This window comes from Rhopalosiphum maidis, chromosome 3 (assembly GCF_003676215.2).
Source record: "Rhopalosiphum maidis isolate BTI-1 chromosome 3, ASM367621v3, whole genome shotgun sequence".
NCBI lineage: Eukaryota > Metazoa > Arthropoda > Insecta > Hemiptera > Aphididae > Rhopalosiphum > Rhopalosiphum maidis.
In genome coordinates this window covers 5037993-5110081 of record NC_040879.1, presented here as the reverse complement: position 1 = coordinate 5110081, position 72089 = coordinate 5037993, and the positions used below count along the sequence as shown (strand labels likewise).

Genomic DNA, 72089 nt, shown 5'->3' with positions numbered 1-72089 from the left:
GTTAAGAAAAATTTCACTGGCCATACCACGTTATAATGGTTTCAATATCCTACTTAGGATCTAACCAATATTGACTGGTGTTTCTTAACCGAGCGAATATAGTAGTCAAATTTCCCTCTAATTGATCATTTTTTAACTTTTCTAAACATTCAGATGACGTAAATTTATCTTTAGATTTAATTATACTAAGTTTGTGATAAATTCTAGATTTCAGTGCTCTTATATTAGCGTTGTGTAACAAGAAAAACAAATATATTGGTCTGAAAAATTGGATTTAGTAAAGTAGGAAGGCTTCGAACAAGAATACATAGTTTATGGTCAGCGACAGCCTGGGTTGATTTAGGCCACTTTTTAAGCGTTTCTTCAAGTAAGGGTAAGTGAAAAGCCCTTCCTACAGACTTCTCTATCATTGAGTTTTTAGGCTGCTTTCTACCAGATACAGGAGCCATTTTCATAACAACTTGAAACACTTAAGCTCGTCGTATTAAAATTATTTCATAGTCATCTAAATTAGAAAGTACCTGGGGCATATCTCGAGAATGTAAATTATTAATTGTACAAGTCGGAGGTAAACGATTTGTTCGAATATTTTCAAACAGTAGTTACACACATATTCGTTGGGAAATTTATTTGCTTGAACATATTCAATGAGATTATTCCAATGTTTATTAATAGGAATGTTTTTTATTTTATTTAAGTACGTTACATATTTTCTGTTAATTCATTTTATGACAAATATATATAGGTAAATCTAACACTCTTTTATTATAACAATCGAACGACTGAGAATATGTTTCAAGTATTTCATCCTTATTATTAAATTCATAAGTACTTAAATAAAAACATTTTCCTTGCTGTTTTGATTTTTCTTCCATTTGAGTTAAAATATTTATGTTTAAACTATAAATAGCATTATTAATTTTTACAATATTTTTTTGTGCATTTTGCATTTTGTATATACATGAAACTTATGTTTTTAATACTTGGAAAATGAGGCCTTAAACTATTTAAAAATAGTAAAATTGAAGAATAGTTGAAATCTATGTAACAAGACAAAGTGTGTCCAAGATTATAGCTCTATCGTGTTTGGCTAGTACATAAGCCAATATTTTCAATTACACTGAGAAAGTCAGTTATTTATGTATTCAATAGATTCTTAGCTATTTTAATGACTCTTGGAAAAGCATATGTATAATTTAAGTTACATAACATTCATTACAATACCAAAATAGTTCCGGAGATTGTATGTTCAATGGATAAAATTAATTAATTATTTAACACCTTCATTTATTTCAAGTTTAATTTTATTCACAAAATTCAATAGCTTGTAAACTGTATCTGTGTAAAATGGTTCTGTATACTTGGAAATAAATTGCCTTAAGATAAATTTAAGAAAATTATAGTTTAGTTGATAAGCATCTTAAAAACTAGCTGTATAGTTAATTTTCTTATTTATATTACTTCTTTAAGTTTTTTTAATGTCTTTTAATAAATAACCACGTTTTGTTATCTGTATTTAAGAACCCACTTCAAAATTTATAAAGTGGCATATTAATTTACCCATAAGTTTATTAGTCCAATTTTCTTTGCTTCCATGTAATGGAAATGGTTTTTTCGATTTTTACAAATTTTTTTTTTTTTGTTATGGTGATAGAATTATTTATTATTTTTTTTTTCTTTATATGTCTTACTAACCATTTTAGTTAATAATATAAAGTATTATTAATTAAGAATGTTAATAATATTAATTCTCGACGAACCAACTACAATAATTTCACGTGGTTATCACGGGCATTTACGGTACGACGGTGAATACACTCATGAACATATACAGTAAAACCGAATGTCGCCAGAAACACGAATACGATAAGCGAACTGCGAATGAGCAAGCAACCTGTCAACGGTGAGAACCGTTCCCCAGTATAGACATCGTACAGCTGTACTACTAGCGCTACAAGTAGTCAATGCACACATAAATGTTATGATATTATAAATACGCGCGGTAAGTGAAACTAATGAAAGAGACACAAACGTCACAAACATTAAGCTATAATAGTTTATTATATTAAACTAATATTTAATCTCTTTTAAATTAATTATTCATATTATAATCAATATTTCAATGTTGGTGACCAAATATTCGATCAGCCGATTGAGTATAATTTCTCTACAAAATGTCTCTACACAGAGTAAATAATAATATTATGTCCATGATTCTAATTTTCTATATTATTGTTGGTTGGCATTAATTTATTGACCACCATCTAATTAATATTTAACAAAACAAAAATTACTCTAGTCTAATATGTGTGTAGTGTGTGGCCGATATTTTGATTACACATGGATTTCAAACTATTTATCTAAAATTTTATTTACCTAATAATAAGGGAAAACTTTTATTTGAAAGTGGACATGTAAATAATGTTCAAGAATTAAAATTAGCTAATGGTTTTTCAATTATCTGTGGACATGTTATAAGGCAAACTTCAGTAACATTAACCCCTTGGAAAGTGACTCTTGAAGTGAGTACAAAGCAGAATCCGGTAGATTTATATACAGTAAATCTGTCGAAACACTTTAATTATAAGTATAAGTTAACTTTCAATAAACAGTTTAAATTTACAAAGTGTTAACTTTATTTATACGAATTACATTTCAACCTCTATCTTCTACGCTGAAGCAGAACGACACGTGCCATCGTCATTAAAGAAGTATTGCGGTAACCGAGTGGTGACAGCACGCGTACACGATTACTACAATAGCTATGTAATTTTTATTAAAATCTTTATACAAGTATATAGCATACATAGGTAAATATTACATAATTGGTTACAAATGTTCATAAATAGATTTTTGGTTGTATATTATACTTAAACTTATTATTTTTACAGAAAATTAAATATATACCTTTAATTTACCTAATAATTAAAAATATTTTATTTTATGATAGGATTTTGTAAATTAGTCAAAATACAGCAAATATGCATTATATTATCAATTGAAGGCATGAGATCCATTGTTATTTTATTCAATATTCAGTAGGTTTTCAATTTAACACCCTTTCTATGTGAATTCTAACACTAGCCACAGAATATGTTTCAATGACTCCATGTTCAGTGAATCTTCCATTATGGAGAATTTGATGCTTAACTAATATGCTGTTTGAATTTGTTTCAAAATGTGTTTTAATACTAGGGAACCTCTTGTCAGCTAGAACTACATCACCAGGTTCGTATTTGTTTAAAAATCCACTATCATTTGCTATGAAACTATCACTAGCTCTACCCCCTTAGCAGTTAGATAAAAAAACATATCATACTGTTAGGCGTAACGAAAACTAATACTTTAACAGTATATACCCTATTCCATCTAAGAGTGAACCACTCGGCCGACCAAAACTCGTTTTGTTCACGCATCTCCACCACAAGACGGGCGCCGCCGCGAACGTTGGTGTGGGCTGTCACGAAACTGCAGCTGCCTACGTAGTGAGCTGTATTAACACACTATCACTTGTTTGATTCCACTCGCGCGCACATGTTCACTTTTGTATTTACCGCCGTCATTTATTAGTTTAGCTATCATTTTTCGTAGTGAATTATTTTTTTTGTTCATATATTTTTTATTAAATAATTACCATGGACCAAGAACAAGCTGTAGGCAAGTCTCCAGTAAAAAAAAATCCATCAGGAAAGGTAAGAACATTTTTTCAATGAATGATTTTTTAATTTAATATGCTGGTTTTATCATAATAATTTTTGTTACAATTTCAGAGAGTAGATTCTGGCAAGAGACAAATTATAATCAATGCGTACAAGTCAAAAATGAATTCCGATCCAACAAAGTCTTTAAGAATTATCCGACAAGAACTTTCTAAAGAATTGGGTATTGGAGCAACGACAATTTCGACCACAATTACAGAATACAACAACACTAAAAAAGTAATATCTCCTTGCAAAAAACGTGTTAAGACATCCTTCCTCGATAAATTTGAAGAGTTTGAGAGGAATGTGGTTCGTAGGCATGTACATAGTTTTTAGTTCAAACGTGAAATTCCTACGGTCGACAAAATATTTCAAGTAGTTTCCGATGACGACTCTTTACCTATTATTTCGAGGACAAATCTTTTTAGGCTTTTGAAAGAAATGGATTTTAAGTACAGCAAACGTAGTCGAAATAGTGCACTGACTGAAAAAACCGAAATTGTGTGTTGGCGTAGACGGTTTCTTGAACAATTGCGTGAATACCGAAATGAGGGTCGACATTTATATTATCTGGACGAGACCTGGGTTAATGCTGGTGAATGTACCAGCAAAACATGGATCGATACTACAATTAAATCACCCCGAGACGCATTCCTACAAGGTCTGTCAACTGGTGCCGTAAATCCTTCAGGAAAAGGTAAACGCCTTATTGTCCTGAATATAGGTTCGGAAGATAGGTTTGTCCCCGGCGCATTGTTGTGCTTCGAATCGAAAAAAAACACTAGAGATTACCATGACGAAATGAATGGGGAGACATTTTACGAATGAATGGAGGGTGTACTGTCTCGTTTAAAAGAGAACTGTGTTATCATCATGGACAATGCGTCATATCATTCTGTGAAGCTTGATAAAGCACCTACGTCGCAAACCAAGAAAGGTGATATAATAAAATGGCTGGAGAATAAAGGCGAGGTTATAGACAGACCTATGTGTATACCACAACTTCTTCAAATTGTGAAAAGGATCAAGCCACAACACCAGAAATACGTAATTGACGAATTGGCAAAAAAACATAACCGTAATATACTAAGACTACCTCCATATCACTGTGAGCTCAATCCAATAGAGTTGGCTTGGTCATCCGTTAAAAATTACGTACGGATGAACAATAAGACCTATAAATTACACAATGTCAAAAATTTATTAATTGAGGGCGTCAAACGCGTGGATGCAGACATGTGGAAGAATTTTATTAGTCACATGAAGAAAGAAGAGGATACATTTTGGGAAATCGACTTCGTCGTAGATGAAGTATTGTCTGCAGAGTTGGAGTCAGTAACTTTGACAATCGGAGATACATCATCAGACGACTCCCTCGGCACTGAATCTGACTAATTTTTTTAAATTTTTATTCTATTATATTGACGTGTGTATTTTTTTATTTGTATTTTTAAAAAAATTGTATTTGTTTTATACCTATTATATTAAATTTATTATTTAAGCAATAAAACAATTTAATTTATAATATTTTATGTTTATGTGTTTGTATATAATATACAGTGAAAACTCTTTACAACGAAAAACTCTATAAAACGTAAATATTAGATAATAATGGTTGGTTTGCTTTATAACACATTAGTAAACTCGTTCTCTATAACATATAGTCACTCTCAATAACGAAAGAAATCTCTTGGTCCCTTCAGATTCGTTATAAAGAGTTTTCACTGTAGTTTGATTTATGATGAAAATTCAAAATAAGTGTTGTATAGTAATTAATCGCGAAAACAGCTGTTTTTATGATTCTCTGTATGCACGGCGGTCGACAACTTACGACGACCGGCGATGACTGTCGACCAATGACAGAACGCCTAGCCGTCACCAGGGGGGGGGTCAGACAATGATCGGCGGTTCAGTCTGCGTGCGCGAAAGCGGTTCACTCTTAGGTGGAATAGAGTATAGGAACTTTTATATCTCGAATACATGTATACCCTTTGCTCTACAAAGTTGAGTTGTTCGATCTTGATTTCAGTCCAATCGATCGTGCACCGACAATTTTGATAATTTTTCTTAAATGCTTCAGGAAGAATTTCACGAACTGTGTATTTAGAAGGCCAAAATATAAATAATTTTTTTATTTACTCATTTATTCCGCTATTCGTTTATTTATTAAATTTAATTTAATGTTATTTAAACAATTTTAAGTTTAGGTATATTCTCAATCTCCAACACAAGCTACGCTTAAAAGTGAATGATAATCATACAATTGTATTGCTTGTTCCTATATTGTTAATTTATGATTATATATAAATTAAAAAAAAATGCAGGGAGTTAGTAATCACTATCAATATTGAAGAGTAATATTTTATAGTGTTGGCCAACGATATATTTTTAATGTTATCGATATCGTATTTATTTTTCCGATATCAAAAAAATACCGATAATGATTTAAATTTTTACATAATTACAACAAGTTACATTTTATATAATTTAGTTTATTGAAAGCATATTAAAAAGTATAGAATACATATTGTATTATGAGTGTAAAATAATTATCGATTATAAATTATTTTGTACTAACTAAAAAGTATTTATTGAGTATTTATTTATTTATTTAACAAATTGTATTGTTTAATCAAAATATTTCTTCTTCGAGCAGTTTTTTCATCAATGTTTCAGTACTTTGGTTCGATTTGAAAAATGAATTCAAAAATAATAGTAGATTGAGTTGCTCAGGAGATAATCTATTTCCTTTCTTGGAGATGATTGTTCCACCTTCGCCAAATAACCGTTCACAGGGTACATTAGTGGCCATATACTGAAGTATTTTTTGGCTAGTAACGCCAGCTGAGTATTTAGTTTCATTTATTTTCCACAGGAACTTGATTTTAGGGAATTTTGATTTTCAAATTTTTATAATCTTCAAGTTGTTTCATCGTAGGACTTTGAGTTATTGAATCGTTTTCGTCATCATCATCGCTTTCTATCATTAATGATCGCAATTTCTTACGAGTAGGAGAGTGTGTTTCAAAACTTTCTTCATTATCTAATATTGATTCAGAGATAATTTGTTCTTCATTTTCTATTTCTGGACCAGAAATTAATTCATTCAACTCATTTTCAAGTTGTTTACAAACAGTTTATTTTTCTTCTTTCGTTAGAAATTTTAACTCTCGAAATCTAGGGACTAATGCAGATGCTTTTACTAATATTAAACCCACCATTTCTCTTCGATATTTTAAGTCATCTAAAATAGGTTTTTTAACCGTAGTTAAAAAATTAGTGTCTAGTTCACTAATTTTTAACGTATTTAAAAGACTTTTAATTAACTTGTATGCTACGACGCAGTTGTGTAGTTTTCTCCGCCCAATACTTCTGTGACAATTTTAAATGGTTCCAGTTATTACAATAAATCTTTCATATTTTTAAACTCACCAGAAGTTATAAACCATTTATCATTTTTTTTTTTTTTAGAAATAATATTATTATTAATTGCATTTTTACATTTTAAGACGCTATCAATCGTGTCACAGGTCGAGTTCCAACGAGTAACGTAGTCTTGTACTAGTTTGTGTTTTTTTTTCGCCATACTTTTCTTGTTCATAGGGACTTCTATTAAAATGTCCTACTATTTTTCTCAATTTATTAGTTATTTCGGTTACCATATCATTTTGGAGCCCTGTATTTATAGATAAGTGTATAGAGTGAGCAGTATGTCCAACAAAATATGTTTGATCCATGGCATTTATAGGCATTTCTATGACTTGTAGCATTGAAGGTTCGTGCATCGTGTTTCATGTTATTGATTAATTCCTTTGTCTTCACTTGAGCATTATCTGGTACATGATTGTGTTCATAACTTTTGACAACTTCGTCATTTTCCACATGAACACGACCACCACACTTATATTTTTTATACAATGAACATTTCCAATAAGTTTTTGTTTCCGTTTGTTTTTCGCGATAGAACATGTAACTTTTATGTAAGAGTATATCTGTACCGCGATCACTTTTTACGTATTTTAAAACTATAGTAATTAAATACTTATTGTGGTAAAATAAAATTGGATGGTCAAAATTACTGGTACTGTTGTATTTTTGTGACAGGTATGTGTTAGTATTGTTATTAGTAGATACCTACTATTCCAGAACACATTGGGATTTTTGTGCCTATTATATTAGTGTTCGATAACGAGATACGTTATCGATATGATTTTAAAACTTCACACATTTCACACTAAATCAAATAGTATGTTATTTATTAACTGCCGTATAGATTACAAAATAGATTACATGATAATCAAGTCTTGTTATTATTTTTTTTACGAACAATTTATGCGCGAACAATTGTCTTATTTGAATAATTTTCCTGCGAATAATTGTCACGCGAGCAACTGTCGCGCGAACTATTTTCGGTGAACAATTGATGTGATACCAAATGGTCTCATGCAGGAAGCGCCACCATTCGCCCGAAGGCCGGTTTTTATATTGTGAATACATTGTTTTTAATGTAAAATATCAAAAACTATATACATTCAGTGCCGCAACTAGCGGGGGGACCGGGGGTGCCTATCACCACTAAGAGGCCTCAGTTTATAATAAATTGGGGCCCCGAAATTTAAAGAAGATTTAAGTGTAAATTTGAGAGAAGGCAGTAAAGAATAATAGTTATAAGGAAAATAAAAATAATAAAAATTCTCATTTCCTGTACATATTATAGTATAATAATTAATAGTATGACACTATAACGATCTTACATTTATAGTGATTTAGTCACATTAGGTAATAATAATAATAATAATTTTCAGTATTTGTGTGTCTATAATTTATATTGTATGTTGTAATTTTAATTTTATATTTATAAAGGTTGTTTGGTAACCTTATTGCCTGCTGCAGTTAACAGTAGACGTGATGGTTGGTGGGAAGGAACTCGAATAATTTGATATTAATTTTGATTTATTTTTAGAAAACCCCATATAATTTCTATCGATAACAAAAATAACACTCATACACACAAAGTATATATTACATATACTATGCAGTATTATATTATATTAATATAATATTATTGATTATAATGTTTTATATTACATGATGACAAATGGGAATTTCCATTATTATTATGTGTTTACAGTCTCGACTTTTGAGTGTTAAATCTTGAAACCATTAGTGTTTACTGATCAGTGATTTAGTTGTGCGGTTGTTCCTGTGGCCTGTCGCGCGTGTTAGTTGTAATTTATAATTTTATATAATATTAGTATAATATTACCTACTTGCTATTTACCAAAATCGTGAAGTATTTTTAAGTAGTCAGTATATTTTTTTTATAATTATTATGTCGACACGAAGAGTGTATGAAAGTGGTTTTGCTAAACGCAAGGCAAAAGAACAAAGAGCCGCCGGTTTGGATTTAATGAGAGGTTCAATGACTAAATTTCTTCGAAAAACATCAGTTACTTCAGGTAAATATGGGTTAAAAATTAAAATAAGTATCTTAAAATATGCAATAAAAATCAATAAATCTAAAAAATATGCATTTGTAAAAAAAATTCCAAAATATGCAAACATATGCACAATAAACTTTTAAACATTAACTCCAAACACCACAACATAAATTTGTACCTGATCAGATTTATTCTATTTACTTCCCAAACAAATATACAAATGCATAAATTCCCGAGCCCTGGTCATAGCTCTAAAAATAATAGTAAATGGTGATAGAGACTTGAAAGTTGAAATTTTTTTAACAAGCAATGTCTAAATCATAATGCATAAAAAAATGCAATTATTCGATTTAAAATTGAACAGTATTTAAGTGTTAAATAAGTGAAAATATTTATTAATATGTTTAGAAAATGAATCAATTGTGAAGACAAATGAAGATGTAATAGATGAAGCTGAAGCAAGTGAAACGGTAAATGACATTATTTTATCACCTCATATTGAAATGGATCTAAATAGTGAATTTCCTTCAGATCGTGGAAAGTTTCCAGATGTCATAAATAATTCTAATTTAAAAAGACAGATTATTTCATTTGGGCCTTGCAAATCAAATATTAAATTTCCACTAGATTCTACACCGTGTCAAGATAATGAAAACAAAAGGTGTCGAAAATTTTCTGTTGAATATTATTTTATAACAAATTTAGCTGGCCATAAAATTCCCAGATCTTGGCTTTGCTACTCAGTCATACTTGATAAAGCATACTGCGAATCTTGTTGGTTGTTTTCTGATAGAACACATCCTTATTTTAAATTAAACTGGATAACAGGAATAAATGATTGGCGACATTTATCGCAAAAAATTAATAAACATGAGATTTCTATTCAGCACATTGACGCTGTTAAATTATGCACAATATGGGTAAAAAATCAAACAATTTATCACTCAATAGAAGATCAAATATCCCAAGAAGCTCAGAAATTGAGAGATATTTTAACTAGGTTAATTAAAATAATTTTATTTTTAACAGCTGGTAATACAGCCCTCCGTGGTAATGAAGGGAAATCAACTTCTACAAGTATGAACGAAGGCAATTTTATCCGATCAGTAAGACTAATGGCTGAATTTGATCCACTATTACATAATTTACTTTACACTGAAAAGACACAAATTAAATATCTGAGTTGGAAAATTCAAAATGAACTAATTGAATTACTATCAACAAACTTAATTACTTTAATTTGTGAGGAAATCAGATCTGCTCCATGTTTCTCCATAATAGTTGATTCAACACAAGATATCACGAAGATTGATCAAGTTAGCATTATTATTAGATATGTAGTAATTGATTATAGAGAACAAAAGTTATATTGTAAAGAGTCTTTTCTAGGATTTTACCCCCTTCATAAACATGGTGCTGAAGATCATGTAAATTTAATAATATCTATTTTAAAGAATTATAATTTGGATATAAACAAATGTAGGGGCCAAGGATATGATGGTGCTTCAGTAATGAGTGGTGGCTACACAGGGGTTCAAAAAAGAATTTCTGATATAATTCCAAATGCATCATACGTGCATTGTGCTGCACATAATTTGAATCTTGTTTTGTCAGATGTGGCCAAAAGTTCATCAAAAATGTTAAATTTTTTTGATATCCTTCAAGATATATTTTTATTCTTTAGTAAAAGTGCTCCTAGATGGGCCTCTCTGGCGCTAGGTGATGATGTAGCAAAAACAGTCTTAAAAAAAGTATGTACAACGAGGTGGGAATCTCGACATAACGCAGTTTTTGCTCTCAAGTATCGTTACAGAGATGTTTTAAAATCTTTAACAAATATAATGCTAACAAGTGACAAGAAAGAAGAAATTAATAGAGCTAAAGGTCTAAAAAAGAAGTTAGAATCTTTTGAGTTTGTGCTAATACTCACTATAATGGAACAAATTTTAAGACCATTTTATGTGGTATCTAAAAAACTACAATCAATTGATTCTAACCTTCATAATGCTTGTGAGTGTTTACAATCAGCTATTGCAATAATTCAAAATTTGAGAGAGAAGTATGAAGAACTGGTTACTTCAGCAACAGATTTGTGTAATAGTTGGGGAATAGCTGTGAATAATAATCAACGGCGTCGAATATATTCAAAAAATTTTTTTGGTGATTTAGATGGAGACAAAAGACAAGATATAACCGAAGAAAACCTCAGAATAAAAGTATTTTTGCCTTTGATTGATACAGCTTTAGTTCAGCTAAATAATCGCTTTTTAGGTTTACAGAAAGTAGTTGATAAATTCAACTTTTTACAACCACAAGTAATTTTAGTATCTAGCGAAGATAACATTATCAAGACTACTTATGACTTCATTTTATACTACAAGAAAGATATAAGTTCAGATCTTACGAGACAGATATTATCTTTTAAAGAAGTGATAATTGATTCACTGTCAACTATGAAAAGTATAAAAGATATAGCAAATTATATTTTAGAAAATGATATGGCTTCTCTTTTCAAAGATATATTAACTGCTTGTATCATTTTTATATCATTACCAGTCACTGTTGCATCAGCAGAACGTTCGTTTTCCAAGCTAAAAATAATAAAAAACTATCTAAGAAATTCAATGGGACAAGAAAGGCTATCAAATATCAGTATTTTAAATATAGAACGATCAAGAACTAAAGAACTTAATGTAAATAAAATAATTGATGACTTTGCTAATAAAAAAGCAAGAAAAAAAAATTTTTGTAAATAAAAATGTTATTTTATAAAATATATTTTAAATTTGAACTGCATAGGTATGTTATAATAGTTTTTTATTTATTTATGAATATTACTTAATTTACTCAGATGTTTATTGTTTATATATTTTATAATACAGAATAAAATAATAAAAAGGTATTATTATTATTATATTATGTTTGAATTTAATTTTTTAATTACTTGACTGGGTGCAATAGTGTAAGTGCCATAATAGTAAGGACCATTTGAATAATGTAAATTAAACTAATTGTAAAATGTAAATTTATAAAGTATTCAAATCACAAGGGAACAAAAATAAGTTCATTTAAAGACTGATTCTTAGGAGCCATGTAGTATATAGAAACAATTTACAATAGTATAAACGATGCTTTTATCTACCTATATAATATTATACATTGCAGTGGCATAGCTAGGAATTTTAGTTGGGGGGGACTAAATTTCAAAATTGTTAATAATAATCATGAATTATATAAAGTCAAATACACAAGTATATAGGTAATAATAAGTAATTAATTTCAGTAAATGAAAATAATAAAATAAAGGATAGAATATAGAACTTAATACTATACAACTTCAATATACAGTTTTTTTAAATTATCAAATTTTGTTTAAAAGTTAATTTTCAGAGTAGGTTGAGGGGGCAAGTGTACAGGTACAGGTATAGTATACAGGTACAGGGGCCCCATAACATTTTTTGCACCAGGGCCCCACAAGACCTAGTTGCGGCACTGTATACATTTTTGTCGTTTTTGATATTATTACTTCAAAATTTAAAATATTAAAAGTAATTATTTTTTTTTGTATTTTAGTTTTTACAATAATTGAGCAAATGGCATCTTTGGGATAAAACAAATAATAAAGGTAATTATTATTATTTAATATACAAATATGTTGTACCTATGCAAATTGTTTGCATATTTATATATTATATTATTATATTACTTGGTAAATAATTAACATTGTCGAGTATGTCATCAATTTTATTTTCAAAATCAATATTTTTATTATAATTGTCATCACCAATTACATCCTTCATAGTTGTAATTGTCTCTAATAGTTCTCCACCAGAGACATTACTTCCACGATGTGGTCTTACTAGAACATATGTTTAAAGTAATCGAAAAACTTGTATGAGCAATATTGAGCCAGGATGACAACTCGATCCACACGCATCTCGTACACTCCCAAAAAAGTGCTGCAAAAATTAATTAATATTAATTGTATGAATTCAACTAACTAGGTAAATGTCATGATTTTATTTGATCAAATAATGATGTATTCACTTCTAGGGTGTTTTGATTTATTCGTCTTGTTAATAAATATTTGAATTGAAGTTCATCACTTAAATATATTACCAATTTAAGTGTTGTTTTAATTGTGACACGAAGGCCTAACGTAGTTGATGAAGTTAATTTCCTTTGAGATGTTATATTCACATTATACAGTTCATTAAGATAAATCAAGAAATCAGAGAGAACCTAAATTATTAATATGGTACATAATATTATACATAACCACATAGGTATATATATTAATTAAAATGTTCTATTGTAGTTAATATTCATCAAAATAAGTATGTGTCATAAATCATTAAGCTATTTACTTTGTTATGAATTGACTCAGGACAGTGGCGTTACTATAAATTTGGGTCCCCGGGGCAGTATCAAGTGTTGACTCCCCATATATTTATAATACAAAAATTCAAAAAAAAAACAGTCATTACTTATTATAAATATAATTTATTGATGTTATATGTACAAAACTACAAAATAGCTATTCAAAGTTTTTTTTTCTAGCTTCCATCTAAGAAAATGTTTTTATCAGTTCTTTAGTGTCTATTTGACTGTTTTCTAATAATATGATAGGTATGTTTTGGCTATTTTTAACTTTTTTCTAAGTATTACTAACTTAACCTGTCTCATGAATTTTAAAATGAAATTCAAATGTTTGTATATCATTTTAGATTCTGAACGGAATGAGGAATGTATTGATTTTACAATGATGTCTGTTTTTCTAATTTTTGTGTCTGTCATCACGTTTTGGAGTAGAAATAATGCTTTGATTTTTTTACTTTATCCCCTTTTTGAAAAACAAAATTAAATCTAGTCGGTATTGGGGGAAGGGGTCAAAAAAATGTCCAGTAGTTTTCAAAAGCGTCAGGCAAAACCTTAAAAAAGTAACAAAAAAACGGGAATTTTTACGCATAATCAGTTTTCGATAAAATCGATTTTTTTATTTCGCTGCAACTCAAAAATGAATGATTTTAAATACTTGAAATTTTACAAAATGTTTATATTATGGTTATATATTTACGATTAAATTTTCAAAATATTTTGACTTTTAAAGCTTTTTGCAGACAATTGAAATATTCGATTTTTCTAAATATTTTTTGGAAATTTCGATAAAAAAAATTTGACTTTCCAAAAATTCTTTAAAATTTAATACAAGGTATATACGTGGCAACCACATAGGCGAGCGTTTTAGACCCCGGTGGAATAGTACTAGTGGACTCCCATAGGATCGCTATAAGTATTATTAGTATTGCGCACGCGCTACTGAGATACGTAATAATCATGGACTAAAATATATCCGTGGCATTGATTAAATATACATTATATTTTAATCATAAACCTTATAGAACTATTAGGGCTATTAGTACCTATAAGGTTTATTATTTTAATATGTATTTATTTTAATCACTGTCCATAATAATAATATTAAATAATAATAATTATGAATAATAAACAGGCGAGAGTACCTACAATATAATTAAAAATGAGAATAAATTATAAATTTTTAAATTTTTTTTATAATTAATATAATAATACAAACAAATATAATAATTTAAAAGCTATTAATTTATAATACTTTACGTTTTACAAACTAATGGTGAAAATAATAACACTACCGATATATTAAAATAATAACATTTTTATAAAAAGTTCTAAGGACAATTTTAATCATTATAATATTATATTTAAATTATAAATGTTAACAATGTCATATAAATCAAATTTTTATTATTTTTTTCATTAAATAATATAATATTATAGGTAAATATCTGTCTTTTACAAAGTCAATTAATAATAAATACTAAATTGAAAATACTGTAAAATAATGGAAATCTTAACTGAATAAAAGTAAAATATAATAGTTAAATCTATTAAAATACATATAAGTTACCAAAATAATTTTATATATTATTTACATGCCTCCTATATGGGCAATATGGCAATATTTACAATTTAAACATTTTTAATTTGTTTGCTGTTTGTACACTATAACGTCCTTTCAAATGTTTAGATGTCCAATTAAAATGTCTTAGTAATTTACAATGTATCAATTTTTGGACAATAAAATCGATATGTTGTTCACAGTTTGGTAGAAAGTTTAAAGTAGAAATCAATTCCGTTTTTATTTTCTGTTGGATGGTTGCGCATAATTTTCTTTTATGAGGACTTAGTTCTACGCAATCTTTTAAATATTTTTGTGCTGTAGAAACAAAGTTAACAAATAAATCAGAAGGATTTTTGAGACTACTTTTCGATGTCAGCACTTTCAAATTGTTTGTAAAAAATTAAATATTCATGATCATCTAATAAAAAATCATTATTTTTTTAAAATTATTAGTTCACATTTATTGCATTTTTACTGATCAATTTTTTTTGGCCAAATATCCCGCAAAATATGTATTTGAACAGGTCTCTAATGTTATTGTTTATTCATTATTACTGTGGCATTGATCAAAAGTACCTTCTTCTTCCGAAGATATAAATGAGTAAGAAATTGATTGAACTAATGTTTCTGTATTTGTATAAGGTGTAGAAATACTAGAAATCGTAGCGTTCTGTAAACTAGAGTCAAATAAATTGTAATCAAAATCATTTTCACAATTTGATGAATCAGTGGCTTTCATGAGATTGTGTTTTGCTTGAAACCGATTTGATGTTCTAAAGGTTCAAGCAGTTGAGTTTCTGTTAAAGCCTCCACGTTGACCGAAAACCGAAAAAGTATTTTCTATGACATCTTGATTTAAACGGCTGGTAAGAAAATACTTAAAACCTAATTTTTGTTGTTGTGTATAAATCATTATTATTGCGTTTATATAAATATATATACAAGATGAAAATTAACAATAAAATACAATAAATCATTATTGAAGGTTTTATCAAAAAGACAATAAAATATTAGTTGAGATGATCAGTCTCAAGACTAATAAATACAAAATAATAAAATATATTCTGTCCCATACCAGAATATATAGCAAATAACAATACATTAATAGAATATACTCTGTCTCATACCAGAGTATATAACAAAACAAATGACAAATTATGACAACATGTATATTATATATTTAGATATATAATATACGTAAAACAATGAGCTATATGTATCAATTTATTATAATAATATTAAATACGGCAATAGCCAAGGGATGCTGAGTTGCGTCTTGAGCTGACTGGAACGATTTGAGCTGATGGAAACCACGAGGTTTTGGGTCTGAATTGGACGGTGTGAATAAATATAATATTTACCACACTAATAGTGCTGCGAATTGCAAAGGCAATGAATTGCGAACTGCTGGAGCCTTTTTTAAAAACGTCAACGAGACAGATGATTAGAAGTTGTGTGAGCTTCAGATAAAAACGTACGCACGGATCGGTGCATTAAATATAACAAGATGGTGTCGTTAAACGACTATTGCGAACGGCAACGAATAGAAAAACCATACTAATAGATAGTCGCCTAACATATGCGCCGTCGAAAACATCGCGACCGTTGCGAATTGCTGATAGGTGACCGGGTGAAGAGGAGCGTCTCTTCAGTAGTGTTACCAACCTTGGGTAGTGGGACTGGGCAACGCGAGCACAGGCTGACGAAGTCCGAACAACTGTATTATGTTTTGCTATTTAGACAGTCAAATAAATTATTTGATTCTTGAACAAAATCGGTAGTTGTAGTAGCTGTTTTTGATTTCATTTGACCTGTAGCAATACATGTTTTTAAAATAGCTGCTACCGAATTACTAAAAATTTGGAGAGCAAGTTTACAATTCATTTTTTGAAACGGGTTGGGATTCATATGACTATCAGTTAATTTTAAAAGGGCTCTACTAGTACAACTTGATTTATCAATATTATAAGCCAACTTAATATCTGAAAAAGAAACTTCTTGTCCGTTGAATTTAAAATTATGTTTCTTAAATTTTTAAAGATATGTGGCACATCAAAAATAGAAAAAATAGTTTTACCATTAATTTCAACAAATGGTTTTTCTTTACAACAACCTAAGTGCTTTAGGGCTGAATAATTATTGAAACCTTGATCACAAACGAGTGCCACCATATTAAAACCTAGCTCTATATATTTTACGATTACATCTATAATTAAATCTTTTAATATTGAACTACTCATTGACAAACCCGATAAAAAATAAACTAATGGTAATTTCCAATTACTATATAGCCCTCAAACCCTTCGACCATATCTAAATATTTCGAGTATTCTAAAAAACATTTAATTTTCATTTCATCGAAAATTAACACAGTATTTTTCATCATCTGACATTGTATTTCATTTATTTTTAATTTGCTTTAGGCAGAGTGAATTAAAACCGGAACAAAATTTAGACTTCCCTGTCCACCTTCGTAACGTTGTTTCACCTGGTAAAATAATTTGTTGATTATTTCTAAGAAATTTGTATGTAGCTGGTGATTTATAGTATAAATGTATTGCAAAATTTTTTTCAGCTAGTGTCCAGGATGATCTTGAATTACGCTTACATTTGCATTTATTTGCATTTCTACTATTAATTTAGATCCCAAACTTGAAAATGCGATATTATTTTTAAATTTATGTAAATTAAATTTATTACGAAACTTATAATTTTTTCCTCAGTTTACTTATGGTGGATGAATTCTTTTTTAACAAAATAATTTTTTTTTTAATTATGTCTTCAGGCGTTTTATTGACGATTCTGTACTTTGTTTGTTAGGAAAAATAACTGTCTTTATATTGTTTAAACGACGTTCTCGAATACTAATAGGTGAAGGCATATTTATAAATGATTTAACCATTGAACTTGTTGATGGAGAACATTCATAAGTCAAAATTGGTGAAGACGATGATGTATTTAATGTAGCCGGGAGATGAGGAGATTCAATAGGTGTTCTCGAACATTTTTTTTTTTGTATACTGTGGTTGGTGTTTTAACGTGTAAATTAGGTGACCTGGGGGTGTTCAAATTCGTTCAAAGATGAAGTTGGAATGTATTGTCCCACATCAATTGGTAACTCAGTAAAATCATATTTTATTGGAATTACATTTTGTTTTAGTCTTTATTGTGTTTCAATATTATTAAAATCTGTAGATTTAAAATGTAAATTACATACATGGCGATTATTTAGTTGTTCGAACGATAAATCCGCAAATTTAATATTTCCTACAGATAAAATAATATTGAAATTAATTAAGTATAATATTATTACAATTTTTACATAATAATTGGTGCATAATTCCAAAATATTAGTTTATTTTAATAATCTATACAGTATAACATAAAATATATTATGTTGACATGAGGATTATTGACATTTGAACAACAATTAATACATTTAATTAAAATTTAAATGTAAATCTCCATTATGACTCGTATAAAACTAGGCCTTCGAGCGAAGGGTGGTACTCTAGTGTTAAATTCTGAACTACTAAACTGCCGCGATTTTTCGCGTCAATATTGTACCATTGAAAGAAGGAGTGGCGTCACCTTATCTTCTCTACATCGTGCTTTGACCATATTCGCAGCATTATCATATACAACAGCACTAGCTTTATTTTCAATGTCCCAAAATTTAAGAATAGATTTTAAATTGTTGATGATATTTATTTGTGTGGGACTTAGGAACTTCTACTGTTTCTAAAACGCTTGTACGTAAAGACCACTTTTCTAAATAATGACAAGTTACACCTAAATAACTATGATTTACCAGTGAAGTCCAAAAATTAATTGTTATACAAACATGTGAAATATTTTTTAAGAAACATTTTAAATTATAGATTTCATTTAGTGCAGTCTGTTCAACAAGTCTAGTTATTGTTTGTTTACTAGGAACAATATATTCAAGTACGGCTATTTCCATAAATTCAAGAAAACCTTCCCTTTTTATAATACTTAGAGGTCTTAAATCTGTAATAACAAATTTCATCAGGCTTTTTGTTAGTTCCTTAGCACGTTTAATTTTGTTTGATAATTTAGATGGAGTTTGCTTAAAATATGGAATTAAACTGTTAGACATACTTGGTTTTGCACTTGAACATTGCTAAAAATGTGATTTGAGATTAGTCGTGTTTTATCTATAACTAATAGGACATTAGCACTTTTTACAAAAAACTTGATTTTTATTTAATATAATCCCCTTATCATTAACATTAAAAACAAAATGTTGCCATATATTGCTCCTAGCACCAGACAACGGTACTAATTTAACCCTATAATGCATGATTTTTATTTATTTTTTTGTTAATTTTATTTTTATCTATATATCATAAAGATAGTATAAAAAATATTTGAAAAATCAAATTTGGATTTTTACTCCCAAAATCCACTAATTTGTACTTTGTTACCTCTGGGTAACACTATGCATTTACATTATACGATATTATTTATTATATTTAGGAATTCTATAGTACCATACATCCTATTAATTCTTTTATTCGTTTTTTATAAGCCAAATGTACCTAAAACAAATTTTGCTGGACATGTTAATAACAAAAAGAAAAAATACATACATTTTAAATAATAAGATATTACAATATTATAAATAATAATGTTTAAAAAAAATCTCAGGCCAGTTACTGTTATACATTCTATGAAATTATATCATTTTTTATTTTTATTTTCAAACAAATTTAGAAAACTATAACATAAATTGAACAACTTATCAAATATAAAACTATATATATGTACTATATAGATATTAAAAATAATAAAATAACAAATAAGAATAATGTTATTTTTCATCAGGCAACATAATATTTTTTAATCTATTTCTCCTAACAGTTCCTAAAGATATAGTATGTTTTTTTTTTTTTAGATAAACTAGTAGTGGTAATGTGGTATAATAGTTGTTAAAAAATAATTTGTGTCTTAGATTTATAAGTATTACTCTTGCAAGGCGCACAACAACATTTGCACTGGCACCTAAGTCAGGTTCACTTGTTTTCCTAAGTTCAGAATTATTCTCCTGACCAGTACAGAACTCCAAATTGTATGTAAATCCTGAAGAAAACTTGGCAATTGACGAACAAATTTACAATACTAAAGCAAGAAGTTCATTTAGTTTATATGCCAAATAAACTAAGTGAACTTCTTGCTTTAGTATTGTAAATTTGTTCGTCAATTGCCAAGTTTTCTTCTATAGGGATACTACTAAATCTTTTTTTTAGAGTTTCTAAAACAGGTCTAATTTTAGGTATTTGTCTCTGTTAGGGCTAGTAGAAGTTAACAAGTTATCATTAAAGTGGAGATTGGATCTTATTTTTTCAAATGTATTTACAGTCATTGTATTTTTTATAATTTCATTTCCCAAAACTGGTGACCAATAGTTTCTAATATTTGTTATATTTACTAAACTCATTTTTAAAAGAACGCCAATATATTTTTATAAATCTTCAGTACTCATTTTTAAGGGGCTACTGGAGTTCTTTTGCACACCATATTTATAAGTCTCAGAACATATATGATCCATCAAATCTGAAGTGAAAAAATATTTGAAAATCTGAAAAGGTGTATCTAGTTCTAATATATAATTTGGTAAGTCAGAATTTCCAAAAAAATCAGTTTCTATACTGGAAAATTGCGATCTGTCCATTTAATATTTTAATTACTATAGGATGTTTGGTAGGAGCTGTTAAAATCGGTGTCATACATTGTTGGGTCTGTCTGGTTCTTTTATTATTTGGTGTGGTGATTGGTTCAGGAGAAGATGAGGATGAAGGAATATTTAAATAGTTACCATTATCCAGTTCTGGATCCAAAATAGGAAATTGAACAACTTCATCTAAAATGTTTTCAGGAAATTTATTTAATAAGAGTTCTGTAAAAGTAGATAAATCCGGTTCTTCTAATAAATCCCTGTACTCATCATACATTTCGATTTGTTCAGTATCAAGGTCGCTTTCAAAACCATCCTCAGAATCTGATGGAATGTCTAATAAATGAACTATATCATCATCAGCTAATTTATTTTCCATACTTGATTGTGCTTTAAGAACTTCTAATCTAAATAAATTAGTAATAAACTAACAACTAGCTATAATAAGTACTTAATTTTATGAAAAAAAGGCATTTACAGCACTTCAAAAGAAAAATTGTCAATAAAACAATCTGTATCACAATTGTATAATATAAAGATAATGTAACGGGAATGCATAGTGTTACCCATGTGTAACAAATTAAAAATTGAATATCTGCAGTAGTACGAATCTACAAAAGGTCCACATTCCAAACGAATTGATAAAGTACAGTGTAGGAAACATACAATTTTTCCAAATTAAATTGTATGAATTAGGACCGATTTATCGTTCATCAAATTGACATACCTCAATGAAAAAATTTGATAACGCTGATAACTCAGAAAAATATCAAACAACTTTAAATTAATTAATAATTATTATTATATTATTATTTCTTTACACTATAAACTAAATATATATTACCTTAGCTACTAGTATATACGTTGAAAAGCATAAAACGATCATTATTTTAAGTATGAGATGCAGATAAAAACATTGTTACTCTCAAGTAACGTTATGCATTGTAGGGTTAAAGTTTTCAGTGTTTTCACTAATTTTGTTTAATATAAATACGAGTATAAAATTATTAATCAATAACGTAATAATTACAAGGTCTCACCGCGAGTTAACAACCGGCACTGAATTTAGATTAAATTGTTTTAAATATGCTATAATTTATTATCTAGTAGATAAAAGTAATAAAAGTGAATATCCGTCAACTTTATTGTTCCGAGCCGATATCGCGATATTTCCGATAACTATTTTTAGATATCGAAATTATTCGGAAAATACCCACGAAATCGATATCGTTGGCCAACACTAATATTTCATTTTAAATTATATTAAAATAATTCTCATATTGCAATTAAGACTTACCTTCTCTAATTTATTATATTGTTTTTAAGTTTTATGTTATCTGGGGTGTGTACCCTAGTTATTTTAATGTTTTATTTTTTCATATTTTAAAGAGCTTGGCTTCGTTTAATTTAAATACAAATAACAATATTAAAAAAATAATATAAAATAATATTAATAATACTATTTATTTATAATATGTTTATATGTCGGCAGAACTATTTTATTTATCATCAGTGGAAGTAAATTGACATTCTAGATTATTGAAATAGGTAATATTATAGTATTTCTTCATATCTGAGATTGAATAAACAAAAATGTATTTAATTAAAATATAATGTAGAAATTATTAATAGATTCACTGATTTAAACTTATAATTATCTATGCGACAACCGTTCTCATAACAACCAAAAAAAATAATCTTATACAAATTTTGTTTAAGTTAATTATTTTATTTTTGTATTTTGTTTTTAGATTCTACGATGGAGAAAACAAGTTCTATTCAACAGATTACTGAGGAAATGAATTTACAAAAAAAGTAATTGAATCAATAATATACTAAAAATACCTAGAATGTTGGAACTATGATTTATTAGAGTACTCAATTAATAAAGTAATGAATATTTAAAATGCTAAATTTTGACAATTTTTAGTATTTTTTATTAAATAAATAATTGTTAGTAAACGCCAAATAACAATACTCAATATTATTTTCATAAGTAATAACCAGTTCAATTTAGAAATTAGATAGAGAAAATGTTACTATATTTTATTGCTGATACATTGTAAAGTACTCAAATTTTCGTATAGATAGTGTCTTTATAAGTTCTGAATTTTGAACTATATTTGATAACACTACCCGATCTCATATAGTCATCGAATCAAACATACAAATTTAAATATTTTGCTGTTACATAGGGGTGCGATATGCTTGCAAAATTGTAATTATTCTATTGTACATGATGTAGCAATATTAATGGGCATGAATGTTGTAAAACCTGAAGAATCGTGGGATTTGTGGTGGTGTAATACACCCATGGACATCAAAAAAGCAAAATATTTAAAAAAATACCAAGTAAGCTATAAAACATTTTATAATTTAATTATACGAGTAATACATAGGAAGCAAAAATATTTTTGAAATTCTGACCGTAGTCACATTAATGTATTAATTTTACAATGATGCCATCTTCTTTTGGAGTAGACAAAACTTCAACTTCGATATGTTTTCTAGCAGGACATTGAATTTAATTGGTACTTTTAAGGATTAAAAGTAAAAAGTTTCTATATGTGTCTTAATAATTAGACGGAAAATGGTCATTTTCTAATGTTTCAACTCGCATCTTACATTAAACTATCGGTGCAGGAAAGACAAAAAAATATTGAAGAATTCTGAACAACCAGGGTTTTAAGCTCTTGGCAGTTTTCTTTTATAATTTTTGAAATATGAGTAGGTATCATTATTCTAAAATGTATATCTCCCTATTCAATACGATTAAAACTAGCCTTAATTTTAGCACTATGTCTATGTATTGAAATACACTTCAATCGATCAGTCTGGTTTTTATTTAAATTGTTGGTATTTTATAATATAAGTGTAAGTTAGAAAGAAGATAATTTTAGGTAGAATGGATTTATTGGTATTTATACTTTTGCCGTAACATTTTTTATTTATTTTAATTTTAATTTAATCTTCAAAAAGACTAAACGTGTTTATGTGGGCCCCACAAATTCATTTTTTAAAGTATAAATTTAATAAATATAAAGTACGATTAAAAAAAATAATCACGAAAAATGTTTCTTATATAACTAAAACATTAATACAATCGAATACATATATTTTATTATTCATATAATATAATGTAATATTATATATAAAAACTTATAGTAAAATAACACAATTCAAAGAAATACAACTATGTACGTATAAATAATTAATAAAATCATATTTTTTTTTAGTAATAAAATATAAGATTTTAGTTGTTCGATGAATGTATCTAAATAAGGTATAAATACGCTTATTCGAAAATAGGTTTCTGGTGATTCAGTGACAATATTAACTCTATTTTTTTGTATGCCTATTATTCTTGGCATAGATATATCTACATTAAATGTATTTGCTAAACCTTTTGAATCTTCAAAAATAGCATGAAATTCAATATCTACATTTGTTCGTAATGTCTGAAATTCTTTTAATGTCTTCGGCAAGGCTCATAGCTTCTACTAAATCTATATTTATCCGTTGTAATTGTTTTGATAATGGCAGTCCAAGACCAAATCCTTTAGCTACAATATGTAAACAGATAATAAATTCACCTTGTAATATGGAAGAACGCAAATTACTTGCTTGTGTAGATGTGTCTGAATCCGCCCAGTTAGAAATTAAGTCCAATGATTTAATAATACACTCAAAAAGTTCTAGAAAATCATTTACAGCATGATACCGTTCTATCCACCGAGTAGAGCATAGTCGTTTTAAAGATTTTTTTGTAATATTATACTCTTTAAATTCTTCAATTGCATTATTTAAAACATCTTTATGCTTCGGATATATAAAAAAATCTCTAGTTTTTGAAATTGTCCCTAAACAATTCCTTATTCCTTGTACTGAGCAGGAATTAGATACAGAAAGATTTAATACATGTGCTGGGCAATGAATGTACAAGGCAAGTGGATAACTTTTGCGAATTACCGCTTGAACTCCATTGAATGCACCAGACATTGTAGAGGTCCCATCGTATCCTTGTCCCCTCATATATTTCAAATCAATTCTAAATGCATGTAAACTATTTAATATTATGTTTGCTAAACCTATACCGGTCATGTCTGTTGTAGAGACAAATTGAAGAAAATCTTCATGGAGTACCTTAGTTTCAATATTTAAATATCTTACACATAAAGAAATCTGTTCTATGCCAGAGATATCTGCTGTTTTATCGACAAGAATAGTGAAACATGTTTGAGAATTTACTCTTGTGACAATTTTTTTTAAAATAATTTGATTGCAAGATTCTATTATTTCATTTTGAATTATAGGACTTATATACTTGATATTACCGGAAGATTCTAAAAATTATTTTAAGTCTGGATCTCCTTGTGCTCTATATCGAAGTATTTTTCGGAAGTTACCTTCATTTTTGTCAAGATGGACATTGTCAGCTTCTTCAATAGTTATTTTCTCTGAATCTCTATGATCTTTAAGGGAAATATTTTGTTTACTACATAATATAATTGTTTGAATTATTGGAATTATATTCTTTCGATTCTTTTCAATTTGATTTACTCTGCCTGTTTCTAATTTAGAAATTATAGATTGAGAAGGATTTTTTTGGACTTCAAGAAAATGATTAGCGTTACATACACAAGTTTTATGATATTCCCGATTTGAATATTCTTTGAAATCTTCTATTGTCTTTCTCGAGTTATTATATTTATTTTTTACTAGAGCACCTAATCCCTGAGAATTATGTCCACCAGACTTAGAGAAACTTACACATATTTTACAGTAAGCTCCGTTTTCTTTAGCTGAATATGCCAGCCAAGGAAATTTTAAAAGCCAGGAATATTAAAATTTTAAATGTTTTGTTTTATTTTGTACAATGTATGATTTTGATGGAAATTTGTAATCTATTTGTGGAACCCAAATTTGTGTCAATACAATAGCTATTTCTTTTTCGGTTAATGTTCGATTAATATAGAATCCAATATCATGACAATTATAATCAGTATCGATGGTTAATTGTGAGGTTAATTGGGAATCATAACTTAGTAGGTTAATATTTGGAACAGTTAATGATTGTTCATTGGAATCCATTATTTTAGACGACTTTTTAAACTCACTTGATACAGTAGACGGCGATAGTTCTCGTTTGGACTGTATCTTAAAGAAAGAAGTTATAGAATTTTGATTTTTTTGTGACATTTCAATTAATATTTAATTCAATCTCTATTCTCTTTACTATTTATATCTGAAATAATTATAATACAAAAATTGTATTTTCTAGGTCATAATAGTTTTATAATTAAAAATGCATAATGGATGATTATTCTAAGTCTAACGCTCATGTGAATATGTGAACCTAGTCTTAATACTTAAATAATAATAAAGCAACGAGAAAAAATGACTTAAAAATATTACGATTCTGTATATTCGTAATTTAGATAAAGAACATCATATAATATGCCTATTATTAGTTTGAAAAATACTTAATTATAATGAATATTAATTTACGAATTATGTGCACTTGTGAAAAATAAATATTATAAAATAATATACTCACCAATGACAATAATATGATAATATTACTATTTCACTGTATATTTTATCTGCCTTGTTTCTTCGACGACGATTAAATGAAAAATGATTCAAATTCAATTGATAAATAATAATATGTTTTAAAATAAATTTACATGGACATTTAAAATCCAACGTATTAATATACATTAAAAAAAAACATCATTGTAATTTATTTATATCTAAATATACACAAAAAACAAGTAACACAGACGCATGAAGGCACGGGCCACGGAGCCGCAAGATAAAAATATAAATTGCATGTATACTGTTATAAAATAAAAATAACATAATATCATTTAAACATATTAATATACATTAGTACCTATATAGTAATCATCATCGGTCACAATAATTTAATAATTATTACTATATATTTTGTTTGTTACATTCGATATCAGTGGTGCTATAAAAATAACAGTTTTATAAATAATTAATGCTATAATAAGATAATAAGTACATTATTTAAAACTAAATTTATTTTTTCCGAATTAGTTTAGGACCTTATATAATATTGAAATAGTTCATAACGAATCACATATTTTTATTTGTCAAATTCCCTTTAAAATTTATCAAAATTAAAAATACGCCACTGATTATTTGTACTAATTTGAATACTAGGTACTGCGTTAGGATTTAATCTTATAATACACTTGGAATCTGACATAAGTTGTCTTTTCAAAACATTTAATTGATTGAAATCAAGCAGGAAAAATGTTTAGAACAAATAACTGACTCACCGCTAGGCATAAAATTTTTTCTTTTCAAAAATTTTCCCATTTTCGATGTCGTAATGGTGATTTATCCTGTTTTGGAAAAGTATAATAATGTAAATTATTGTCATTATCAACATTTATACGTTTACGATCGTTATTTGATGCACAATCAAATACCGAGCACAAAGTCATATTTTATGTTTGATTATAAATAAAAGCAAAAAACACGCGGATAGGTACTTCGACATTCCAGTACACACTGTCGACTGTGTGACATTAATTTGTATTTGAGTGTAATGTGCTTGTTTAAATAAACAATTTTAATTTTTTTTTTTGATAATAATTTATCAATTAATTTAAATTAACTATTTTAATAAGCTATAAATAATATACTTCATTGGTAATTATGTATACAAATTCATAAAGTCGACTATTGTAGTAGCTAATACAGTGTGTATTGACTCATTGAACTGCATATGTAGCATTACTTACTTTAATAAACTTTAAATTATAATAGCACATTTGTTTAAAGTTTAATTAACAGTGTATAATATTATTTAATATATTATATATAATTAATATATTTTTATTTTTTGTCTTTCCTATAAGCTACCCTGAAATAAATTGTAATACTGTAAAAATAATATGATCATCAAAATAAATTTATAACCTTTCTATAAGTAACTTATACCTTAAATCAATTTTTCCCTTTAATTATTTTAATCGCGCAAAATAAATACCACGCGTGTATTTTAGATACGGTCCGTCGAACGGTGTGATTTTATAACGTCACGCGTAAAACACGACTTATATTTAAACACGGAAGCAATTGTCCGACAGAAATTTTTATGCCACCAAAATTATACTTTTTTAAAGTACTATATTTTCACACAATAAAAAAAATTAGAATTTTTTTTTAGTTGTATACTGCCCTACTAAGCCTAATGGCAGTATATGTCATTTTCAAAATGTTGAGAATAGCTTTTTCTAAATTACTTTGTACTATTTATATATTGTCTTGAATAAAACTAAAAATGAAATGAGACTTAGTTTTTTATGTAGAATCTAAAAAAATATATTATGTAACTCTAAACTGTCTAGAACTGACTTAAATGGACTTACGGCTTTTTTGCTTAGTAAAATAATACAAACTTGAATGTTGTTTACTTAAAAAAATAGCAGTATGAATACATATGCTATTTTTGGTTAGGATCAAACATTTTTCATCAATTTTAAATTTGTAAATTTATATTTAAAAAAGAAAGAACACATCAAAATGTATTATTAACATTCAACTTTTTTTATTTTATAACTAAACATTTTAAAACATCCTTTATGTTTACTGTCTACCAGTAAAATATAATAATTGTAATAGTAAATTAAATAACATATTATAAATTGCAACTTTCAATTAAAACAAATTTATGTACTTAAGTTATATAAATTTGAAAACTTTTAAAAAATTTAATTAACTAGATCCATTTTATAACAGTCTTTTATATCCTCGTTTCCTCTATATATCTTAGGAACCTTTTAATTTTCTAAGTTTCCTCTGTAGAGACTAACATAAAACAATATACATTTTTAACAATGTGATATTAAGATATGATAAACAATGTTTTTAAACTTAATAGTTAATTATAATTGTTATATGAATATAATTATAATAATAATACCATAAAATTATATAAGTCTATGAATAATACATAATGATCAATCATTGTTTATATTGAGATTTTCCCGAAACAGTTTACGATTTTCTGGTAAAATGACTTTCAAGTTTTGGAGTATACTCTATAACTTTTCTTTGGCCATACCACATGGTTTAACTTTTGGCAACACCATCAAAATACCATTTTTTTTCATATTTTTTTTTGCAGATAAAGTCTAATTCCTTAAATTCCGTTTCAGTTAGTTTGGTTTTATATTGCAAAACAAACTTTCCTCTTTCAGCTTTTATACAAACAATATCTTTTAAAAGAACACGGCATTGTTTTAGTTTTTGAGAAGATTTATAATCTATCCAATCATAGAATGAGTCATGTTCCATTACTTTCACATCAACTTTGCCTTTATTAGTACTTTTCAGAGCATCTTCAAAAATCATTGAAATCATAGGTCTTATTTTGTTTTTTCAATGCCATCTCCACTTGGTGGTGAAAACTATCAGCACTCATATAAGTGTGTCCTGGTTCAAAATAATAAATTATTATTTCATTAGTTGATATTTAAAATGAATTCACAACATATACAAGAAAAAAAAACATTTTTATTTTGGCTGGCACAATTATCCAACCAAATATTAATAACAGGTACATCTCTTTTGGCTTTAAAAGCATATAGAATGTACTTATTAAATCTTCTTTATTTCTTCCTGTAATACCTTCATGCCATATAAAAGCTAGTGGTTTATGAGAACTAACTTTACCAACAGGAACAAAATTTTCGTGATATGCGCCTTGTGAAAATTACCTTTTTGAAAATTTCTGCTCTTGGTAGCATTATTACTTTCTACAAATCTGCAGAAATCGTTAGACATCCATTAAAACTATATTTTTCACTTACATGTATTTTGTATAGATTTCTTGTGTTCATGAATTTTTTTTCGTGTATTTTCCAATTAGTACATGTATCACAATCTTTTTCTATTGACTCTTTATCATGACCGTAGTTTGAATTTCTCACATGACTCACACTCTTCATGACCTAAATTGAAAAAATAATTTTTTTTCCTTTATTTTACCTCTGTAAAAATTATATAAAATGCTGCACTAAGGATATTTTTCAATGAAATCTTGATGCATCATTTTTACATTTATATCACCTGGTAAATACCAAGTATTGGGAGCATGCTCTCGCCTATAGTGAGTTGTTGTTGGATGGTATATCTCAATATGTTCACAAACCAAGTCTGTGTGTTGATATTTACTGCGAGACACTAGTTAACCTCTTTTTTCTATATTAGATGTAATGTTCCTAGCCGGTGTTTTATTAAGAATATTTGAAACCACCTTATCATTGTTTTTTTTTAAACCTAATGTTGTCAAAAAAAAAAACTTTATATACTGCAATAGATACACCTTTATGGTCAGTTAAATGATAACTATAGGTTTTATTTTTTCGGTTATTATTTATTCCCCTTCTTCTTCGTTTTACTGCTGAAGTACTACAGGCATCTAAAATAAATTGTTTTATTTTTGCAATGCAACCATAGCCCAGAATTAATTATTAATTATATGGCGTTGTTTACTACATATATTAGCGTTACATTTTTTTTTTACATTTATTTTTATCACAAAGGTATTGAACTTAATGTTTTGATGCAGTTTTCTTTTGTTTAATTTGTTTTCTCTTATTCAGATTCATTTTGAATTTTTTACATTTTCTTATCCCTCCGATTTTTGTATAAAGTTCAAAGGAAAATTCAGTGTCACTATTAGTTTCTGGTATGAATGCATGAATTTCTTCAACATTCATTGCATTTTCAGCATTATTTTACAATTCTAGACAAACTAAATAGTAAATAAATAATTTAATCTACTTATTTTTAAATAAATAAAACAAAATATTACCTGTATCACAAAGATTGTCTACTAAATTCACAGCTTCATGACTTGGAAGACTAATATCAAAACTAGATTCTTCAAATTTCTTTTTTTCACCTGGTGGAACATAATCAGCATCAAGAAAAGAGTTATCCACTGTTGATATTGATGAATTTTCTACATTATTCAAATAATATATTTCTTTTTAATGAACAAAACTTAATATATTCATATATATTTATATAGTAATATAATATAATATAATAGTTGTATACATAGTAATTTATGTTAACTTGTTAATAGCACAAAAAATTATATCCGAATAATTTAATTTAAACTTCAAAAATATATATATCATATAGGTAATAAACAAATAATAAACAATACATAGACTATGAAATGTGTGAAGAATTTATATTAAATATAAAGTATAACGTATTAGTTGAGCTACATACTGTAGGATCTTCTGGATAGGTAAGAGGTAAATCGTTGTTTGTAAATACATCTATTTTGATTGTATCTATTTTATTACTTCCTGTAATAGAAACACTATTAATACAATTTGATGCTTTATTTGTATGTTATTATAATACAATTAATGTTAACATGAATAAAATTTGTTTACTTTGAAAATGTATGTTATAAAAATTTTGTAGTTTGTATTTGAAATTTTTATGAAATGTAAAATAAAATTTATAATTATTAATTTATATAGGTACTACAATTTTACTTAAAATAGAAAAAAACTAAATTTGTATGATGATAATATGAAAAAAAAATATTAATTTTTATTAATATTTTTCAGTTTTTCTCTTTCTGTGATTATAATTTATTTTCAAGAAAACACTATTATTATTTTTTAACTATAATAATTTAAAATTTTACCACACAAGACACAAATTATATTATACCAAGATAAAGTATACACCATACATAATACTTTATGAAGCATTTTGGTGACTAATAGAAAAAAATAAAGAAATAATAATTGAGTTAAAATTTAAAAAATTATTCTTGGTATTTATTTTATAAGACTAAATGGCCAATTTAACTTTTAAGATTATGAATCATAAACTATAACTTACCAGTTGAACTTAGTTTTCAATTGGATTCCCTATTTGAGGTAAATTATTGCTGGTGGCATCTCTTTTGGTTTTAATTGTAACTTTTTTATCACTATCTAGATTAAAAAAATAATATTAATTAGATGCCTTCTAACTAACCACATCAATAATGCCCATCTGTATATTTTACTAGCAATATTATTAGACATTTATACACTGACTAATAATTTATAATATAAATAGTAAATGTTAGTTAAAATATTAGTTTAAAGAGAAAATAATCTTATCTCGATAAATATTTTCATAATTTTTTGATTTCTCAACTAAAATAATTAATTTTTCCGCACGAGACCGATACATTTTAATTTTTAATTGATATATTATAACTAGAGTAAAAAATATATAAATGTACGTACTTACTACTTATATTATATTATAATCATAGCCTATGATTCATAGATACAATAATACATTTATGAATGAGATAATAAATGTGATTGTTTTCGTTAACAATTTAATTAATTTGGAAAAACCACAAATCCACAATTATAACATTTTTTGATTAAAAACCAATATACTAATAATACAGTTTAAAATCCATGATAAACACAAATCATACTACGTCATAAATACGAAATTATAATCAATGACAAGAATTATACGTGAAGTAAACATCATGAATCATGATAATATTTAATAATGTTTCTATAAATAGCCACATACGGCTGAAAAATAGATATCTTTCCTTAGCGGAAAAGGCGTGAACCCATACTAAGCAAAAGTCGTATAGTGAGATCACTTATCACTTACTGCCTTTTTGCTTAATACATAGTAGATACTGCCTTTTTGCTTAGTAAACTCTATACTTTTTAGAAAACCGTGTATGCATTTCCCTGTTTATCTTGTAAATAATGGGTCATACGACGATTTTGCTTAGCACATAAAAAAATCGAAATTAAATTTAGAACATTTCAGTATAAAAAAACCTGTTTTTCAATTTTTGGCGTATACGGCCATTAGTATAGTATAGTAGGGCAGTATAGTCCTTTAATAATTTTTAAGACTTAGTATAAAAAGCAAAATAACGAAATATGTTATCTATGGTTAGTATTTAAATAACAGATATACTTTCCGGCAGTCATTCGATAATTTACTTGGACGTTTATTGTTATGTATTATAAAATGAAGAAGAATTGTTAATTATATTAACAAGAATAATATGTTATATTGAAATATTAAACATTATTTTGCCATCGTTAAGAGTACCCTACATTAAAAAATCAAAAAAAACCTATTAGTCTCAATAAAATATTAGCCTACAATTGCCGCCTCTCTAAAAATTTGCCACCCTAGGCAACTGCCTATTTTGTCTGACGCTAAATCCACCACTGTGTATGATAATGGTTTAATTAATGAATGTATATTTAATTTAAGCATTTTTACAGAAATTCTATCTAACCTAGGAGAAAAGTCACATTTTAGGGCTTTTATTATTCCTTCGTCATTAATTAAACTAAATTTATTAAATGATTTTAGTGGTTTGTTGTTTAGTTTATGTATTCTGTATTGTCTAAGTCATGTATTGATTGTTTTTTACCTATGTTTTATTTGGTTTATGTTTAAAGCGACGTTTATGAAGTAGGTACTTATTAAAATATCATATATTTTTTTTTATTTACCTATTGTGTGTAGTTTTTCACCAAATGTAAATTTGTGAAATAGTTTTAAAATGGTTTGTCGCATCTTTTATAATTTTGTTTAAAATAATTTCTGGCTCTTTCTATTTCAGATTTATATTTAATTTTAGTTTCTTTTATCGTGTTAGTTAAGAGGATGTCAGCGCACTATTTGTTTTCTCTCTCTGGCCCACGCACAACATACAAAAAACGCATTTACGCAGAATCAACTATTTTTTATCTTAGTGTAAAATCATCCATTACAAAAAAGATAGATAATAATACTTTTGAGGGAATGATATATGGATTTTATATTTTATTGTTATTTGACTTTCAAAATAAACAAAATAATGTTGTAAATTTAAATGATGTTTAAATTGTCTTGAGACCATATTTAGACAAATCGATATGTCATTCCTTCAAAGATATTATTCTCCATCTTTTTTTCTATTTTTACTCCAAGATTACTTAAAATCATAGAAAAAATGATTTTGCGTAAATGCTTTTTATCTATGTCACGCGTGGGCCAGAGAGAGTAAACAAATAGTGCGCTAACATCCTTTTAAGATGTTCTTATATTTTAAATAGTATTATTTAATTTTTTTATTTAATGGGTTGGATGTTTATTTACTATTAAGTGTAATTCATCTTTTCGACGAATCGATAAAATAATTATAGTTGTACCTAAGGTTTAATTTTTTTTAATTTTGTTTTTTTTTTTTAATAACAGTTATTTTCTTCCTTTTTTTTAAATGTTTATGAATTTATTTATTGCAGATTATTTTTATATTTGTTAATATGTTGTAAGGGTTTAAAAGTACATGATCTAAATATCCTATTTATTTTGATATAGTAATACAGTTAATGAGATTAATAAATCTATATTCGTTAATTAAATTAAGATAGTTATTACAGTCTAAATTTGTGTTTATTATATCTATATTTAGATCACCTTTTATTGTAGTATATATTTTTTATTTTAGATCTTCGTAGGATAGTTTATTCAAATTCATCTAAAAATTAATTAATATCAACTTGTGTTGATCTATAAATTCCATAAACTGTTTAAATCTCCTTTTTAAAATTAATTTCTAAACTAGACTTTATTTAAGTAAATTACTAGTGTATTTGGGTTATTATAAAATCAATCATTCCATCGTTTTTATTTATGTATTTTGAACTCTTAACTTAATATTATTTGTATATAAATCTCATTTTAATTGGTCAATGTGTAGATTTAATAGCAATATATAAATAAATATATTTTCTCGCTAGATTCTGAGTACCGAGTACTAAACCCTGTAAAATATTAAAACGAAATAATAAATTAAACCGGTTTACGATTATAAAGTTTATAATTTTCAGAAGACAAATCATTTTCTGGGTATGTCAGAAATTTGTCGTAAGGATTCATTAGCTCGCAACCTCGACACAATGGCTACTAGTTTTCGAGACGATTATAACTTTTATCCTATGACATGGTATTTACCATCAGAGTAAGATTTTTTCTAATAAATAATCAACATAAAATAAATAGAACTGATTTAATTTTAGTTATATAAAATTTCAAAATTATATGAGTCAACATAAAAGTTCAACATATATTTTAAAACCAACAACAGGAAGTCGAGGAACCGGGATATATATAACAAAATCTCCCAAAAAAATTAATCAATATAAAAATATGATTTGTCAGCTTTATATTTCCAAAGTAAATCAAAAACGAATTGTTAAATTATGAGCAAATAACATAAAACAATTAATAACTTAACTGTATAATATTATATTTTTTTTAGCCATTGTTATTAGATGGCTATAAATTTGACATGCGTGTGTATACTTTGATAGCATCATGTGATCCACTTAAGATATACGTTTATAATGATGGTCTTGTCAGGTAAAAATAACGTCTTAATGTTTAATACTTTGTAAATCTAACAATATTTTGTATGAGAAACTATAACGTAATAGTCTATTAAAAAAAAAAAAAAAATCGTTTTTTGACTTATTAAAGTTATTGTAGCTATGATTATAGGTACCTAATAATATAATTGAATATGTGTAAAGTCTAAAAACTTTCATAGTATAGTATGATAGTATGATACTTATCTCAATAAAAAATAATGTTAAGGTTGAAATTTTAAATTTTAAATTCACGATGAATTATGATTTTTGACCTGATTCAATTTTAAATAGTTTGAATGTCAGTATTCAACATTTTTATTTCAATTGATGATGATAGCCTATATATTTATTCAAGCAGATTGTATTTTTCTATAATTATTAACGTATGTAGGTAGTTTTTTCAAAACCTTTAAAACCTTGCTGTAAAAAATTAGGTACACTCAGAATTAATAAGATTTTGTAATTATAAACGTATACAATTTTACTCTATATTTATTAATTTATTAGTTATATGCGTGATACTATGCAGTAAATAATTTATTTTTCTTACATTTTGTTTGCGATGCGCCAATGCTATAATAATAGTTAAATTGATATAATGTAATTCAACTTTCACTTGTACCATATATAATGATTTCACAGATTAGCAACGGAACCTTATGAAACGCCTACGCACAACAATGTAAACGATCGGTATATGCACCTAACCAATTACTCAGTGAACAAATGCAATAAAATGTACATCGATAACGAAGTTTTTGGAAGTAAACGGTGAGATTATAAAAAAGTAAACATGAACCCGTTTTTATTTTAGAATATGATTCGTTAAGTTTAGCCGAATTACAACGCTCAATAATTGGCTACACGCAGAAGGCTACGATGAGAAAAAAATATGGAACGAAATTGATGATGTAATCATTAAAACCATAATCCTGGCCTATCCGTTTGTCAACCGCAGCTATCAGACATGTTTCTCCAGTCATAAATACATGCCAGCATGTTTTGAAATCCTGGGATTCGACATACTTTTAGATGAAAACTGCAAACCATATCTTTTGGAAGTCAGATATTGTTACATCATTGATCCATGCAATGGATTGATTTTTCATTTTTAAACACCCTAATGTATTGTGCTTAGGTCAATCATTCGCCAGATTTCCACACGGACACTTCGATTGATAAAATAGTGAAACGAGAACTACTTATTGATACGTTCAAACTATTGCAATTGAACAAGACTTTAAAAAAGTTCGTTTCTGGAGAGGATAAATGGAAAACTCAACAACAAACCATCAATGCTGATAAAAACGTTTAGTATGTTTGATAACTATTGTCCATTCGTTTACATTTATTAATTTATTAAATATATTGATCATATCAAAATACCATAGTAATAACTAATTGGATTGCATCGGTAATTTATTGAACTGGATATAAAAATGTAATGTTGCTGGTAACCTTAATCCTATATAGACAATTATACAATTTTCTACGAAAATATAACTCAAATTTTATCTTTGATATTTTTAAGTAAATTGTACCACGCATAAATAAATTGTTAAATCAATTGTATATTTTGAACATTTTGTCGGTCAACTATTTTGACTATAATCTTACTACAAAAATTAATTAATAATTGTGTATTCATAACCACCACTACCATTATACTATATTTGTACCAGCTACCACGTCTTTTAAAGTCTGAAATTTTTTATGTAATACTGAATTATTTTTGAAAAAATAAAGAAAAATATATTTACCTATTTAAATATGTACACCATTTTCAATTATGTATGTACATGATTTTAATTATATAAGATCTTAATATAACCTAATTAATTTAATAGTAAATTTTATTTTCTATGGAACTTTAAAAATAATTAAGTATTGAGTACTTTTAGATTTAATCGTTTTTAAGAGGACGTCATACCCGCATGTGATGTTTTTGTTTTATGAACGTAATACATAGAAAATTTGCGTTCAGCAGAACCAATTTGATGCTGTTAGCTTTAATATTAGAGTCAATTTATTTATTATCAAACTTATAGGTAATAATATTATCTGGGGCATCTCGTAGGCTTTTATTGATTTAATTTTCTATGTCTTACGTTCGTAAGACAGAGACAACATATACGGGTATGGCGTCCTCTTAAGTATCGTTTATTAACCTATAATAATGTAAATAATTTTTAGCAAACAAAGAACGTTAAGGTGCAAAGAAAATTTTGAGCAACAAAATAATTTATGGGAAAGCAAAAATATGGGTAACTATAGATTGGTATTCTCAGAGAAAAATGCGCATTTGTATGAACATTATTTTTACTGCAATGAAAGTGCAATTTACCGACACACACGTCGTACATCATTACATCAAGAATCTAAAAAATAATTTCAGGTAAAAGTAAAATTAATGATTAAGTATAAATAAATATTATATAATATTATTGTGAATATAATTCTTCCTATAATGATTATTTATATTCTGGTGTTAAAGTGAAGAGGGGACTTCCCCCTACCACTAATAGTGGTTAAAAAGTTTCCCCTTTAACAAATTATTTGTTAGGTACGTCGGAATCTTCTAATTATAACCAAACATTAATCAATATAATTCAGAATTATTTTGAGATTAAATCTTGGTTTTTATTTATTTATTTTTATCGATAAATTGTGACTTAACTTTTATCAAATCTATTTAATACAAATTATGGACTATCATATATATATGTAAAAATAATTTTTGTCTAATGTTTAATTTTTAGTATTAACTACTTACTCGTATTAGTCGTATTTAGTTATTTTATTTTTTCATCATAAATTAACAATATAATGATATTAACTTATATACTATTTTATGATTATCAATCCCTTTTAAGCTAAGCTTGTGTTAGGGATTGAGAGTATACAGTTTTAAAAGAATTTAACAACATTTTTTAGATTATGTACATAAAATATTAATATATAATAGATACAGTCTAAAAAATAAAAGTAATAAAAAACAAAACAAGTTGTCATCTATACACTACACAATTTCTTGAATATTATTACTTAATACTACTTAACATACAATAAAAATGAGGCATTAATTACAAAATCAAATTAAAAGTTTAGACTAATTCTAAAAATAACCAGTTAATATAATAATACATTATACCAAATAATATTTTTAACATTACCTTGATGTAAGTGAATATTTTTTTTTGCTTCATAAGGCATTAAATTAAAATAGGTAGACCCCAGATAGTCAACAATTGACTGAAAGATTTTTTTTTAATTTTTAACAGGAATTTTATAGAATCTATTTTCTCTTTTGTCTTTATAAAAAGGGTTACTTTTTTTTTTATTAGACGTTTTAAAAATGAACATAATTACAATTTTTTTATAAAGTGATCCGAATAGGTATTACGCCCAAATCTAAGTTATTTTGTCTAGTTGATCCTTCCAGAGTACATTTATTTAAACAAATTTGTACTATATTATTTTGATTGACTTGCAACTGTCTTAAAACCCCATCTCCCAGTCTACCCTATACTAATAGACCTTATTGATATATTGATTGATACAAGGCAAAATATATCATACGTATAGATTTTTTTTGGTAACAAGTTTTTGAGTTTATTAAATTTATATGTTATTGCGCGTAGCTTCCCTACTACATTATGTGAATGAAGATTCCATCTTAAGTTGTTATCAAAAATAATCTCTAAGTACCTTATTCTTGAGACTTCTTTAATACGTTTGTAAATTAGTGCACCTATGTATTGTTATTACTTTCACATTTGAGAGTTTTATTTATGGAAAAAGTCATGAACATAGTTTTATCATCATTTAATAATAGATTTTTTTTCACTAAGGCATTTATAAACTTTGTTTATACCAATTGTGGCTTTAGAATGAACTCCTTCCCACGATTTTTTTTTTTTATTTTTACAAATAATATACAATCTGTATTATTATAATAGTAATATAGTAATATACACAGGAAAATAATTTGATGAAAAGAGCCACCCATTTATGACACTTTCTGTGGTTGCTTAATTTTTTTTTTTTATTATTACTATACTAATTCACGGCACTACTTGCACTTTAGGCGTCTTGGGGGATTACCTGGTATGGTAGCGGAGGCCAATTTTTTGATAAGTGGATTCGAATGAGTGCTTAAGTGGTTGTAGAATGTCTTATAGAAACATTTGAATTCTTCTGCTATTAGCTTAAGTTTTAGGTCTGAATGAAGGGAAAGATTTGAGACGTTTGTTTGTTTTTTTGCACTACCCCATAACTGCAGACCGTACGTCCACATTAGTTTGAGTAGACTTTTATATATAAGAAGTTTGGTGGACGTGGAGGTATATTTATTATTGCATAATACCGTTTTTAACATGCGTAGGCGATTATTTAAAGTTAGTCTTTTTTGATTCTTATATGGTGGGCCCAAGTAAGTCTTTGATCGAGTGTTAGACCAAGGTATTTAATTGTAGGTGAGGTAGGAATGGGTGTACCATATAAAGAAACATTTGGACACGGAGCCTGTCTGAGGGTGAAGGTAGTGTGGATAGATTTACTTTGATTAACTTTGAAACGCCATATGGTAAACCAGTTTTCCATGTAGGCAAGATGATTTTGTAGATTTGAAGAGGCAGTGAGGGGATCGTTGTTGATGGAAATTATCGCTTTGTCATCTGCATAGTCGGCTACTAACGTAAAAGGAGTGGTTGGTTGGTCTGAAGCATAAATGTTATAAAGGATAGGGATAATATGCCGCCTTGCGTGGACTAACTACTATATCGGAGAAAGCAAATCCGTAGCGAATTTGAAAATGACGTTCTATGAGATACGATTTTATAATTAGATAGTAAGTAGGTGGAAGGATTTTTTTAAGCTTATAAAGTAGGCCATCATGTCAATTTCTGTCAAATGCTTGAGAGATGTCTAAAAACACACACATACAATATAATTTTTGTTCCAGTGCATAGGAAATAGCGTCAACTAATCTATGCACTTGGTGTGTAGTTGAATGAGAAGCACGAAACCCAAATTGGGTATCAGGCAGTACGTTATTTTCAATAATAATTGGTAGTATACGTTTTAGAATTAACCTTTCTAGTATTTTAGCAAAGAATGGTAAGAGACTAATTGGACGATAGGATGATGGTAGATCAGGAGGTTTATTTGGTTGAGTAGGGACTAATATTATAGTTGAAAATTTCCAGAGTAGAGGAAAATACGAAAGTCTAAGAATTGCATTGTATATGTGTGAGATATGGACGATGGCTCTTTTTGGGAGACTTCTAGCTACTTCAGTAGTTATAAGATCGAAGCCAGGTGATTTATTCAAAGAGCTTTTTTGGATGGTATATTTAATATCGTTTAGTGTGAATGGTTTGACTGGTAAAGAGACGGGAAGTGGAGAATTAAGAAACTCTTCGACCATATTCAAATGAACATCACTTATATTAGAGTGTGGCTGGAATGTGTTAGATAGATGAAGCTTAAAAAGATCAGCCTTGTCAGTGTCCGAGCACGCTAAACTGCCATCAGATTTTTTGATTGGGAGATTTGGTGCTTTATAACGTAATATTTATTTTGTTGTTTTCCAGAGGTTACCTTCCTTTGTAGAAAGTTTAGATAGATGGTTTTGCAAGGTTGTAGATTTAAATTTGACAAGAATTTTTTTCAGGGAATTGGATAAATGGTTATAATTTTGACGGTGGGAAGGAAGACGAGTTCGTTGAAAGAAGGCTCTGGCTCTTCGCTTTTCATAAATTTTTGTACGTATATACACCGGAAGCGAGTTTAGGATAGGAGAAAGAGGATTTGTATTTGTAGCCGACCATGCAGTTCTTTGAATGATATTAGGTAGATTATTTACCGCTAAATCTATGTCTTCGGGTGTTTTTAGTTTAATATTTAATTGAATTTCTGCATTTACAAAGTTGTGAAATTGATGGTGATTTGTAAATTTATTAAAAAGTTGCGGTGTTTCTTTTTTAGTTAGAGTTGTATTAAGGGTTAGAAGTACAGAGGAGTGATCTGAATTCAAATCCAGGATATTTTTAGTGGTGCAATATAAATTATTTGGGATTTTGGACACAAAGATATCTAATATATCTGGATTTTTTGAGGAGGATGGCCAATACGTTGGTCCCGGTGGAGCTAATACTTTAAATTCTTTAGTGTTTAAAAAAATTATATAATGTAAGACCACGCGGATTATTCACACGGCAACCCCATGACTGATGTTTGTTATTGTAGTCGCCGCCTACAATAAAGTTATTTTTAGGCTCTTGTCCTACTAGGGCGACGCAACGCAACGCGATTATAAATAAATATCGTGCGATAATCGTTTGTTTAATAAAACACGGGTTAATATATCGGAGATTTCCCACCAGTGCGATGCGATGTGACTGCGACGCGACACGAAAGCAACTAATCGCTCGCGACTATATAGTGCTGTCAGTCGCTTGATAAAAGTTGCCTAGTCAACCACATGACTTTTTGCAATATCATAATAAATTATATTATTATTTGGTAAATATCATTGACAATATGGCAAAAACAAAAGAAGAAGAAACCTTAACTATAAAACTGGTTGAAGCTGTAGAGTAATATCCATGCTTATATAACTTCAAAATTCCCGAATACGCTAGAAGGGACATTACAGAAAAGGCCTGGTCAAAGGTAGCAGTAGAAGTGAAAGAGACAGGTAATAATATTTGTATTTTATTTTTATTATAAGTGCTATACTGTTTTTTTTTTAAAAAGTAAATAAAATTACAAAATTATACCTAGTACTTGCGAGTAAACAAACTAAAAATTATATTAGATTATAAATAAATTGTATTATATTATTTATTTTATTACATTATTTTAAAAGTTTATATATAAGTAAATCATTACAGATATGAACAATATTTTAGTAATCACACTATACTCACTTCAAACGAAATAATAATATAACGTACATAGGTAATAATGTATAGTTATTAATATTAGGTAATCCGTTGTGTATTATTGTATATTTTCTGTTTGAAATTCTATTAATAAAATACCCATGTGTAATACTGTAATACAAAAATCTATAAATAATTATAATGACCCATATAGACTTTATTTAATTATTATTAAATATTATTTATAAACATTAGGTTATGAATATTAGATATTATTATTTTATCAATTTATTTATATCGTAATGTTAAAAACTATACACAGTTATTCCACTGCCACGGCAGTGATGCATAAGGTTTAACAAAATATGAAGACAAATATTCTCTGAGATCACTCGCTGTTGGTGTCCTCGGCAACTCATTTTGATTTTGGTTGTCCCCGATAAACTCGTTGGGTACTTGGAAGTCTTCTGGATTATTTACATCTAAATCAATGGAAGGTATATACTGCCGACCTTCCCTTTGACGTATGGAATTGTGGAGGATACATACGGATCGTATTATATTGTTTATGGTAGTTTCGTTAGTGTATCGTATTGGTGACATCAAGACTTGAAATTTTTGTGCATTATGCCAAATGAACACTCAACAGTTTTTCTACCTCTACAGAGTCTGTAATTAAATATTCGTTTTTTATTTGTTAATGTTCTCCGTGGGTTTGGTGTCATTAAATTTTTTTTCAAAGAGAACGCTTCGTCGGCTACGAAATAAAATGGAAAATTAATTTCGTTAGGGTCATTAGGCAATGGTCTTGGATTTGGCAAATTTAAACCATCTCTTTCAAGCCAACGACCCATTCTTGATGATCGAAAAATACCACCATCACTATTTCTACCTGCGAAACCAGTTTCTATCATGATGAAGTTTCCATCAGCATCACTGCAAGCCATTAAAACAATTGAATGGTATGTCTTATAATTGAAATTAGTTGACCTTGTATTTGGAACTTTTTGTATTCTTATGTGTTTTCCGTCTATAGATCCTACACAATTTGGTAAATTCCATAATCTATAATACTGATTAGCTATACTCATCCATTTGTCTTCAGTTAGTATTGGCATGTATTCGTTAACTAAACATTCTACATTTTTTTTGTAGTTTCCGAAATTATTTGACTTATTTTGTTAGCACCTCGAGCAAAATAAAATGCTAGGCTAGAATAAGTAGATCCTGTTGCCTGGTACCTAATGTAAAAAAAAGTTTTCATTAATTTTTAGTTTATACATTTCCTCTTTAATTAATTTTTTATTATTTTATATTTTAGTTACATTTTGTAAAGAAAAATGGAAAAACCTAAGAATTGTCTTTGTCAGAACTAATAAATCGGCACCTAGTGGATCTGCTAGAAAATCAAAGAGGCTGTGCTATTTAAATGAACATTTGCAATTCCTTTTACCGTATATAAAACCTAGCACTGATTTGACTACTTCAGGAAATCTTCCTTCTCCCACCCCAGATCATGACATTTTATTAGAAAATAATGAACAAAACGACACTGAAGAACAAGATGAAAATCTAGTTCAACAAGAACAATACTTTAGTGACAAAATCACAAGTAAAAATTATGAAGAAGTTCGTAGTCCTGAAGAACAAACAAAAGGTACCAAGAAACGAAAGAGTGAACTTAGTCAAGCTGACCAAAGTTTTATTGATTTTGTGAAAATGAAGAAAACCAAAATGTGCGGAGAAGATCCTAGAAGAATGTACCTTCTTAGTTTATTACCTGATATTAACGCCATGACCGATAAACAGATGAGAATGTTTAAAAAAAAAGTATCAGATGTGATTGATGACATTTTAAATGAAAATCCGATGCCTCAAAATCAAACACCGACTTCAAACACGTCAATTACGTCTCGTCCTCAGACTGCACTTTCTAATTACTCCGGTTCGTCATTCTATACATACGATTATAATAACTCACACGACAGTTTCAAGCCAATCCACTCTCCTGAAGAAGTTACCTCACAAATATGCAACCAAAACGAACATTTATTTAATAAATGATTTGCTGAACATGGGCTAAAAGAAGATTATTACGAGTATTACCTGTTACATCAAAATACACGGTTCATGGAAATTATTTATTGTACTTAATTTAATTTTATATTTCCATTTCTACATTTTATTATTTGTATGTTAATAAAGTGTTAATAAGTAAATAAAGAATCATTACCTCAATGTTATCGTTAATCTTTCACGCACACATACACAACGACGAAAATGTGTCTTGTTTTTTGATGGCCGGTCCCACTTTTTCTACAAATAAGTTGAAACTTTCTTTCTTCATGCGTTAAAAATATTGAAATTTTACATCGTCTTGCATTAATTCATTAGCGGCAACAAATATTCGTGATTTTTAAGTCCATTTGCATTGAATTATAGAATTATTAGCGAGTTGTCAGTGACAGAATTTTTATTGTTAGAATTAGGCATTTTTTTTATCTATTAAGCTGGAGATTAATTTTGTGAGAAGAGATAACATAGGATGTATGAGAGATTTACATTCATTAAGAAACGATGTCAACGTTTTATTTATGTCAAGGGCATTAGTTTCTGGAGCAGTTGGTATACTATTATTGGTGGGCGTGTTGTGCGTAGCCTGAGCATATGTTTTTGTTAGAGGTGGTAGTTGACTAGGTAAAGTATAATCAGGAAGGTGGCTACCTTGTACATTTATAGGTTTAGATCTAAGGTTATCATGTATAAAATTACTTGTTGGGCTGCGTCTTTTCCGACGTTAAAACTCTTTGTAAATTGAACAGCCTTTGTAGTTGGCTGGATGGTTTTCTGAACAATGTGCACATTTAGGAGGGAGATCACGTGAGTTAGGGCAATCAGAAGACTGGGGCTCATCACCACAGCGGACACATCTGGATTTATAGCCACAATATGCTCTAGTGTGGCCATATTGTTGGCAATTGAAGCATTGGCTAATAGTTTTTGGTTTATACGGTTCTTCTATTTTGATTTTGGTGTGCAATAGCGTTGTAAGTTTGAAGATTTCGTTTGCAATAGTAGTAGGCTCTTGATCTACGAAGAAGAGGGGGAGGAGGTTTTTTGTTACTTTATGGAGAACATTAGTTATTTGTCTTACCTCGAATAGTCGAACAGTTAACTCTTTTCTGATTAAATTTAATGGTGTGATAGATTTAAAATAGTTAGTCTTATAGCTAAGATAACAGCTTATATTGAGATAGTTTTTCATATAAATTAAGGATTATAATACGGTTAAAAATATCTAATGAGTAATGGTGGTATGTTAAGTAAGTTTAGATAAAGCAAATTCGTTATCAATAATTATGGGTTTAGTGCTCTCATTTTTTTTTTTAAAAGTCCTTAAACCAAACAAATTTATAGCCCACATCACGAGTAAAAACTCTAGCTTTGAAGAATAGATTTCTATTAAATTGTGTTAAACTGTCATTCATATAAATCTTATCATCACTCCAATTAATATTTACAGATTTACCTGTTAATTTCAGCTTCTTTACATTGTCCTTCATTGATTTTTTGCTCTGGTATGTTTGTACTTCTGCCATTATTTTCTTGGGTTTATTTTAAATTTTCGAAAAAATACGAAAAGCTTTTAGTATATTTACTTTTATTCCTACAGACTCAGCGATTAATTCCACTGATTTTACGCAGTCTTCATTTTTAACCTTCGGAACACCAACAATTTTAACGAAATTTTCTATTGCTTTTTGTTCTAATACATTCAAACGTTTATCTAGAACTGTAACTTCGTACTTTAATTTATTATTTTGCTCTTTTAATAATTGATTTTCTTCTTTGATGTCTTTAATAACTGTTACAATTTCTTGCAATTTTTTTAAAACCATCAAATTTATCGCTCATAAAATTAACTGATTTTATTAAGCTTTTTAATATCTTCATTAGTAGAAATATTTAGTTCGATATTCTTCATAACTGAAGCATTTTTAGTATTCTGTGTTTTATTGTTAGATTCATGAAATTTGCAGTTATTACAACACCAACTTAGTTTGGCATATTTGATATTTTACGAAAAAACTATTTAAAAAGTTTGTTTAAAATAAGTTACGGCAAACAGGTAAATTAAATCGTATTTATATAAAATTATCTTTAATGAATATTAGATGTTTTTATGCTATAAATATTTTTTGTCTGGGTGATTTTTATAGTTTTATTAAAAGACAACCACTACTTACAACTTTTTATTATGAGAAAAAAATGTTCTCTTTCAAAATATTACATTTTTTATAAGCCAACCATTAATTATTCTTAAAAATGTAGTATTATTTATGATTTAAATTTGTTATGAAATAAATTACAAATTTGATTATTATTATTTTTATTATTATATTATTAAATTAAGATTGTTCAGGGTTTTAAGTGTGACACGGTACGCAACGGTGGCCGATACAAAGTATAGACACTTCATCGACTGGTCTGTGCCTTACTTACCGCGACGTTACGACACTGTCGATTCTCCCCACCCCTTATGATAAAGGCACATGGTGGGATGGGAAAACAAGTCGGTCCGGACGAGCACCGGCTTTTAGCCGTCTCCCTCTATTGCGCGAACCATCTTACAGAAACGGCGACACCGTGTCCTAGTCGTAAGACCACATAAAGCATAATTGTGTATTTTCTTTTATGTCAAAACCTGACATAATGATATTTGACAATTAGCTATTGTAACGTCCTCTCTTTACTGATTCAACCACATACGTACGTTTCTGGTGTAAAGTTATGTTTATATTAACGAAGTCTCGAGGACTCAACCTCGGAGTGTAATATTTATACTAAAGATTAGGGTTACCTTATTTAAGAAAAACATAAGTATAAATATAACGGATTTTATTAATTTTTTTTTTTTTTTTTAAACACAATATATTTACAATCTGTAATCATTGATACAATAAGTAAATTTCATAACATTATTTACAAGACGTGTGGGCGTGATAGAAGGGGGCATCCAAAGACACTACTTCAATAAAAAAAAAATTTGTTTTTGATTTTAATTTGTAAGTTTTTTTTTATTTTTTTATTTTTTTTTTTTTTTGTGCTGATGATTACAAAAGTAAATCACGCGACCAGTTACGTTTAAGGCGTCGAGGAAGATTGTTGGGAATGGTGGCAGAAGAAAGATTAGAAATTAGAGAGTTAGGGTGATTGTGAGTGTGCGCGTGGAAATTCGAATAATATATACGGGCGAGATAAGGAATGGTGCATATTTTTAGGTCATTATGTAAGGAAAGATTACTAACATACCACGGAGCTTTGGTTATTAGCCTAAGGTTAATTGATTGAAATGCTTGAAATATATTGATTGACGTTAGATTTTTTGGCTGAGCCCCAAAGTTGGATGCCATAAGTCATAGCCGGGCGAATAATTTGTTTGTAGATTAGCAATTTATTGGAGAGTGAGATATTGGAACTGAGAAGAGGTCTAAGTTTATGTAATTTTATGTTTAGGGATTTTCTTTTAATTTTTATGTGTCTCGCCCAGGTTAGCCTTTTATCGAGATAAACACCTAGATATTTGACCGAGTTTACCTTAGGAATTATTTTTTCGTTAAGGAATATCGGAGGGCTGTCGTTAGGACGGAGAGTAAAGGTGATATTATGTGATTTATTCTCATTAATCTTAATTCTCCATAATTTGAACCAGTGTTGCAATTTTAGTAAGTGATTTTGGAGATTAATTGTTGCTAAGTTGATGTCAAGATTTGAGGAAATTATACCCGTATCGTCCGCAAAGGTGGCTAAGATAGTGTCGTTAGAGTGAGGAATATCGGCCGTGAATATGTTATAAAGAGTAGGGGCAAGAATGCTGCCTTGGGGTACACCTGCTTTAATTTGATGGACCGTAGAAAATTCGTCATCACATCGCACTGAAAAGGAACGGTGGGCGAGAAAGGATTTGAGGAGTAGATAGAGTGGGGTAGGTAGAAATCGAAGTTTATGTAAGAGGCCGCCATGCCAAACTCGATCGAACGCTTGGGACACGTCTAGAAAAACACCTGAACAGAACTGTTTTTGTTCCAAAGAAGAAGCTATTGTGTCGACTATTCTATGGATTTGGTGAAGAGAAGAATGTTTATTTCTAAAACCAAACTGGGAGTTTGGAAGGATTTTTTTATCGAGGATTATTGGGTAGATTCTCTTAAGAATTATTTTTTCAAGGATTTTTGAAAAAGTGGGCAATAGGCTTATGGGTCTGAAAGAAAAAGTAGCGTCCGGAGGTTTTCCAGACTTGTGAATAAGAATTATAATGGAATGTTTCCAAGAGTCAGAGAAATAGGATAGTCTGAGAATAGAGTTATAAAGATGAGTTAGAAATAATATAGCTTTTTTGGGTAAGTGTTAAATAATTGAGTTGGTTATAAGGTCTTGTCCTGGGGATTTCTTTGTGGGTAGATTTTTAATTATATACTGGATTTCAGAGGGAGTGGTGTGTTTGGTTGGAAAACACAAGGGGAGGGTATTGGATAATGTTGATTCAATGAGATTTACATGATCTAGAATGATGTCTTCAGAGTTAGGCGAAAAACTGTTTTCAAGATCGGAGGCAAATAAGTTAGCTTTGTCGAGATCTGATTTAGCTAGTGAATTATCTGGGTTACGTAATGGGGGTATTTTGTTTTTTTGTTTTGTTATGTTTTTTGTTGCTTTCCAGAGTGCGTTAGTTGAATTGTTAATGGAATTTAAATAGTGTTGGTAATTATCTGTATTGTATTTTCGGAGAACATTTTTTAAAGAACATGCTAGATTGTTGTAGGTTTTTTTGTCATTTTGAAGATGATATCTTTGCCATCTAGAGCGAGCTCGGCGTTTTTCAGCTAGTAGTTGAGCTATATAATTAGGAAGCTGTTTATTCGATTTTTGTGGGGTTGGATTACCTGGGGATGAGTCGAGAGCTGCATTTTTGATGACGGTGGAGAGTGTTTGGACTGCATTGTCAATATCTAAGGTTGTTTTCAGAGGTATGGTAAGCTTAATGTTGTTTTCGATGATTTTTGAAAAAATTTTCCAATTAGTTTGACCAGGCGTAAGAGTTGGGTGGGTTTTTCTGATTATTGAAACATCGTTTAGGGTTAGGATGACTGGAGAGTGATTAGAGGAGAGATCTAGAGAGTTGGTTATGTTGTGTTTGATATGATTTGGGAGAGTTGTGACGAAAAAATCAAGGATGTTCGGATGTCTGTTATTGTGCGAAGGCCAATATGTAGGGTTAGGGGGGAGAGAACTTTTAGTTTTTTGTTTGATATGGAGTTATGTAATATGCGGCCTCTGGTGTTTATTACTCTTGAACCCCAAAGGGAATGTTTGCAGTTAAAATCACCCCCAACAAGAAAGTTGTTTCCAAGAGAATTAAAAAATCGAGTAAAAATATTAGTATTTATTTTTTGATTAGGTGGACAATATATGGATGATATAGTAAGTGGAATATTGTTAAGCACTAATGTAATATTAGTGGCTTGTAGACTAGGAGTTTGGTAGAATGGCATAATCGAGTGTTTGATTATAGATTTAATTAATATTGCAGAACCAGCATGAGCGGTACCATCAGGGTGATCGCAGTGGTAGGTTTCGTAGCCGGGAATTTTGAAGGATGAGTTAGTAGTTAGATGAGATTCGGATATAAGAAGTATATCTATAGAGTTATATAAAATAAAATTTTTAAGTTCGTTTTTTTGGTGGATAAGTCCATTTGAGTTTCAAAGGAGTATTGAGATAGGATGATTAATATTGTTACGTCTATTTGGCATTGTTAGAAGTAATGAGCTTGTCTATGACAGTGGTTAAAAGAGAGATTAGGGGGGTGATCAGGGACTTTAGATCGTCGATAAAGGATGATAGTTTTATGGAGAATTGGTCTGCATTCACCTCACTGGAGGCGTTAGGGTGATTTGCGGTAGCCTTATTTTTTTTGGTAGCCTGAGAATATGACATAGAAGGGAAAGAGTTAGAATTTGAAGTAGTGTTTACATTATTTAAAATATTGTTGTTAGCAGACATGTAATTGTTACGTGTGAGATTGGAGTTATCTTGAGCTGGATGGTTTTTGGTTCTTGCGAGTTGGTTAGCTTGAACAGATTTGTGGACTGGGCAGCCTCTGTAGTTTGCTGGATGGGGACCGTTGCAGAGAGCGCATTTTGCTGGCAGATCTTTAGATTTCTGGCAGATGTTTGAGAGATGAGGTTCGCCGCAACGAACACATTTTGGTGAGTGGTTGCAATAGGATTTCGTGTGACCATAGTTTTGGCAGCGAAGACATTGAACTGGCTGGTGGTTTATACGAGGTTCTTCTATTTTAATTTTTGAGTGACATAGAAGGTCGATTTTGAAAATGTCTTTATTATTGATATTAGGTTCAAGGTCGATGAAGAAAAGTGGGAGAGGAAGTTTGGTGTTACGTTGTAAAACATTGGTTATGTTTCTTGGATTATGACCGAGAGAAATAAGTTCATTTTTTATATCGACTAGTGGAGTTGTATAATGTAGATTTCTAATTACAACTCTGAATGGTTTTTCTTCTTTGAGTTGATACGTATGGTAGTGTGCGTTGTTAGACTGTAGAAATCTAATAATGGTTCTGTACGAATCGACTGTGCTAGTGGTAAGTTTAATGCCATTAATCGAACTTTTACACGAGAATTCATCATTTTTCGTTATTTCTTTGATTTGTGTACAGAAGGATGCAAAGTCGTTAACTGTATGAATAAAGATAGGCGGAGGCGGTTTGGTTTCGATTATATTAGGATCATTGTCCAGATCTAAATCCATGGAGGAGTTTAGGTGGGCCTGGTCGGCGGTTTCGTGTGTCACATTGACGAAAGTGGTGAATAACGATTTTTTGATACATAAGTAGCTTGTTTTTTTTTTGATGATTATTTGAAGATGATTGGGAAGGGGAGAAGAGACGTTTTTAATTGGTAGGAGAGCTGAATCCATCGGAGTCGGGTGTAGTCGGCGTCTTCGGGGTTTTATTTGGCACGCTCTGTATGCGAGCCTTAGATATAATTAAAGGCGGGACAGTATTATTTTTTTTCATAATGAGTTTATTATTGGTATTATCGAATAACTGATAGTGGAGTTGCGTAATAGGTGATTAGCGGGCCGACCGAGCGGGCCGCCGTACACGTCCTATAGCTGTTTGCTGGTTAGTATTAGATAATGAAGTTACCAAAAACTGTGACGGTGTCCAGAACCGATGAGGAGGTGCTGTATGTGGCTCGTTAGATGCACGGTACTTAGACGAAGAAGTACGTTTTTTAAGTGAGGAAATTGAACTATTATTTTTGCACGTATAAGAAGAAAAGAAATAAAGTAACGGAGTACGATGTTTCATTGTCGACTGACTAGGCTTAAATATTTTATTAATTTATGACAGATAATTGTAAGATGTATAATGGATATTGTATGATGAGTATTAGATATATATAAATATGAATAGGGTTACCGATCCGAGTAGATGTTGACATGCCGTGAGTGTGTGGATATTTGATGGTGGCCGTACGGATCGTCGCGGAGTCTTCTTCACTGTCGTATTCCTCTCCGTATCGCACACTCCCGTCAAACACACATTGGTCATAATTGTATATGTTACGGGCAAAGTAGAAAGTCCCGATTTTCAAGGGCAAAGTTGGAATAAGTTAACGTTGCCCGGGCATTGTATACAGTGCCCAATTTGATTTGGGCACAGTTGATTAAATATTGAATATTATATAAAAAATTAAAAATAAAGATATTAAAAATAAATAAAGTTGCACAGATTTAATATTTAGATTATTTATTATTAAATTACAATTATTATTTATTTGCTTTATTTATTACCACATACACCACTATTATGACACTTTGAGTTGCAAAGACGACCAGATCTTTTACATTTACACCGGTTGGTCTTACACAATGTATTGCAAGTACACCTATCGTACGCTTGGCCACCCAAATTGGAAGATTTTCTTGCCACTTCTCTTAATGAAATGTGTACTGGTGGTACATCATCAGCCTGGATTAACACCTCTTTGCATATTGTGAATTGGTTCCGACTGTAGAGTTGATGTATTCTGCCCTCGTTTGTTCCAATTTCATATAAATTATCTTTTACTATAAAAAAATTATTAATATAAAAATTATTTTATAATTAAAATTATTTTAAAATTAATTACCAGAAAGTATAACTCCCAGAATACACCGAAGATCACATATTGCTCGATCCACATCAGGAATTTTTATTTTAACATTTTCTCCTTCTTTTCCTGGAAAAAAACGTTCTTCAGATAAATTCTTCATTTTTTTAGCTTGTACTTTAAGATTTTCAGCAGATTTCGATCGATTTGAAGAAATTGATTCTATTCTCAATTTTATTTGATCGTTTTCATCTTCATCAGAAAAAAGTTCTTTTGCACTGTCCTTATCACTTCCATCACTTTTTTCGTGTTTCTCGTTTATGTTTTCGATATTAATTCCACAGCCTAGAGCTTTTTCTAAATCTTCCTCTGATTTTAAAGTAGAAAGTAATTCGGTTGGAATTTGGGTTGATTTTAGGCCAACTTTAGCACGTATTCCGAACATAGCTTCGTATGGCGAACGTTTTGTACCATGGTGAAAACTCCGATTCTTCATAAATTGAACAAATTTAAGACCTTCGCTCCACTTTCTGGAATTATTATCGGCTAACCATGTTGCGAGAATATTTTGAATATCTTGGTTGGCCCTTTCAACAGACCCTTGACTTTGTGAGTGTCTAGGCTTTCCGTGGACAATCTTAAGTTCTTCCCACATACTACACAACTCAATAACAACTTTATTGGCGAATTCCCTTCCATTATCACTCTGCAAAATTGCCGGGGCTCCAAATGTTGTAAAAATATCAATTAACACGTAGGCTACTTCTTCAGCCCGTTTATGAGTTAACGGTCTAAGAATTACGAACTTCGTAAGGTGATCTTGATAGACCATTATGAACTTGTAATCGTCATCAGGCTGAGTTTGCATGTCTATTAAATCCACTTGACAGCGAGAATTCATTTCTGATGAAAGTATAGGTTTTACAACTAAACCTTTTTTAATTGTACTGCCTTTTTTTTGACAGTGGTCACATAAATTTAAAAATATCATTATAGTCTCCCTTGTTATATTTTTATATTTCAAGTTCAATTCATACTCCATACGGTTTCTACCTCCATGTCCCACAGATGTATGTGTTTCATTCAATAGTTGAAACAATTGTTCGTTGTAAACATAATACTTAATTAAATTACCTTCGGATACTGGAACTACTAACTTTTCAATCCCTGATATATTTACAACATCGTATTTTTTAATTAATTTGTAATCATCTGCAGTCTTTTTTGTGGTTTTAGTTTTCACATAATTCACTTTTAAAATTAATTCATCGTATTTTACTTTATTTAAAAATACAGTATTTGCATTTTTGTTTAATAGTAAATTGTTAAACTTCTCAATAAACTTGTTTTCCGTTTTATGTTAGAAAATAGTACACAAATACTTGAATAATAGTTAAAAACGTTGACCAAAAGAAAAAATAACACTACACGCAACTGCACTACCTACACTACCATGTCAGACTACGCGACGTCGCCGTCGTGACAATAATCATTAGAAAATATCGAATAGGAATTTAACGATTCGATTATGAAATATTATCTATAATACTATGTGATCTCTTTATCGTTTAGATTACGGTTCGGTTCGTACTATCGCAGCTGTCGCGTTGTCGTGTACGAATAAAATATATAATTATAGTTTTGTAGTGATATTATTACGTATAAATGCAATTTGATATAAAAGTGTGCAGCGCACTGTATAATTCACTTTGCCCACTTGAACCTGGGCAGGGTACACTTTGCCGGGCAATTTAGTACAATGCCCGGTCAATGTATGACAAATTTGAGTATTAAAATGATCATTCTTACATTGGCCAAAATGTTCGGGCATTGTGCACAGTGCCCGGGCATTGTTATACAATGCCCGGATTTCCTACTTTGCCCGTAACATATACACCGACGTGTGCCTCAAAACCCTTAGTCAGCAGTTAGCCCCGCTCACCATTCCTCACACTCAGCATATTAGGAGCGCGTGCCCCACTTGAGGAATAATGTACAATGTCGATTGACGACAATCGTTACATGTACCCTTTGTCCATTTAAATCAAGACCCTAGATTTGGAGAGTATAAGCAACAGTTGAAGATATTTGTGTAAATAAGTGCAACTGTAAAATATATCAGAACTCCGACCACCTCCGACTATATTTTATAGTTCAGACTTCTTCTAATTGTATATGTTACAGCAAAAGTGTTGAATTCCGTTATTTTATGATATAACTAGATAGTTCATGAATTACCTACGAATGTTAGTTAAAGTATGAAATAATACATATAAATTGTACTTTAACTAGTTATTTCATAGAATATCTAGTTATTCTATACAATTTCTGTTTGATATCCGTTAAAGTATAAAATACATTAAAATTTTAAATATGTATTAAAATATTTTATTTTACTGAATTAGTTATATTTATATTATTTATTTATTTGTACATGTAAGGCTATTATGACATTTAGAGTTGCACAATACCTTTTTTCTACAAACACATCACTTTGTGTCACATTTTTTGGTACAAGTGCACTTAAAAACACCCTGACCAGTTCCCAATGACTACGCAGTTTTCGCAGATCTTAATGTAACACTTTCATTTGGAACAGCTTCTACAGCTAACAAATTTTCTGAACATACTGTGAACTATGATCGAGAGCATAATTGTTTTAACACTCCTGTAATTATAATGTGTAGGTAGGTAAATACAAAATAACTTGTATTATTTAAATTTATCTTACCATCATTGCATCCCTGTTAATAAAACCCATCGTCAGTTAATTTTAAAACAACTGCAATAATTGAACGAGGATCACCCCTTCCTCTATCAACATCGGGAATTTTGATACACACTGTAGAACCAATATTAGCAACCGCAAATTTAGTATTTGATAAATCTTTCATTCTTTTTGCCTGTTTTTCCAAATTGTCTTTAGCTTTTTCCCTCCTTAAAACATTTAATTATTTTTATAATCACAATATTAAAACTAATTTAGCTTAGCTAAACGATATAATTGACCTACCGTAGCAATATTTAAGTGAACAATATCTTTTTCTGTGTAAACTATTGGACGATCTACTTCAATAACGTCATCCTGTAAATAATTAATTACATTTTTATTTAAACTAAGTCAATTACATTAATACAAATTTTAAGACACGGATAAAATATTTATCATAAATTAATTTTAGGTAGAAGACTTGAAGATAGTTCAGTTTTTGGTACACTACCAAACATCGCTTCATATGGACTACGTTTAATTCCGGAATGTAAAGCTTTGTTTTTCATAAATTATATAAACCGAAGTCCTCCACTCCATTTGTTCGTATTATTGTTTTGCATCCACGTAGTCAGCATATTTTCTATATCCTGGTATTACAATTTCATAACAAAATTGTCGGCCGTTATCCGATTGCAGTACGGAGGGAGCACCAAATAAACAAAAAATTTCCAAAAGCACGTATGCTATCTGTTCAGCTCTTTTACATTTCAAAGGTCGTAAAATACAAAATTTAGTCAGATGGTCCTGATACACCAAAACAAATTTATACTCTGCCGACAGAGATTGAAAATAAATTAAATCAATTTGGCAACGGCTGTTAAAATCATCAAATCCCATTGGTTTTACAACAATACCTTTTTTTTTACTTTTTTTTTTTTTGCTGGCATGGTATACACAAATCTAAGTATTGCTTAACATCAGATTAAGATATTTTTATAACGTTTATTTATTTCATATAACATGCGGTCTCTACCCCCGTGTTCAATAGAAATTTGAATTTCATGTAAATAATCAAATATTTCTTCAATCATAACATATAATTTGACATTTTCATTTTAATTACTTACGGATAGTATTATTTTTTAATGCCATGTTTTTCTAGCTAATAGTCACGAGAAGATTCCTTTTTTATTTTATTTTTTTTCATGTCTATCGTCAAACTTGCATATTTTTCTTTCATTAAAACTGCACTATTTGGTTTTAATGAACGATTTTTAACACTTATATTAAACTTTTCTTTCATTAAATCTAATTCATTTGAATTCATCGTGAACAAAATAATTAATACTTAAAATAATAGTATAGAGACAGACGAACAAACAGCGAACACGTGTAAACATAAAACTATTACTAAACTTTAAACCTGTATAGATAATACATGTACCAAATATTAACAATGAAAATCTTTTAATAACATGATAAACGATAATCTTATATTTACACGATAAACGTACATTGCGGTTACCGATAAAAAGGACGTCAATCTTATCTGATTTAATATGTTATATAAAATTGTTGAAAATGTTGGAACTATATTTATTCATCATGATATTCTGGTATTTATAATTTGACACATTAACAAAGTGATGCTAGAGAATGTATAAAATAACTAGTTAAAGCATAAATTATATATATTACCTACAAGCTTTAGTTATTTTATAAATTACGTAGTTATTTCATAAACTAACTGATTCAACACTTTAACTGTAACATATATACACCACAAATCAAGGCAAGGGTAGTGACTTTATGTTTTTTTTTTTTTTAAATTTTTTTGAAAAATGTCATGACCAAGGTACCGACACCCATGACTGTCCTTACTTACTCCTTTTATTTGCCCTTAACACTGTTTTTATATTTACAAATGATATTTACGTATTAGATACTGAACGAAGTGAGGAATGTATTGATTTTACAATGATATGTTTTTTATTTATTTATTTTATTTTTGTTTGTGTCTGTCATCACGTTTTGGAGTACTAAAAATATTGCTTTGATTTTTGACTTCAGCCTCTTCTTGAAAGTAAAATAACCGTGGTCTAAAAGGCCGTAAAAAAAAAAAAATAGTAATAATAAAGCATAAGTCACTTATTCATAAATACATAATATTTTATCATACCTAATTATATAAATATAATAATTAAAAAAGTCGTAATATTTTGTTAATTTATTTAAGTATCCGTAATATTTAAAATGGTGCTATTTATTTTAATGTAAGTGTTTGTCTGGGACATTTTCAACCAAAATTTTTAAAAATATAAATACCTTTAGGTTACTTGTAGGTTATTAGGGTGTGATTTGTAAAACTGTTGATTTAAGTGCGAATGAAATGATTCACAATTGTTTGTAGTTTGGCATAAAGTTTCTGTCATATTATGTTCATATTTTTGGAGAAAATTTTGAATTTTCAAGTATAAAATAATAAATAATTAATATATTGTGAATATTGATGATTATCTGGCAAATATCTGACATTAAGTCAAATCTAAAACAATCTGATACATCTTCTGGATTTAAATATTAATTAATACATATATATAAATATTTTATAATAATTTTACAATAGCAGGTAAATTGGCGGAAACGGGAATCGAACCTTTTAAAGTGGTGGAAACGGGTAATTACCGGATTTCAGGGCTGATTATAATGTACTGTGTTATAAGCAGCTACTAGCTACTTACAAATTGACAAAGATTTCGGGGTTATAATAATAAATGCATAACTTGTATTCATTCAAATAAGTGTTCAACCTTTGCCATACTACGTAGGCATTTGGTATTTTAAGAAATATTTTCCGACACTCGGGTTTAGTTAACGCCGCCACTAATATTTCTCGTATTTTTGATGTGCTAATTATCTTTTATACAAGTTTGCTATTATACTGCAGATAAAAAAGGTAAGAAAATCCACGGTATTAAAAATAATAATAATAACACAATAAATACAAATTATACAAAATATACAAAATATACCGATATGGTGATGTATCAAACTTTTGTATTTATTGTGTTGTTATTAAAATCATTTTTAATATCGTGGTTTTTCTTACTTTTTTTTATCTGCAGTATAAAAGTAAAATTGTATATAAGATAATTAGCACATCGAAAATACGAGAAATATAAGTGGAGAGAGTCAACTAAACCAGTATCTATTTTTCGTCTAGCTTCATACATACTTTTCCTGAATAATCTAACGTTTGAATGATTTAGATGCTCTGAGTAGTTATGTATTTCTTGTCGTATATGCTTATTTGGCTTCACATCAGTAGTTGCTTTGCGCTTTAAAAGTGATATCACTGTTTGTTCAGTACCACGTTCATAATAATTACAACAAATACAATAAGCTTACAAAGATATTTTCGATTAGAAATCTAAATCGAAATTGAACGTTTAAAACACTTAGTTTCACCACAGAACAATATAGAAGCGACACTCAAACAGATGATCAGTTTACTGTATCCCTATGGTATGAAGTATTAGACTCTAAAAGTTAAAACTGTATCCGTAATCTGATTAGAAGTTGGTAATGTGTATCCCTATTTGGAATCTAGGACATTTGACACCCGACGGTTTTGCCGATATCGGACTTTTTGCACCCGATATTTTTAGAACACGGACAATTGACAACGAGCAATCGATTACAATGACGATAATCGTGAGTAGGTAAGTACCTATAGGCATTAGGCAATAGTTATTAGTTACTAGTTAGTGTCTGTTGTAGTGTAGTGTGTACTCAGTTTTCTTAATAGTAATTATTATCATAATATTCATTAAATATGGACTCAGAATGTTCCGATGTAATTGAAATAATTAAAACTAAAGTGATAATTAATGATTATATTTATGTGTTCCAAAAAGAAGTTGGTGATGGGCTCAGATATACTTGTGTTCAACGAAAGAAACATTATTGTAAAGGTAATGTAACGATAACTTCGTCCAAAAGCAAAATTTTAAAATTTCAAAAACATTCTCATAATCCTGATTCTGCTGAAGCTGAAGTATGTCGTGCCTTAAATGCGATGAAAGAAAATATTATAAACAATTTTGATATTCCTTCTAAAGTGTACGCAAAAGAAGTTACCAAATTAACAGACGTAGCTGCTTGTTTGATGCCAAATGAAAATAATGTAAAAAGAAATTTAAGGAGAATCCGTAACAATTCATATCCTACAATTTCTTCCAAAGAATTCGTATTAGAGGGTAAGTGGACGATGACAGCAGAACCTAATCAGCAAAAGTTTTTATTTTATGATAATCGATCAATTAATAGTCGTATAATTATATTTGCTTCTCAAGACTGCCTAGAAATATTATCACAAAGTGATCACGTGTTCATGGACGGAACATTTTCGTCATGCCCTAAAGGATTTTATCAACTTTATGTACTACACGTAATTTATAAAATGAAACCTTTATCTGTCGTTTATGCGTTATTACCAAAAAAAACACAGACAGTTTATGTAGAACTTTTGATGACTCTCAAAGACACGTGTTCATCAGTGAAGTCATTTTCTATTGATTTTGAACTTGCTATGATAAAAGCGATTGAAGAAGTTTTTGAAGACAGCGTTTCCATACATTTGTGCTATTACCATCTTAGTCAAACTGTGTGGCGTAAAGTCCAAAATCTTGGTTTGGCAACAAAATATACAAAAGACAAAGAATTCCGTTGTTCAATACGAATGATCAATGCATTGGCCTTTTTACCACTTAATATTATTAAAAAAGGTACCATACTCATACACGTACATAATATATACATATATATTTTTTTTAATTTAAATATATTTTTTATAGGTATGAGCTTATTATATGACATTTTTTCATATGATAATGATGTGGATGATATTTTAACATACTTCGATGTAACATATGTTAATGGGCCGTACAAATTAATTAACAATACGCAAGTAATGTGCTTCAAAAGGAGACCATCTATGTTTGCTCCATATATGTGGAATGTCCACAATGCCACAAAATTAGGTTATAGTAGGACTAATAATGTATCAGAAGGTTGGAACAATAAGTTCCAACATTTAATTAAATTTAAACATCCACATATATATATATTTATCGAAGCTTTACAAATGATGAACTCCATTACCTCAATGGAGATTTTAAAACTAAATACAGGTATTCAAATAAATTGTAACATTAAATCAAATGAAGAACGGCTTAAAAACATATGTAAAACTTCTCAATTCAAAACAAATAGTGAAATTATTAGTTTTTTAAAAAACGTATCCTACGTAATTAAACATTAAATTTTTAATATTATCTTAAAATTAATACAAAATCGTTTATCTTTTCATTTTATTAGAATAAACTTTTCAATTATATTATTATATTATATGATTATACAGTATTTATAAATTTTATATTCGGTGTCCATATTTAATGAATATTATGATAATAATTACTTTTAAGAAAACTGAGTACACACTACACTACAACAGACACTAACTAGTAACTAATAACTATTGCCTAATGCCTATAGGTACTTACCTACTCACGATTATCGTTATTGTAATCATAATCGTAATCGTAATCGCTCGGTGTCAATTGTCCGTGTTCTAAAAATATCGGGTGCAAAAAGTCCGATATCGGCAAAACCGTCGGGTGTCAAATGTCTCGGGTGTCAATTGTCCGAATACCCCCTATTTGTTACGATATTATAAAAACGGAAACAAATTATTTATTATGTTTATTATTATTATACTATTATTTATTATGTATTTTAATAATCTTAGTAAAATGAGTTAGTGCTACTGTAATATTGTTATTTGACACTGGTTTATTTTTAAATAAATAAATAATAAAATAAAAAATTGTAATAAAATATATCTCTCTGTGATAATATTGATATTATTTAATAAGTAATAATGTATGTCACACCCACTGGAGACCATGTTCAAGGCCAGAGACACCCGATTTGGCCAATATCAGACAGTGTCGATAGCCTGGTTTCACAAACCATATCTTATAAAGATAGAATTTTTTGCAATTAACGATTATCATATGTACCCAAATCTGTACTAAATGTACAGGTAAAAATTATGCTATGTACCCAAACGCGCTACGCCCCCTCTACCCTTTCTTGCCCATATAGTACATGGCCAACATACACGCTATCTATATCGTCATTCAATTTGCCACCTAGCCACTAGGTAGCGTTAAGAGTGTTAACCAGAGTGTTTTTAGACCAGCTGTCTACTACGGAAATCAGCAGAGGCACTTCGGGACTCGGGTCCGTTAAAAATTTTCTCGTTTCTAATCCTTTATCTTGGTCCGAAATTTCAAATTAGTAAATAACGATTGTTTTAACAACTTGAACAATCATTTTACGTTTGCTGCATGATCCCTGGCTGGAAGTTGGTGCTTGGTTCGGCACGTTAACGTAAGTAAAACTTGTATTTTTTAATTTTTACCTTAATAATAAGTTCTTGGATAAATCTTTATTTGTTTGTAATGTATCTGAATGTTTATTAGATATTAAATATTTATTTATAGTGGGGGCACTTTTAATAAATATTTTTTTCGACTAGCAAGTACTACATTAGAGTTTTTACCCATTGATGTAACTATAAACCTAAAAAAAAAACGTTTTTGTAAAACAATTTAAACTTAATTATTTATTTGTATTTTGTACATTAACAACTTCTACATTTATTATACTCATAAAGTAAATAATTGTCTTATTGTTAAAATATAAATAATGTAATAATTTACAGGTCACAAATAAGTAATAACATTTCTATATTTTATATTGATTAATATCATAACGTTAAATAAAACTATATTTATTTTTCTTTTGTGCTGTGCTGATGCTATTTTTATGTTATTTGCAACATACCTGTCTTTAACTTTTCTAATTGTGTTGTAGAAATTATTTGAAAAGTAAACTATTCCTATCAATTTAAAATAATTTGTTTAAGGTAGAAAAATCCTCTTTTTTAAAAGATTAATTTAAAAAAAAAATTGATTTCATAACAACATTTTTATTACAGTTATTTGATTGAAAACGTTTTGTTTTAAATTTGTAATTTGGAAAATGATTTGTTATTTAAAATAAATTTAACGAATAAATGTTTTTGACAATGTAACAAACTTAATGTATAAATACTTAATACTTGATGCATAAAATCAAAAAACTAAATTATGTAAATGAAATTGTAAACGCTCTGTCCTTAATTATTTTATTTTTGTGATTTTAATTGTTGATCAAATAATAAATTATTTTTTAATAATCATAAACTTATGCTCACATTGCTAACAACATAATAACTAGTTGTTTTCAAATTTTAAATATGTTTAACCCTTTCATGCCCGAGGTTGCATTTTTTTAATTTCTTAGGAACAAAAAAATAAAAATAAAAAATAATTATTTTACACATAATTTGCTTGTTTAAATAAAAGTTTACCGTTGTAGTAAAAATGTATGTATACGTAAATATATTTACAAAAAAAAAAAAAAATAATTTTGTTTTAAAATTTTTATTCTTTAATTTTCTGAATAAAAAAAAACAATTTAATTATACAATGACAACTAACAAAATGAATGATAATTATAATTTTTTGCTAAACTTTCATTTTATAAGTCATTAAATAAATAAAAATAAATTAAACATAAAACAATACAGATTAAGTTTCAAACTTCATTCTTTATTATAATTTATAACACGTTACTAAATTATAAAAAAAAAATTTTATATTTTTTAAAATCTAAATATAGAACTTTTTGTGTAAAAAAATGTAAAATATTTTTTTTCTGTACCTCAGTCTCGATTTAAAAATAAATTTATCCAAATTACGATGGATAACAATTAAAAAATTTAAAAAAATGTAAAATTTATAAGTGTAATTTTTTTAATATTTATTTTTAGTATAAAGCATGCTTTAAAACATAATGTAAGATTGTTTTCTTTACACTCATATCTTTTCGTGTTTTTGAGTAAAAACTGTATGAGAATGGACTTGATATTTTTTTTCAACGTTTTTTGTTGTGCCTATTGATGGGAAGATAGGTGCAGAAAGCCTAGTAGGATTGTCCTTGGTTGTCTTTCTGTTGGGTTAATTTAATTGTATAGAATGCTTTTATAAAATTTAAGTTATTAACTGAATTCTATAATTTTAAAAATTCAATTTCTTATTAATTAATTTGGCATGTATTATTCCAGTTAAGATTTTTCATGTCCAATAGATAAAAAAAAACTTTTTGTACCTACCACTTGACAGATTTTTTGATTTTGCCGTTAAAACTCATTATCATATCAGTTTTGTAAACTAATCCCATATTGGTATTATCATCAAGTATGCATTACGGTTTTATTTGTGTTTTATTGTTTTTATTTAATTTTTTCATTTGGTGTTTATGTATAGTAGACAACATCAGTACGTCTCTTTTATCTTTCCAATTGCAAGCTAAAGTTTTAGAACTTTTAGTCATAGAAAATTGCATTAACATATTTTATGGAAGGTAAACTTATGGATACTAACGAAAAGTTGAGTGTCGTATGTTTTGATGAAACATATGTATCTAAAAAAATATGCTTTGATGAAAAAAATGAAAAAGCTTTAGGACCAAACAAGTGTGCTCAAACTGTAGTTGCTAGAGGTAAAATTAATAAAATGTTTTACTTAAAATAACTTTTTAATAGAAAACTTACTCAAATTTATAAATAGGTTTAACAAGCAATTGGAATCAACCCATCTTTTATAATTTTGATACAAAAATGACAAAAGATGTATTGTATCAATTGTCGTAATAACTAGATATGGGTACAACAAATGTAGGCTTATGGAGAAGTTTATGTGTATCGTTGGAAACACATCATTTGATCATCCAATAAAGAAAACTAAAATACTTGTTTTTACAGACGTTCTTCATTTGTTGAAATTGGCACACAATGATTTGCTTTAAAAGTAAGTGAATATAGTTTTTCCTAAATAAAAAATTTCAAGTGGGTATCAATTAATTATAATTTATTATATTTTTATTGGGTTTATAGATTATAAAGGAAAGTTTACGGGGGAAAGTATTTTTCAAGAACTAATACATTTGAATTCTGGCAATGATTATAAATTAACTTATAAATTATCTGAACGCCATATCTCAGTCGAAGGTACCGACCGTATGAATGTGCGCTTGTCAGCTAATTTATTTTCTAACTGTATCTAGAGAAATTTCTTACTGTGGAATCGAATCAGCTGTGGAATCGTTATCAGTTCATGTGTTCAAAGACTCGTTAGTGTTCAATAGTGGTGGGAATTATCGTTCCTTTTGTGGAATCGTTCCAATCGGTACAGTTACAATAAATAACCGATTCCAAAATACTCGTTACATCGGTACAATCGGTATATTCTTTCTTTAGTTACACTTGTACTCACATTCGTATAGTTCCTCGCGGAACGATAAAAATACATATATTCAAATGTTTACTCATTCTTGCAATGTATATTTAATATTTATGAACGAATATGCTTCGTAGCTCGTACTTCGTAGGCCCATTATACAACACTATTTTACTGTATTCTGGAAAAATTAACTTTAAATAATTAAATTTGTATCAGAAGCACTATGTTTTTGTAAACATTGTTTACAATATTATGAATCATTATATAAATATACATTTGAAATGCTTAATCATAATTATCATCGTTTTAATATTTTTCCAATCGCTACAATTATATTAAATAAACTACAGATTCAAAAAAAAACTAACCACATAAATAATAAACATATTTATTTTCAACAAAAATAATTGTAAAAATACAAAAAAAATCACTTCACTTTACCCTAGAAAAAAAAATAATAACAATAAAATAAATAAACTCAAACTTCTAAAATTAACTTAGTTACTTGCCTAAGCCTAAAATGGATAAAAATTAAAAATTTCTGTGTTTTTTGTTGACAATCTATTACGTCTTCCGGAAATGGTATAGCCAGCTTTTGAAAAGGTCCTTTCACTCGGAACTGATGTTGATGGTACACACAAACGCAATAGCATCAAATCAAATAAATTTGGATAGATTTTTTTTCTGTCATTCCACCATTTAAGAGGATTTGATTTTCGGTCTAGTATAGGTTCATTCAAATATCTATCCAACTCCACAATAGCCTCAGATGTTGGTGTGTTGATTGAAGTTGAAGTAGACACCTAAAAATCATAAACTAATTTTATAAATCACTCAAATATCAAAATATCAATGTTAATATAATGTATGTACCTGAGAGTCAAACTGTTGCCAAATTTCAGAAGTTTCGTTTTCACGATGGGTCGGTATGGTTTTCTCATTTTCTTCATTTTCTGCTGGACTTTGATTTAAACGAATATTGTTTGCAACTTTTTGTACTATCTTTTCGTATGTTTTTTGATATGTATACTGATTATTAAATGCTTTTTTTTTAAGCCGCGGGTCTAAAATAGTTGCTTCTGTTAAAATAGGCTGGTTTTCGATATTTTCAAATTTAGCATTGGCTTTTATTACCATTTTAGAAAGCATCAAATGTATAGCATTTGGTAAATTTGGTTCTTTTTCTTTATTTTTTATATGTGATTGTAACGCTTTTACTAAAATTAACACTTTTGAAATCGAAATGCATTTTTCACTACTTAGTTCGATAGTAACTGCTTTAAACGGTTTAAATATCGCACAGTAGTGTTTTATTAGTTCAAAGTCTTCGTGTACTAAATTATCTATATTACCTATTATTGCAATTGTACTCATAAGAGGTTCTTTATTAATTATCGATACACCGTTGATACATGTCATACGTGGAGTTCCACCGCGTACAAACGTCTTGAATTAACTTTAATTCCGGGTATCCCATTTGTTTTTGTGCATTTTTAAGTTTTAAATTTGTTTTTGTACTTCGTTTAAAATATTCAACGATGGATTTTACTTTTTTGTGAACGTTTTTTATTTCACCTAATCCAGATTGTGCAATTAGATTTAATGTGTGCGCTAAACAGGGAATATGGCGCCAATTTTGATTCATGCCGATTGCTGATGTTATATTCACAGCATTGTCACTCACAGCAATTTTTACTTTTTCTGTTATATTTCAGTCTTTAAAACAATTATTTAAAAATAATGACAAATTTACAGCTGTATGGGATTCCACCACGTTAAAACATCCAAGTAAAAATGTTTTTAAAACACACTCTTCTGGATCGATAAAATGTACAGTGACAGCAATAAAACTATCATTATTTGTGGAAGTCCAGCCATCAGTTGTAAATGAAATATATTTGGCATTCAATAAATTATTTCTAACTTTTTCTCTTGTTTTCTCATATAACTGTGGTAAAATAGATTTCGAAACAGTTTTCCTCGATGGTAACTGATAATCAGGATTTAATAAATATATGAATTTTTTAAATTCAACATTTTCAACTAAACTGAAAGGTTGGAATTCTTTTGAAATCATAACTCCCAGCTGTTCATCAATTGTTTTTTGTTTTGAAACAGAAAGTGGTATATTGTTAATAAAATACGATTCTACATTTTTTTGTATGGGACGAGATTTATTTATGACATTAATTGCATTGATTGATGTAGAAGATTGGTTTTGATCATTATTTGTTTCTGGTGTATTTTGCTTACTCGGTTCGTCAACAATTTGTTCAATCATTTCATTCATACGCGGATGTTTTCTACTTTCATATTGAATTATGTGTTTTCGTTTTAAGTGTTTACTTAAGTTTGTAGTTGATCCGCCTTTATAAGACACCGAATTTGAATAATACGAACATTTAGCCATTCCACTGTTAATAACCGAATAATGATTCCATACATCGCTTTTTTTTCTGTCCATTATTATAATATTTACGAAAATATGAATAAAAATGAATAGGTCTAAACAATCTAAACACGCACGTTGTTAACCTATGGTTATTATACAGCCTACATAAAAATAATTTCTACAACGTGTATATACTACATAATAATCTAAAAATAATTTTACTTCAAATATTATTTAAACCTCATGATAAAAATAAAAAGACAATAAAATTATTATCGTACTCATATGATTTTGCATTATATCTATAATTATAGCATTCACTGTTCAGTGTCCACCTCCATCACCAGTCACCACCCTCTCAAAATGATTATCAACAAATATCAACACAACTACACAACAACAGCAGCAGATAGAGTAAAGTAAATAGTAAACCCGAAACCGAGACGACATAGACGTATAATATATTATCGTGACAACTCGTTACTATTCGACCACCGTCGGTAATCGGTATTCGGTACCCGGACAGTGACGGTAGGGGACCATTTTGTAGTTGGAAACTTTGTACCGAATGTACCGATGGAACGATAAATGTACTCGTTCCTACTCGTTCCACCAATGTAATCGTTACATTGTACCGAATACAGCAGTAACTACCCACCACTAGTGTTCAACTTATAACATTTCATTTTTGTCCGCTGTCCAGTCAGTTTGTTCGTCAACCACCATTTTTCATGTTCTGTTTGCAGTCGTCCCAAACCACGGTGTTGTGATTTGTGAATTCATCGTCTGGTAATTATCGTTCTGTGCATTTTCATTGCCATCATTAATTTGTTGTTCCCTAGTCTAGGGTGGTCAAGATTACCAGCGATGTGTGTAGTGATTCAACGTGTTTTGGTGTACCTTGTTACTCGTGGGGACAGTAGTATATACTAGAGATCCTGTCCCGGCTGCATTCAGTTTTCATTGTTGTGAATTCGTCGTGAACAGTTGTCGGCACACATTCGCACGCACGCAGGGTCAATTTGTTTTTTATTGTAACTTATTTGACATAACTACAGGCCCTGGTGTGGTAACGTGGGTATAAAACCAGGTGTGTGTCTCATCTGTTATGTGAGTATCGATCGACCAAATATTTGTATATGTATGACTGACGGGTCTTGAATTATTATTATGTTCTGGTAGTCGTTAAGGCATATTATTTATTATTTATTTTATTAGTATACTGAAGCCATTCAGGCACATTTTTTTATATTCCATTTGTATATTATAGCCAAACAGGCAATTGAATATTTATTAAATTATATTGCCAACGAGCCGTTTATTTGTTATTATTTTCATTTGTATCTATTTAAATTATTAATCATCATACAGTCCACATAAACATTATTTTATATAACGACAAGGTTGTTCATTATTATTTTGGTCACCTTATGCGTTTACAGGCATATTACTATCTAATAAATCATTAAAAAATTTGGTGTGATTTAAAAATAAATTATAATATTCAGTATTTATTAATAAGAAAGTTAAACCAAGACATTTTGGAAAACTTATTTAGTTACCTATCTAAAGGGAATGTGCGAGCAATAACATAATTACTCTTGATTTTAAATATGAGTTAGTAAATATGTATTTCATATTTATTTATTTTAAATTATTTAGATAATTAATATACATGTACTGTATGAATTGCATAAAACTATTTGTTTATAGTTTAAGATGTTATATCCTTGGAAAACATGCAGATGTTATATTCACAGAGAACACAAATTCTGAAAATTCAAATGAAAACAGCTTATTAGATGGGAATAATTGCCTTATAAATGAAATATTTAAAGAGTGTGAATTATCAATATACAATGAAGACATATACCAATCAACCGTGTCATGTGTCATTAAGGATACCCATTAAGGATAAGTCATCTATTGGAATGAAAGCTAATTTTGAAGTACTAAAATACACAAATTACATTTAAATATTATAATAACCAGTACAGATATCCATAATGCTTTAGATCCAGAACCAAGTTGGTTGAAGTGTGGTATAAAAATAGTTGGTGGCAATAAAACATATGGTATGTAAAATAAATAATTACAAATTTTTTATTTATTGTTATTATAAGTACCTATGTAGGTATCATAATTCATAATAAATAATTAATATGTTAACGTGCGTGGAGTTGACCCCCCACTTCAACCCAGGAACTTCAAACCTTTTAAAAAAAATTGCTATTAATTTGCTATGCAGTTTTTACAATTCGCATGGTTTTGGTTTTCACAGAAAAAAATAACTTTACTTGGTGGGGGGCAACTTCACCGTAGCCCACCCACACACTTTAACCTAGGAACTTCAAACTTCTTTAGAAAACTGCTTCTAATTTTTTATCCAAATTATATTTTTATAATTAAAACATAGATTTTAGTCCTTGACTTGACTTTTTTTTAACCAAATAAGATTTTCAATTTATGATGATCGTTTTTTTTTCCAGTTTTTTTTTTTTTATTTTATATAGAATCTTTTTTTTTATTTATTCATTTAAGAATACTTTATCAAGATAGATTTTTATCTAATTAGAATAAAAAACTGAATATATCTAGAAAAAAGTTAAATAAAAAATTCCAAATTTAATAAATAGCCTAAATTAATAAGTTAAATTTTTATTTCTTAATATAAACAAATTTTATATACCTAAGTATACATATTTTTTCTGTATTGTTTAGTTTCAACATAAATACCTACTAATTGAATTCCAGAGTATTTAGTATCCTAAACAAACATTTAGGACATTCAATTGTCTGAAATCATTTATCTTTTATATATAACTTTTTTACGTCCTGAAGTTGACACCCTGAGAATGGTTGATCAAATTCAAACTTGTGCCAAAGTGTTGTAGATTTCTTGCAACAATTTGAAACATAAGTTTTAGAATTCGTAACATTGATTTACGTCCACAACAATCAAACAGATTTCGGTGTGCCTAGTTCATGTGCGTTATTTTTAAGTATGTCTGGTGAAATCGGTATTGTCATAAATGTTTATAACATCAATTTTAATTACTTATAAAATATTTTTTTTATAATTAATATATAACACATCCATGAACTTGGCTCACCCACTTTACGCAATCCACTGCAAAGGTATGCCAAAAAATAGCGAATACTTAGCAAGTAATAGCAAGTTTGTTTTAAAAATTAGCAAGTCAAAGTGCTTGCCAAAACTATGCAACAAAATAGCTAATATTTAACTTGTAATAGCAAATTGGTTTCCTGGTATATATTTTTTGAACTATCTATAACAATTATGTTTACCTTTTACCATTAACTAATGGTATTATTTATCCAACATTTTATTTTCATAATTGTTTTTTTTTCCGATAAACAACGATTTATCAAATAATATTATAACACTACTATAGCCACCAATTAATCATAACGTGTGGCAAACTGGCAATGGATTGTTCTGACTTCATATAATTATTATCTTATTTACTCTCTTGTAGGCACATATTTTTGAATAATATAATATATTTTATGAATAATATTGTTTAATAATGAATAAATCAATACATTCAGGAATAATGAATTTTAAAAATAAATTTAGTAAATTTAGGTACTTTGATAAGTACATTTTTATGTGAACAGTGCCTATTGCGTTCGAAGCTAAATTAATTTTGCCCAGCAATGAACAAATAAAATTTAACTATTCATAATTAGTTATTGTGTCCATGAAGATACTCCGCCTGCACCAATGATTTTGGGTCGATTATTTTAAGAAAGTACCTATAGGAAAAGTAATACAAGTTGTACATACACAACACTATACAATGCAATAATATTGTTTTCCTACCGTCTTTTAAAATATTTCCATTTTTAAATGTTTAATATAATATTCTCTCTGACCTTCTTATATAGTTATATGTATATCGACTATACGAATGATTAAAATAGTTAATATTTAGTCTTGTTATCTTGATATTTACATATGATTATATCGTCGTTTATTTTATAAACGATTAAGTGAATAAAAATGGTTTTATTGTTGGTCATTGCTATTATCTACTTATAATATTGATTTATTACATCATTTGCTTGCTGCGTTTGGAAAATGGACAACAAAATAGTAAGTTATCTTGATGGTTTATAAATTATTTACTTTTATGTTTTAATAAATGTATACGTAAGAAAATAATAAAGCAATTATTATAAGGCTATTATGCTATGTCTTACGTGAATCCGACAAATACGATGAAAAACATAACATTTTTTCTTTAGTCGTATTGGTCGCATTGTCTTCCATGCTGGTCAGAAAAGAAATCGTTGGACTCGCCGGATTTACGTAGAAAATGGCGTTATTTTGATTATAATAATAAAATAACGTTTTTTTTTCTCAAACGATTTATTGGCAATGATTGCTTGTAATTAAAAAGAAAGTAAATTTTCAAAATATTTCAATATTTCATTTAAAATTTAATACAAGGTTTATTATAAGTTGTTCTTATCGTAGTAAAAAAAAAAAAATCAAAAATCGTTAGTCACAATTTTTGTTTATAAGCATTTAATGTTCAAATGTTTATAAAATATGTCAAAATCCCGAAAACATAGCAAACAAATTTATGAACATATGAAATTTAATTTTTTACGAAATCGTGTAAAATAACGATATATTACAACTTAAATATAGGTAATAATATAATATACTTTAATAATTATATAAATATAAAATATCTTAGACCGTTTGAATAAATATTTAACACAATATACTATATACATTAAAGTGATTATTACACCTACTGTATCTACTATATGTAAAATGGATTATAAGATTGACTTTTTATAATATATTTATAAAATACAATATTTTAAAATCAACAATAAATACTTTCATATCTTTTTTTTCTGCTAATATAAAATGTTGGTGTTTAAGTTTTTAAATAATTTTATTTTTGGAGAAATCAAAGAAAGGTAGAAAACCAGTAATTAAGCTAGGTATTGTCTTTAGTAATCTTGAAAAATGAAAAAATGAATTGTTTAATGAAAATGGTATCTTGAAAAAAGTCTCTTCGAAAATTTGGAATGAAGTTTCAACTGCTCTTGAAGGAAAAATGACACCAATAACCTTGCATTTTGCCGTGCATCATATTAGAAATAATTGGCAAACGAAATTAAAGGATATATTTGGTATTAATGAAAAAACAATTGTATTATCACCAAATGATGAAGAAAGTTCAACAGATAAATCATTTCT

At 28.5% G+C, this 72089-nt stretch overlaps 7 protein-coding genes and 2 pseudogenes across 7 annotated transcripts; 5 read left to right on the top strand and 4 right to left on the bottom strand.

The window, feature by feature from the left end:
* The first annotated feature begins 4142 nt into the window (after nt 1-4142).
* Nucleotides 4143-4529, top strand: LOC113560086. The gene has a single exon (XM_026965862.1). It carries the CDS (start codon nt 4143-4145, stop codon nt 4527-4529), a length of 387 nt encoding a protein of 128 aa, XP_026821663.1.
* A 45-nt stretch (nt 4530-4574) lies between these two features.
* On the top strand, nt 4575-5096 carry LOC113560084. The gene has a single exon (XM_026965861.1). It carries the CDS (start codon nt 4575-4577, stop codon nt 5094-5096), a length of 522 nt encoding a protein of 173 aa, XP_026821662.1.
* A 3937-nt stretch (nt 5097-9033) lies between these two features.
* Nucleotides 9034-11575, top strand: LOC113560083 (zinc finger MYM-type protein 1-like). The gene is made up of 4 exons (XM_026965860.1): nt 9034-9160; nt 9551-10751; nt 10827-11457; nt 11540-11575. Exons 1-4 carry the CDS (start codon nt 9034-9036, stop codon nt 11573-11575), a joined length of 1995 nt encoding a protein of 664 aa, XP_026821661.1.
* A 2-nt stretch (nt 11576-11577) lies between these two features.
* On the top strand, nt 11578-12753 carry LOC113560082 (zinc finger MYM-type protein 1-like). Its single transcript, XM_026965859.1, has 2 exons — nt 11578-11890; nt 12716-12753. The coding sequence occupies exons 1-2, from the start codon at nt 11596-11598 to the stop codon at nt 12751-12753; spliced, it is 333 nt and encodes a 110-aa protein (XP_026821660.1). The 5' UTR covers nt 11578-11595.
* Nucleotides 12754-22540: 9787 nt separating this feature from the next.
* LOC113560190 (tubulin polyglutamylase TTLL6) lies at nt 22541-37647 on the top strand. Its single transcript, XM_026965949.1, has 9 exons — nt 22541-22596; nt 22977-23133; nt 34719-34849; nt 34908-35064; nt 35150-35250; nt 35901-36029; nt 36094-36319; nt 36397-36572; nt 37452-37647. Exons 1-9 carry the CDS (start codon nt 22541-22543, stop codon nt 37645-37647), a joined length of 1329 nt encoding a protein of 442 aa, XP_026821750.1.
* A 4810-nt stretch (nt 37648-42457) lies between these two features.
* LOC113560081 lies at nt 42458-43263 on the bottom strand (annotated as a pseudogene).
* Nucleotides 43264-45531: 2268 nt separating this feature from the next.
* Nucleotides 45532-46044, bottom strand: LOC113560080. Its single transcript, XM_026965858.1, has 2 exons — nt 45805-46044; nt 45532-45750 (listed from the first exon to the last, which is right to left on the bottom strand). The coding sequence occupies exons 1-2, from the start codon at nt 46042-46044 to the stop codon at nt 45532-45534; spliced, it is 459 nt and encodes a 152-aa protein (XP_026821659.1).
* A 5972-nt stretch (nt 46045-52016) lies between these two features.
* On the bottom strand, nt 52017-53263 carry LOC113560079 (SCAN domain-containing protein 3-like). Its single transcript, XM_028188643.1, has 2 exons — nt 52366-53263; nt 52017-52303 (listed from the first exon to the last, which is right to left on the bottom strand). Exons 1-2 carry the CDS (start codon nt 53225-53227, stop codon nt 52017-52019), a joined length of 1149 nt encoding a protein of 382 aa, XP_028044444.1. The 5' UTR covers nt 53228-53263.
* Nucleotides 53264-54746: 1483 nt separating this feature from the next.
* On the bottom strand, nt 54747-55220 carry LOC113560078 (annotated as a pseudogene).
* Nucleotides 55221-72089: the final 16869 nt, after the last annotated feature.

Coding starts and splice junctions, on each gene's coding strand:
- LOC113560080 (XM_026965858.1), bottom strand. CDS start 46,044: ATGGTTTTAAAAAAATTGCAAGAAATTGTAACAGTTATTAAAGACATC. Junction 45,751..45,804: donor CTGAGTCTGTAGGAATAAAA/GTAAATATACTA, acceptor AATAAACCCAAG/AAAATAATGGCAGAAGTACA.
- LOC113560084 (XM_026965861.1), top strand. CDS start 4,575: ATGGACAATGCGTCATATCATTCTGTGAAGCTTGATAAAGCACCTACG.
- LOC113560083 (XM_026965860.1), top strand. CDS start 9,034: ATGTCGACACGAAGAGTGTATGAAAGTGGTTTTGCTAAACGCAAGGCA. Junction 9,161..9,550: donor AAAAACATCAGTTACTTCAG/GTAAATATGGGT, acceptor TAATATGTTTAG/AAAATGAATCAATTGTGAAG. Junction 10,752..10,826: donor CATAATTTGAATCTTGTTTT/GTCAGATGTGGC, acceptor TTTATTCTTTAG/TAAAAGTGCTCCTAGATGGG.
- LOC113560079 (XM_028188643.1), bottom strand. CDS start 53,227: ATGAATTCTCGCTGTCAAGTGGATTTAATAGACATGCAAACTCAGCCT. Junction 52,304..52,365: donor TCTGGGAGTTATACTTTCTG/GTAATTAATTTT, acceptor ATTTTTTTATAG/TAAAAGATAATTTATATGAA.
- LOC113560082 (XM_026965859.1), top strand. CDS start 11,596: ATGAAAAGTATAAAAGATATAGCAAATTATATTTTAGAAAATGATATG. Junction 11,891..12,715: donor AGCAAGAAAAAAAAATTTTT/GTAAATAAAAAT, acceptor TTTGTATTTTAG/TTTTTACAATAATTGAGCAA.
- LOC113560086 (XM_026965862.1), top strand. CDS start 4,143: ATGGATTTTAAGTACAGCAAACGTAGTCGAAATAGTGCACTGACTGAA.
- LOC113560190 (XM_026965949.1), top strand. CDS start 22,541: ATGGAGAAAACAAGTTCTATTCAACAGATTACTGAGGAAATGAATTTA. Junction 23,134..34,718: donor AATATTTAAAAAAATACCAA/GTAAGCTATAAA, acceptor TATAATTTTCAG/AAGACAAATCATTTTCTGGG. Junction 35,251..35,900: donor TATAATGATGGTCTTGTCAG/GTAAAAATAACG, acceptor ATGATTTCACAG/ATTAGCAACGGAACCTTATG.